General features: G+C 37.3%; 1 pseudogene; it reads left to right on the top strand.

Moving 5' to 3' along the window:
- The first annotated feature begins 39,206 nt into the window (after positions 1-39,206).
- Positions 39,207-64,090, top strand: LOC145545624 (cytochrome c oxidase assembly factor SCO1 pseudogene; annotated as a pseudogene).
- Positions 64,091-72,089: the final 7,999 nt, after the last annotated feature.

Here is a 72,089-nt window from a genome sequence, read left to right as displayed (position 1 = left end):
AAAAGGTAACCCAGGAGACCTCCCTGGGATGGAAGGAGGCTTTACTAATAGCTCTCCTCCACACCTGTTTTGCTCCTAAGGAACACGTTGGTCTTAATCCTTGCTGCTGCTGCTAAGTCACTTCAGTCGTGTCCGACTCTGTGCGACCCCATAGACGGCACCCCACCAGGCTCCCCCATCTCTGGGATTCTCCAGGCAAGAACACTGGAGTGTGTTGCCATTTCCTTCTCCAATGCATGAAAGTGAAAAATGAAAGTGAAGTCTCTCAGTCGTGTCCAACTCTTAGCGACCCTATGGACTGCAGCCTACCAGGCTCTGCCATCCATGGAATTTTCCAGGCAAGAGTACTGGAGTGGGTTGTCATCGCCTTCTCTGGTCTTAATCCTTATGAGATGGTATATGGGAGATAGGTCCCCAAATGTTCAACTCCAGCCCATACTTTCTACCCCCAGAGAAGTCAAGGTATCAGAACACAACTCCTGGATTCACTACTCACAAGTCAAGCTGTGGAAGAAAACAGAAGAGGACACTCAATACACCTGTGAGGCCCTGGGAAATCTGATACCTATTCAGGACTACAAATTAGTGCCATCCTAATGAACACCCCCAAAATTAACTTCTGGAGATAAGATTTCTCAGGATAGCTCTAAAGAGCGGACACAGCTTGGCAGGGGTTGTACTCCAAAATAGACAGGAGATAAATCTCCTGATACTTGAACAAGGAGGGACTTGAGCCATCTTGAATGAGACGTGCTGTTTCTGGGTAAATACCTCCAACCAAGTTAAAGAAAGTCTCACAGTCCTCAAGAAAACATTCTGATCCTACGGGATCTCAAAGAATGAGCTGGAGAGTTCTCAGGGTGGCTACAATCTCTTTTTGGGGGATCTTTCTCATGGTGAGGGGGAATTTTGAGTTGGCTAATGCCCCTATAATGCCTGTTATCAACATATTGATGCTGCTTATGATTGCTCCATGTATTATCAATTATCTAACATGGTTTGTCCTGCCTAAGTCAACAAACTACACCATGCAGTGCCAGTTCAACAAGGATATATAAAACTACACCTGGCCACAGAAAATATCACTCACCCTTAGATGGACACAACTATAAGGACTCCGAGGCTTGAGACTAGCAAGAGGGGGAGGCCCAACGCCCCTTGCCATCCCAGATCAGCAGCAAGTAGCCAAGAGACCTTGATGCTCCTATTCGCAAAGAATTGGGCCTCCCATTTCTTGAGGAGGGAAAGTTAGGTAGTTAGAATAGGAAAAAGGAGTCCAAAATGGTGGTGGCTAAAAGACAAAGAAAGGGAAAAACCCGCAAAAATGGTACAAAAGAAAATCCAAGAACCAGAGTGAGAACTTCAAGGGAAACAAACGTGCCCCCTTCTTGGCTAGCCCAGTTTGCATAAGGCAGGCTCAAGGGGGCAAGGAGACAAATGTATAAAAGGCGGAAGCCAAAAGGAGATTGAGCCTCTCCTTTGGGGTCGGCCTGCCCTCACCCCTCGAGGGTGTACTTTCTTTTGCTTGCCTAATAAAACTCAGAGCTGTAATTGAGCTGTAACACTGGTCCACCATTTCAATTCTTTGCTGCAGTGAGACAGAAGTGAAGAAATTACACACTCCCCTGACACTACTATGTCACTAAGAGTATGTTATCAAATCTTTGGATTATTGCCGATATTATACTCTTCCCAGTTTAATTTTAACTTGCTTTTTTTGTGCTGAACATCTTTACATATTTTCACAACTGTTTGCATTTTTTCTGTAAATTCTCTTCCCAATTTTTTATTGTTTCAAAGGTTTTTTTTAATTTCTTTATCTTTAAAAGCTCTTTATATGTTAAGAACATCATCCCTTTCTCTAAAATAAGGATAGGCAAATAAACAACTTTTTATGTAAAGGGCCAAATAATAAATATTTTAAGTTTCATGAATAATGTGATCTTTGTCACACCACTTAACCTTGCTACTGTAGCACAAAAGTAGCCAGAGATAACACATAAAAAGTGAACATGGTTGTGTTTCTAAAACACTTAAGGGCACTGACATTTGAATTACAATTAAATTTCATGTATCATATTCTTTCCTTGATTTTTGTCAACAACTTAATAATGCAAAAATCATTCAAAGCTTACAGGCTACACAAAAACAGGCAACAAGGTTGAACTTAACGGATTAAACTAGAGTTTTGTCAATTATCTAGGGCAAAAATTTTCTGTTTATCTTTTAAAAAGTTGTTTATGGTCTTTTTAGTTATTTATTATTGCCATGAATGTTTGTTTAGATGTAGTAATATGTATTAGTTTCCTCTATTGAATCTAAATTTAGAATCATAGTTAGGAAAGTTTATGTATTCCCAAATTATATGACTAATGTCTTCTGAGATTTTTTTTTCTTCACTACACAGTCTGACTCTTATGGAAATAGTCCTATTGTTTAGAATGAGCCATATTTCATTGTCTGTCTGAGTTCTTTCAGGCTGCTACTGAAAAATACTATACATGAAGTGACTTATGAACAACAAACATTTATTTCCCACAGTTTTGGAGGCTAGAAAGCCTAAGATCATTGTGCTGATGGATCTCTTGTCTACTAAGGGCCTAATTTCCTGCTGATGGGCATCTTCTCACTTTAATCTCAGATGATGGAAGTGTAAGAGATTTCTTTGAGTTTTCTTTTATAAAGACACTGGTCCCATTCATGAGGGTTCTACCTGCAGAACCTAATCACCTGCCAAAGACTCCATCTCCTAATACAAAAACCTTGAGGATAAAATATCAACATATGAATTTAGGGTTCATTGTATCATCCATCTATTACAACATCCATGAATAAAAAAAATTCCACTCTCTCCTGATGATATGATGGTAAGTAGCAGCACATATCTCTTTGCAATTGGGTCCACATCTAAAAAAATTTTATTGCACTTCTTTGGTGTGTGCATGTCTTTATGTGACATAACACACTTTTAAGAGAATTTTTATGTGCATTTTAATGTATAGTAGAGCTGGCTATCCCCCTTCATTGCTCATCTTTATATGGGTTTCCAGGTTAAGCACACTTGCTTGTTCCTATAAATATACTTTCAGTCTGTTTGTCTGGCTCCAGAAAAAAACAGCAGCATTAAGACTTTTTAGTTGTGATTGTGTCAAAGTTGCCAATCAGCCTTATTATTAACTTTATATTGTCAATTTTTCTTTCAAAAACATAGTATGTCAAAAACAAGGTAGACACACAGAAGTCTACCTTTGTGTCTTTCTAGTCTTTTACTATTTTTTTTTCATATACTCTATCTCTTATTAAATTTAAGTTAGGTTCTTTGTTAAATGATTTGTTGATTTGTTTTATCTTACATGAGATTTTTACTTCTAAATGTCTTCTAGTTGACCTTTGTTTTATTTTTGAAAGTTATTGATTTTTTTATCTCAACTCTATAACTTGCTAATTTTTCTAGTTCTCTTCATGTTTGGAACAGTTTTTCGTTGATTCTGCTGAGCTTATTGATTAGAATGTAACATATGAATCATTATCATACAGTTTCAAATAAAGGTGTCTTTACTTCTTCCTTTCCAATATATACCTCTATTTTTTTTTTCTAATCTGATTCTTTCAAAACAACAGTGAGTAGTACTCCCTATACTGTATTAAAGAGAGATGGGATATTATTCTTGACCTCATAAGTAAAGCCTTTAGTATTTCCACAGCAAGTAAGAGACTGTCTTCTTGGATGGCATCATCAGCTTGATGGACTTGAGTCTGAGTAAGCTTTGGGAGTTGGTGATGGACAGGGAAGCCTGGCATGCTGCAGTCCATGGGCTCGCAAAGAGTTGGACACGACTGAGCAACTGAACTGAAAGGAACTGAAGAGACTATCTTAGGGACCATGGTTTATGTATTTCATCATGTTATTGAAACATACACCAATTTACATTTTTCAAAATGAATAGGTATTTAAATTGGTCATATTTATTATATATAATTAAATCACTCTAAAATTTTCTCCTTATACTATATATAATAAATTATCTTAATGAGTTTCCAAATAATGAACTACTCTTACAGTACTAGAAGTAACCCCAATAACTCATGATATTTTATCTTTAATGGTCAGTAGATTCTGATTGCCAATATTTTATTTATTTTTATCAATATGCATAATGAATAAAATTTGTCTACAGCTTTCTTTATAGTCCAGTCTTGTCAAGTTTTAGAATTATATTTATATTCACATTATAGAAAAAACTTGGAGTTTTCTTTTTGTGTTTTTCCTACTTTTTTGGTAAACATATTTTAAGCAATATTGGAATTATTTATTGGGAGAAAACCCTTTTGAAATTACCTGGAAATGAGGAATTTGATGAGAAGTAATCTAATTTTTATATTTTATAAGCTAAATCTCTTTTTAGAATTTTAATCTCAATTAGAGTCACTTTGAAAAGCATTTTTTCTAGAAAAGTATATATTTAATGTAGATTTTCAAAAGAGTCTGCATAGAATTGTGTAAAGTAGCCTTACATTTTGAAATAACTTTTATTTTTGTGTCTTCTCTTTTCTTCTGATTCTTTGGTTAGGTTTTTTATAAGTTGCAAAATTCTGTCAAAAAATATGTTTTTGTATGTATTTATTCATTTCACAGAGCTTTTTTAGGTGCAATAGTTTTTATATAAACAATATTTTTCTATTAATTTTTTTCTATCCTCTTTGTAAGTTTATTTCATTTTTCTTGAGTTACTTTTCTTTTTGGATTCAGTGTCAAGGCATTTATTTTAAATTTAATTTTTATTTATACGTTTTAATGTTACAATTTTCTCTGATAATTGATTCATATTTGTTGTGACACCATGGACTGCAGCACACCAGGCTACTCTTCCTTCACTATCTCCTGTAGTTTTCTCATATTCATGTCCATTGAATCAATAATACTATCTAATCATCTCATCTTCTGCAGCCCCTGTTCTCCTTTTGCCTTTAATCTTTCACAGCATCAGGCTCTTTTCCAATGAGTCAGCTCTTTGCATCAGGTGGCCAAGTATTTGAGCTTCAGCTCCAGCATCAGTTCTTCCAATAAATATTCAGAATTATTTTCCTTTAGGATTGACTGGTTTCATCTCCTTGCCATCCAAGGGACTCTCAAGAGTCTCCTCCAGCTCCACAATTCAAAAGCATCAATTCTTCAGTCCTCAGCCTTCTTTATGGTCCTACTCTCACATCTATACTTGACTACTGGGAAAATCATAGCTTCAACAATATGGACATTTGGTAGCAAAGTGATGTCTCTGTTTTTTAATATGCTGTCTAGGGTGCCATAGCTTTCCTTCCAATGAGAAAATCTCTTTTAATTTCATGGCTGCAGTCACCATCCACAGTGATTTTAGAGCCAAAGAAATCAAATCTGTCACTGCTTCCACTTTTTCCCCTTCTATTTGTCGTGATCTTCGTTTTTATAATGTTGAATTTCAAGACAGTTTTTGCACTCTCCCCTTTCACTTTCATCAAGAGGTTCATTAGTTTCTTTGTTTTCTGCCATGAGAATGGTATCATCTGCATATCTGAGGTTATTGATATTTCTCCCGGAAATCTTGATTCCAGCTTGTGATTCATCCAGCCCAGAATTTCTCCTAATGTACTCTGCATAGAAGTTAAATAAGCAGGGTGACAATATACAGCCTTTTCATACTCATTTCCCAATTTGGAACCAGTCCATTGTTCTGTGTCTTGTTCTAACTGCATAAAGATTTCTCAGGAGACAGGTAAGTTGGTCTGGTATTCCCATCTCTTTAAGAATTTTCCACAATTTATTGTGATTCATACAATCAAAAGCTTTAGTGTAGTCAAGGTTTTAATACATTTGAAATTGTATCCTTATGTTCAAGAAATTTTTAAAATTTGGTCTAAATTTTCTCTGTATTCCAAAAGTTGGTTGAAAATAAATCTTTAAATTTCCAGAAACAAACTTTAAAGTGATCTTATATTAACTAATAATTTTATTTCAGTTTGCTAATGAATGCTGCTTATATTACTTCTTAGTGTTTTTGTCTTGTTTGGATGTATATCCAGGAGTGGAATTGCTGAGTCATATGGTAGCTCTATTTTTAGCTTTTTATAAACCTCCAAGCTGTTTTCCATGGTGGCTGCATCAATTTACATTCCCACAAACAGTGTATCAAGGTTCCCTTTTCTCAACATTCTCATCAACATTTGTTATTTATGTTATTTTTGATGATAGCCATTGTAACAGGTGTGAGGTAATATCTCATTATAGTTTTGATTTTCACTTCTCTGATGATTACTGATGTTGAGCATCTTTTCATGTGTCCTTTGGCTATCTGCCTCTCCTCTTTGGAAAAATGTCTATTCAGTTTTTTGGCCCATTTTTTAATTTTGTTTTTTTGAGAAAGACAAGTATGCCCACTCTCATCACTTTTATTTAAGATAGTTTTGGAAGTTCTAGCCACAGCAATCAGAGAAGAAAAAGAAATAAAAGGAACCCAAACTGGAAAGGAAGAAGTAAAACTATCACTGTTTGCAGATTATACGATACTACACACTGAAAATCCTAAAGATGCTACCAGAAAGCTACTAGAACTCATCAGTGAATCTGGTAAAGTTGCAGGATACAAAACTAATATACAGAAACATGCTGCATTTCTATATACTAAAATGAACTATCAGAAAGAGAAATCAAGAAAACAACTCCATTTACTATCACATCAAAAAGAATAAAATACCCAGGAATGAACCTACCAAAGGCAGATAAAGACCTGTACTTCAGAAACTATTAGGCACTGATGAAAGAAACTGAAGATGATATAAACAGATGGAAAAATATACCATATTCTTGGACTGAAAGAGTTAATATTGTGAAAATGACCATAGTACCCAAGGCAATCTAAAGATTCAATGCAACCCCTACCAAAATAACAATGATATTTTTCTCATTGTTTCTCAGAGTTAGAACAAATAATTTAAAAATTTGTATGGAGACACAACAGACTATGAATAGCCAAAGAAATCTTGAAAAGGAAGAATCACATGCCCTGACTTCAAACTATACTGCAAAGATACAGTCATCAAAATATTATGGTATTGGCACCAGAAAAGACACATAGATCAATAGAATAGAACAGACAACACTCCTATGGTCAATGAATTGACAACAAAAGGGGCAGAAGAGACAATGGAGAACAAACAGTCTCTTCAATAAGGTACTGGGAAAACAGGACAGTTAATGTAAAAGAATGAAATTAGAACATTCTCTAACACTATATACAGAAATTAACTCAAATGAATTAAAGGTCTAAGTTTAAGACAGGATACCAAAATACTCCTAGAGAAAAACATAGTCAGAATACCCTTCGACATAAATTACAGCAATATATTTTTGGATTTTGTCCTAAAGCAGAGGAAACAAAAGCAAAAAATAAACAAATGGGACCTAATTAAATGTAAAAGGCCTCACACAGCAAAGGAAACCATCCACAAAACAAATAGACACCCTATTAAATGGGAGAAAATGCAAAACGGCAGAAAGTATTCACAAATGATATCACTGACAAGGAATTAATAGATAAACAAAATACATTTAAAATATATAAACATCTCATACAGCTCAATATCACAAAAGCAAACAACTCAATTATCAATTCTCTCTAGATGTCTTTTTATATTATATCATATCATTTCAGAATTTGTCTAATTATGAATTAAGCTTTTTTCATTATCTCTATCATTAACTTGACTTTTATATCTTTTTTCAAAGTACTGTGATAAAATTTTGATTTTTGGTGTGCATGTTGTTCTTTCATACTTTCATGGTCTATAAACCAGTCTTTTTATCATTATTATTACTGTTTTCATTAATGAATTTCTGTAGGATGCAAACATAATCCTTTTATGTTGTTTCATATGAAATGAATTTTTTGGACTGCTATAGGATAGAGAGATTTAAGATTACTCTTTTGATTATTTTTCTGAATAATAGAAGCTATCAGCAACTGCTGGGCTACCTTTAGAGCTACCCTGCAATTGGGTCTTTTACTGTCTGAGAGTTTCTTATCTTTCTCTCATGTACCTTCTTTTATACAGCTCTTCTTTTCCTTCTGCCCATAATATCTCTATAATTCAATAGAGATTCTACTCTTAGCAATTTCTTTTCAATATGTAAGCTTATTGTAATAGTGTAAACTTACACTAGCACTTTCAAAACATCAATTGGAACCACCTGGTTTTGGTCAAACTTTTCCTTGTCTCTCCACAGTTACCTGTGAAGTAGAGCTTGTATTGCCACACAATTTGCTCCTCTCCTATTGATTCACCCATGATTTCCACACTGACAGGGAACCCCTCAGTTTGGGGAAGACACTTGGTTGTGAATTAGTCGTTAGATTGTTTCTCAAGGTCACCATAGTTTTCTTTGCTTTTCACACTTTCTCCTGCACAATTTTTCATACAACTGGATCTTAAAGCGGAGAAGGCAATGGCACCCCCTCCAGTACTCTTGCCTGGAAAACCCCATGGATGGAGGAGCCTGGTAGGCTGCAGTCCATGGGGTCGCTAAGAGTTGGACACGACTGAGCGACTTCACTTTCACTTTTCCCTTTCATGCACTGGAGAAGGAAATGGCAACCCACTCCAGTGTTCTTGCCTGGAGAATCCCAGGGACGGCGGAGCCTGGTGGGCTGCCGTCTATGGGGTCGCACAGAGTCGGACACGACTGAAGCGACTTAGCAGCAGCAGGATCTTAAAGATATTAGTAGTTTGGCCCTAAGCACTATTATTTGGGAGTTTCTTTTGTCACTTAGTTTTAATAACATCCATGCAATTTAGTGTTTTGACTATTGTTGGTTTGTTTTTGCCATTTCATGAATTGAAATACTGTGTTTTTGAGGGTCATTATAAAAAACAGAAAGATTCAAAACTTGACTACTTCTGCCACTTTTTTACTATGACATTCTTCTACTTAAACTTTGATTAAACATACTTGACTATGAAAACTCTGAAAATTAAATATCTTCTTCGTACCACAATATAAAACAATTTTACTGCATTTCATATTTCTAAGGGATTCGTAGATTACTGAGAAATGACAATCATACAGAATTGGAAAATATATGTTAAAAATAATTGATATGAAAAGATATTCAAAGCACTTCTCAGGAATTTTAAATTAAGCTGTAGGCAAAATTATGGATTAAAAGTAAACTATTTGAGTTGCCTGATATTTTTTCTTTTCTAGTTATTTATTTTAATTGGAGGATAACTACTTTATAATATTGTGATGGTTTTTATCATACATCAACATGAATTAGCCACAGGTATACATGTGTTCCCCCCATCCTGAACTCCCTTCCTACCTCCTGCCCCATCCTACCCCTCTGGGTTGTCCCAGAGCACCAGCTTTGGGTGCCCTGCTTCATGCATCGAACTTGCACCAGTTATCTATTTTACATATGAGACTATACATGTTTCAATGCTATTCTCTCAAATCATCCCACCCTTGCCTTCTCCCACTGAGTCCAAAAGTTTGTTCTTTACGTCTGTGTCTCCTTTGCTGCCCTGCATGTAGGATGGTCGGTACCATCTTTCTAGATTCCATATATATGCATTAATATACAGTATTTGTCTTCTTCTTTCTGACTTACTTCACTCTGTATAATAGGTTGCAGGTTCATCCACCTCATTAGAACTGACTCAAACACATTCCTTTTTATAGCTGAGTATATGACTCACAAATTGGTCTTATGACTCACAAATTGGTCTTCACTAAAATTAAAATCTCTGCTTTTTGCAAGACAGTTAGAAAAAATGAAGAGATAAACAACATATTTGAAGAATATACTCTCAATGCACACATCAGACCAAAGAACTTTTATCCAAAATATATAAATATTTTACAATCCAAAATAAAAGATAAATGATCCAATTAAAAATTGGCAGAAGACTTGAACAGATACTTCACAAAAGAAGACATACAAACAGCCCATAACCATGTGCAGAGATGCTCAACATCATTAGTCATCAGATCAGGGAATTATAAATTAAAACCACAAAGATACCACAACATACCCACTAGAAGGGCTAAAATTAAGAAGCCTGTCAATCCAAAGGACAGAGGCTCCTTTAGATGATTTCTTATTCTACCCTCTCAATTTGGATCATTCTACTGCTGCCTGAATCTTGGTGTTTGGCTTCCAGTTAAAGAGGAATCATGTGAGTAAATTTCCGGGCTCATTCATAAAACTGAGCACTGATTTTCACGCATTGGTAATACAAGGAAAACTTCAATCTTAGGTTCCTGTCTCTCACTGATAACTTTGGATGATCTGGAATGTTTCATGTGGTAAGAGAACTAGTGGATATTCTTACAACTGGTGGTAACAGTGAGATAAGTGAGAGTTTTTCAAAAAGAAGGAATTCTTTGTGTAACAAGATTATGCGATCCAACCACTTTTCCCACATGGACATTTTCCCTCTATTAACTGTCTTGGATGTTCTTTGTTTAGCCTTCTTAAAGAAGTGAATAGATGCCCTGCCCATAAAGAGTGTCCCCATATTTCACACATTTAAAAACTAGAAAATAATGCTGTCATAGCAAATGGTCATGAGATTCTCAGGGAAGGCAATGGTCATAAGAAAGCATTCCCTGAAAAAACATAGTGATGGTTTATGAGGGAGAGATGTTTCCTTATATGGATAATTTTTAAGTCTTTGTAGCCAGAACCCACATAGAAAATCAGCAATGTGAAAAAAACAATACAACATAAAACTACATTTAGAGATTCATGAATCCATTAAATCATACTTTGATATCTTCTTCATGAAACTAAGTATGCTGAATAAATTCCGAATAAAATGCACTGGAAAACTATTCAATAACTTATGAGAGACTGTTTTAAGTAAATAAATCTGAACTAAATAAGGTATGAACATACACACATGCCATTGTCTCTTTGATTTTGCTTAAAAGAGTGCCTTACAAAGAGTAGTTGCTTATTAAATATTTACTAAATGAATGAAGGGCATACATTTGAATTCAAATAGGTAGATTTTAAAAAGACAGCTTCAGGGTGATGATAAATAGAGGGGGAATAAGGCCTTCAATTTTTAATAGTCAAAAAAAAAAAAAAAAGAGATTCAATTGCAACATGCCCAGCACAGCTGAGGAAATTGATTTGGATAAAAAAGTATTCCCTGTGTACATTATGACTGAAGGGGATTGAGAAGAGAGGATGTGTGACAGTTACACAGTTCCTGGTTATTTACAGGAAGAAATCTAATCAAATCGATAACCAAACTGACTTTTTAAGTGTATTTTAATCAAAGGCATATCTTCTTCCTCCCAAAAGCTCTGAAACAAGCCATCCTTGCCCCATTCTGGATTCCATGTTGCCATTTATGAAAATTACCATGTTGACTGGTTGAATAAATTTTTAAAAGTGACAATTTCACCTCCATTGCATGCTATTAAATCTATAAATCCCTTATATTAAAAACATAAACATTCTGACATTTTTAATGGACAGTTTCTATTCATTCACCTTCAAGAATTGTTGCAGATGCAACCAGAATTAAAATATTCTTTCTTTTTTTTCATTAGGCCTTGTGGGATCTAAGCTCCCAACCAGGGATTGAACCAGGGATTGAACCCGGCAGTGAAAGCACGGAGTCCTAACCACTGGACTGCCAAGAAATTTCCCATTTGGCTCCACACTGATTATTGTTAAAAGAATGAAATCAAGATTTTCAAGAACTCAAGTATATTAACTTAAAAAATTTCTTTTCTTTCTATTTTTATTCCCAAATTCAGTTGTTTGTTTCACATTAGTCCTTTAGTAATGATAACTATTGAACTCTGAGTGAAAAGCCTTTAAATGGAATTGAGAGAAGTGTGCACTCATAAAGTATAAAGTGTGTAGTGTTTGTAATGCTGCAAACTCCTTTCAGGGTACATAATCAATCCATATATATTTATCACTGGCATTTAATTCCAAAGCATCACAGCTATGTTGCAGTCATAGATCCTCCTGGCTCTCAGACTAGATTTTTTTAACCACAACCATAGAAAAGCATTGCTTACAAGTATATTTGAGTCTTGGCCACTACTTCTGAGGACCCCATTTGTCTCTGCATACCATTATAAGATGTTGGGGGATTCCCTGGTGGCTCAGCAGTAAAGAATCCACCTGCAATGTAGGAACTGCAGGAGATGCAGGGCTTGAACCCTGCATTGGGAAGATCCCCTGGAGGAGGGCATGGCAACCCACCCCAGTATTCTTGCCTGAAGAATCCCATGGACAGAGGAGCCTGGCAGACTACAGTCCATAGGGTCACAAAGAGTCGGACACAACTGAAGCAACTTAACATGCACACGTGCATAGAATGCTTATTCTTAAGATTGACAATATGCAAATCAGCTTCATTTTTCATTACAGTTATATCTTACAAAAATACAGTTCTTATTCTGTTCTGTCATTTTATTGCCCCAACCTCATAATATCTTGATACATTATTTACATTTTTTTCACATTTATTTAAATGCTCTTTATTCTGTCAGCATTGTCACAAATAATCTATGGCCCAGCATACCTAAATTTGACATTGAACATTGGCTATATCTCTTGCCTATTTCTTTTCTTATATTTTTTGCCAAAGCCTTTGCATCATTTCACATGTTAGAGCACACTGTCTTCTTCCTTTCCCTTACAGATTATGTTTCACAGGGAACTTTCGCTCCTCCTCCAGAGCTTCTCTCAAACAGAGCTGACCTTTTCTGTTTCTAAGTTTGTATTAACAGATGGGGAAGACAGTTTTTTTTTTTACTCTTCTACTTCAAAATATTCCTAAACATAAGTTGTCAACCACAGTACACAAGTCCTCAACCTTGATATCTGAGCTCATTGTGGCCGTAGGTCTCTTTCAACTTCTTCAACCAGACAGTGCTCAATGTAATGAAATATTTAATTTGCCAATTCAAGTCACCTTACATACAAATATAAAATTAGTTTCCAAACAAATTATTTTTGGAGCTGAAATAACATCTTTTAAACGTATGTAATAATCTACTCCAGTGGGCTCGATTCACATTTGAACTTAAAGCACATTTTGTAACAGTATATGAACTCTTTCAGAATTATAGAGTGTTAGGAAATCACTGAAACAATAGGATTAATTCATCATAAAGATACTAGAGGTATTAAAATAGTCACGTGAAGCAACATATTTTAGAATGACAGGAATTCAAATAACAAATTTTGGTTTATACAGACTTAAAATTCAAGGTTCTTTTTAGAATCTTGCTTAATTACTGACTTCTGTTCTCATGCCACCATTTTACAAAACAAAAGGCTACTGTAGTATTTGGGGGTCAATATGATAACTAGGCAAGAGTTTCTGAGTTTGTCTTCAATATTAAATTTTCCTTTCTTTATTTTTCATTTTTCTATATCAAATTTTATTACTCTTGCTTTCTTATGTGGTTTAACACCATACAGTTCAGTAACACTGAGGAATTTACAACACTATTTTACTCTCTCTCTGATCATTAAATACATATAATAGATCAAGGGCTTTCCAGGTGGCACTAGTGGTGAAAAACCTGCCTGCCAATGCAGGAGACATAAGGGACTGCAGTTGGATCTCTAGGTCAGGAAGGTACTCTGGAGGAGGGCATGACAACCCACTCCAGTATTCTTGCCTGGAGAATCTCACGGACAGAAAAGCCTGGCGAGCTACACTCCTAAGGGTCGCAAAGAGTCAGACATGAGTGCAGTTCCTTTGCACACACAATAGATTAAGATTGATATGAATTCTTCTGATATCATCTTTAACACCTCATTAGTCCCCACAGTTCAGTTGTGGGGAACTGTGATAAGTAGCATCTGTTAATAAGTAGCATCCATTTTGTTTGTAAATGTAAATGAAATATCTCCACCAACTGAGAGTAAAAGGAGACAACAGAAAGCTTTCTTATGGGAGGAGAACTGTTATTGTTCAGTCACTCAGTCTTGTCTGACTCTGAGACACCACGGACTGCAGCACGCCAAGCTTCCCTGTCCTTCACCGTCTCCTGGAGCTTGCTCAAACTCATGTCCATTGAATCAGTGATAACATCCAACAATCTCATCCTGTTATTCCCTTCTTCTCCTGCCTTCAATCTTTCCCAGCATCAGGGTCTTTTCCTGCCTTTTTCCAGGAGAAGAGAGGCAGGCAGATACTTAAAACAGAAGAACACACTGAACAGGAACATGGTTGTTTCTCATGCATTTGCAAACTGGTAGGGAAGCAGACTTTGTCTAGCCCCCAACTGCCTGACCTCCTCAACAGTCCTGACACAGAAAACTCTACAAATAAAGTTCTGTCTCTGACATGTATTTAATATAATTGAATATTGGCAATATCTATCTGATAGCTTTTACTGCTGTTGTTCAGATCTGTCATCAGTTATCTCTGGGAGCATTCTGAAAGATTTGTTTAGTCATTTTCAGTCTTTGATCCAAATTATTACAGTTGACTAAATTTAATGATTCCTTTTTATCTTTATCCATGACTGATTAAGTGAGTTGAATTTATTTGAGCATTTTTTACTCTCATCCTCACTCTTATATATGCCACATGATTGCCTTCTTCTATCTCCTTTTCCAATGGATGGACAGTTGGCTTTTGCCTTTGAAGTTCACTTAACTTTGTTTTTGCTTTGGACCAGACTAAGACAGGGATTACCAACTGTATTTTTTGTTGTTGTTGTTTGTTTGAAGCAAAGACTTCAAAGACAATCAGGGCTGCCAGTTCTTCAGTGCTATGACAGGTTTAGACATATCAACAGTGCCAACACGACAACAATTTGTTGCTGTGTATGTGGGTGCCTGCAAGCCAGTTAGGAATGGAATTATTTTACATGTTTGTGCATACTCACATCACTTAACAAGGTTAGTGTCAGGATCTGACTTTTGCCAGATCATTTGCCTGTCAAGTTGCAGAACTGCTGACTCTATTTGAAGACTGTGAACAGAATGAGATGATGGCTTTTACTTCTAGGCAGCTGGTTTAGTATAGGAATCAGCAGCATGCTTTCCCTGAGGGTCTGGCTGAGCAGCAATGTTCAGTATTGTACATGGGATAACAAGAAAAATAAAGAGAAGGAGCTCATAGAGGAGAATGATTAGAAAGGAAGAGAGACTAAAGGAAGATTTAAATATTGGGAAATTGGTCTCTTCATGTAGAAGAATATCATTCCCCTTGAATCCTTTCAAGCTTCACTTGAAAGTATCATAATCTACACAGGCTGTTTTTAACACCTCAACTCTATTGTACTCATTTTAATCTTGTTCATTTAATACAATTCAGATAAAAATGTTCTGAGTAAGTTTATTAATGAATTTTTAAAGTTTGAAGCCTTTACACATACTTTTTTTTTCTGTTTGAGTGTCTCTACCCAGTTTACTAACTGGGTAATTTCTAAGCTGAAGCCTTTTTACCTGGTCTCTCTTCCAGGGAGCGTTACCTATCTCCTTATCTATCCTACCACAGCACTCGAACACAAACTAAAGTATAGGCTTGTAGGTTTATTCTCCCACTAGTACCCAGCTCCTAAAGGCAGACATTTAATTCCTTCCCCCCCCTCCCTTTCTATCATTCAATAAATGTTTGATGAAAGAATAAACACTGAAAAAATTAATTTGTATGTAGACAAGTTCTTAAAGCAAACATCAAAAATAAAAGTGATAATCTAGATAAGGTGGCATTTTTTTTCTATATTCTTCTTCACTAACAATATTAGTATGACTGATAGCTACCATTTATTGTGTGCATACCATGCACAAAATCCCATACTGAGTTCTCTATATTCATCATTTAATTTGAACTCTGTAAGAAGCCTATGAGGTAAATTTCACTATTTCTATCACTGACAGGTGGTAAAACAAAATTTTGAGAGGTGAAATTCATTTCCACATTCCTAAATTGCCTGAGCCTGAATTCATCTCCAGGTCCTGTATAGAGAGATCATACCCTTCCCACTCTCTTCACTGCCTTTTTGTTTTATTTTACCTCTTATTGGTATTATGTATATAAAGATAAACTAAGGGCTTCTCTGGTGGCTCAGATGGTAAAGAATTTGCCTGCAATGCAGGAGACTGGGTTCGATCCTTGGGTCAGGAAGATCCCCTGGAGAAGGGAATAGCTACCCACTCCGGTATTCTTGCTGGAGAATTCCATGGACAGAGGAGCCTGGCAGCTTACATTCTAAAGCTGTTTAACAATATATGTTACTCGTTTTATCTAATCAATTAAGATATTTTCAATTTTAAGATTGGTATTCTGATAAAGATGGTATTATCTTTCTACTCTCTAGGGGCCTACTGGAAACACAGGAAAAGAATAGAGAGGTATAAGCTCAGACTAACGAGTAAAATGGAAGAGAGTCAGCTGAGACAAGAGATTTCCATTTTTTTTCCTGCAATTTAAAAAAGGAAGTAAATTTTGATAAAGAAGCAGAATAGAAAAGCAACTTCCCAGAACAGCCATCAAGAGACAACACTCAAGGCAAGTCACACTTTGGGAAGATTTGAAATTTAGAAATCCACGTATTTGGAAAATGGGAGGGAAAAGTGGTGTGAAAGACAGGACGATTAACTGACCATCTTTTACTCTCTGTCTGTGCGGTGCACTACCACCAGGGAAAACAAAATTACAGATTGCTATTTACACTGCAGGTTAAAAAGTAAAAAAAAAAAAAAAAAAATTCTCCAATCAAATTGAAGAGACTATCTGCGGGAGAATTACGACAGGTAGTAGACTCGGCATCCAGGACATTTGGTGGGGCATCCAAGTACCTAAGTACGTTAGTCGCTCAGTCGTGTCTGACTCTGCGACCCCATGGACTATAGCCCACCAGGTTCCTCTTTCATGGTATTCTCCAGGCAAGAATACTGGAGTGGGTTGCCATGCCCTTCTCCAGGGGAATCTTCCCACCCCAGGGATCAAACCCAGGCCTTCTGCATTGCAGGCAGATTCTTTACCCTCTGAGCCACCAGGGAAGCCCTCCAAGTACCTATACCTGAAACAAATCTGCCAGTCAACGAGGACTCACATTTATAAATCTTGGGTTATTGATTCATCACTAAGTATGAGTAGAAAAAAATGAATTGCATTTGTTTAAATCCTGGGCATGGCAGAGCATGTTCAAAGTTTAAGAGTGAAGATAATAGATGAAAATGGAAAAAAATATGTGAAAAATAACTTTAGTAAAAATGATTCTAAAATATTACTATTTTTTTTTAAAGATTGCAGTTAATACAGCCATAAACTTACAGGAAAAAAAATAAAGAGAAAATAAGAAAGAGCTCTCAGTAACTCAAATTATAATTAAAATAATAATGTTCATAGGAATTGTTCAATGGTCAAGTCAAATAAAAATGTTTCAGTATGCATAACAAAAAATACATAAAATATTAAAGGAAATGTAATCTTGTGGGTTCAGTCATTGATAATAGGAATTCTAAAAAGAGAGAATGGAGATAAAGAATTACATTTTTTAAAACAGTAACAATAATAAGGAATATGACCCAGAATTAAAGGAAAAGAGAAATCTCCTAATTACCTACAGTAACTAGTACAGCAAATAAAAACCAACACATTTAAAAATCTTTTTTTTTAAATTTCTAAACCCAAAGAGGATTAAAAAAGAGAAATCTTCTAATTACTCATAGTAATTAGTACAGTACATAAAGTCAAACACACTTAAAAAAATCTTGTAAAATTTCTAAACCAAAGAATAAGTACAAGGTACTAAAACTTGAGAGAAAAAGGATCACCTACAAAAAAAGAAAAAAGGTGGGTAGGATCAAATTGGCAGCACAGTTCTCAAAAGCAATAGTGTTTGCTAGAAGGCAACGAAGAAACATTTTCCATGCTTTGAGTTTCATGTTCACCCTTGCCATCAATTAAAGATGAATGCAGTTTTTTTCAAACATGAAGGAAACAGAAAGTTTAACTGCAAACATATCATTTCTTATGAAATGACTTGTAGATACACTGTAATAAAACAAAGATGACAAATAAATAAAGACATTTAGTCAAGAAAATATGTGAAGAGAAGTTACAACTTTGCAAAAGACTTAGTAAACACGTAATTCAGAGAGGAGAATGGACAGAATTTCAAGGAAAATCTCTAGAGAAAATGAGATGAGGACAGCTAGAATGGGAAAAGATTTTATAGACAACGGTCAATGAATAATAGTTTGTAAAAATATGAGGTTATAATAAAGGTGTATCATGCAAGCAAAAAAGAAAGTGATAACAGAATAAGAAAGACTGCAGGTAAGGAAAAATTTTTAGGTGTTGGGCAAGAAAATCATTGTATAGAACAAATGGGCAAAATTGGAAAAGGGACCTTCAAAAAGAATGGTTGGAGTCACTCAAAGTTTGGATGAGTAAGAAGCTAGAAGCTGTTGCAGATGTGAGGAAGGAGCTATACATCTCCTAAGAAATAAAGAATGGCATTCAGATAAGATCGGGTGTGTTCAGGGTGGTATGGCTGTTGACAAAGGTGGCATTCAGAAACGTTAACAAACTGTTAAAAGAAAATTAACACTGTGCATGAAAGACATTTCATTTGGCATGGTTTGGAGTAACAGTGAAGTACAGGAAAAATAGTTGTTATTAATATTCTTGGAATGGCACAAAACTCTTCTTTGAGGGAAAGCAAAATAAACTAATAATATTATTCTAGTAAGAATTTTCAGTGAATAATATGTACACTGTCATCATCATGTAACCACACCTAACTGGAGTTTGGGGGAGGTAGGGAGAGAATTAATCTAAAGTTCAAGAGTCGATGACTTAATTAAAATTATCCAATAGAATGTACATGCAGCCAACCTTGACAATGTAAAAGCTTAAGTACAAATGACAGGAACCAGGAGCTGAGGTGGGAGGAAAGCTGGGGAGCTAAACTGAAAAGAGGCTGAGAGTCTAAGCAACTTTCATTTATAGCAGGGAGTATGTAGAAAATTTAATCAGTTCATAAATCAACAAACAGTGAGGTAAGTGTTTTTTAGCAATATAGATAGAACTCCAAAAATAATGTTTTTTCAGAATATATCCGTTGTCCAATTTGATTTTTAACTCATGTGTATGTATTAATTTGATGAGAATTTAAGAAGAATTAAGGGAGAGTCCTTAAACTTAGATTTTAGATTTCATACAATTTAAAATGGTTTGGTGCTTCTTTGCATTTGTCTCACCAGAAGATTTTCACATACTTGACCACAGCTTCTTCCCACTTGACAACAATTATAAGACGTCATCAACTGTAAGGAATATCTCAATTTCAGATATTAAAGTGAGAAAATAAAAATGAGTGCTTTCAATCAGTGAAGTAAGGTAAAATCAGATTTAATTCAGACAGGTGGCCCTATTCACCCGCAAGAAAATATAACTGAAACCTCTACAAGGTTGAATAGCTAATAGTGAAAAACACCGATTCACTTCAAAGAACAGCTCATCAGCAGGTTATCAGAACTGCAGTGAGTAACAGTGCCTCAGTGCACAACCTTAGCCCTGGAAAATAATACTCACACAAGTATGGCTAATGAAAAAGGCCTCATTCTCTAAAGTGTTGCTGTAAGAAATCTATATGTATTGAATAATTAGTTCACAATTAAACAATAAAAGAAAGAAGTTTAATTATCCACTTGCACAAGAAAAAAGATCATCCTCCTGTGAGAGGTCAGAGAAAATTACCTGGAAGTTGACAACTGGATGATAAATTCCCAATCAGTAAATTGATTTTGCTATACTAAATTAAGCCCATCAATATTTGCAACCAGAAAATGACAAGAAATGACATCTCTTCTGTTCATTGCAGAAATGCTCTGATTAACAAAATTTGCCTCAGCAAAATATGCCATATGCAGATTTTTCCACATAATACTATCTATGCTCTGTGCCATCAAGAACACTGGTGATGAAGCATTTCTTAAAGAAACCCCCAAAGAACTAAAAATCATTAGTTCTGGGCTCTTAAACTGGCCTTGCAATTATGTGTATATAATATCTTTTAAAAACTTTTGTTTGTGGAATATAGCTGAAAATCTTTGATTTTTTTACCCCTTCCAAACACTCTTCATAATCATTTTGTTTTTCAAATAGCAAGTTCTGAATTCTTCCAGGTCACTGATACCTATTCTGCAAATTTTGATGCAGTACTTTTGATGCTTATATAAGTTCATGTAGAGACATCATGTCACAACTGCTACCTGGTGTCCATCTGTCATAAGACATCATCAATAGGGTAGTGATGCAAATGAGATCTAGGAAAATATTTCGGTGAATATACCAACGTCCATATATCTATATCTGTATATATTTAAAAATAGGCTTTAATATTATACAATCCAATCATTTCTAGCTTTTTTGCTACAATGAGGCAACAATGAGCATTCATATCTATATCTATATCACTATAAATGAATATTTGTACAAGTGTGTCGAAAGGATGCTGCTGCTAAGTCGCTTCAGTCGTGTCCGACTCTGTGCGACCCCACAGACGGCAGCCCACCAGGCTCCGCCGTCCCTAGGATTCTCCAGGCAAGAATACTGGAGTGGGTTGCCATTTCCTTCTCCAGTGCATGAAAGGGAAAAGTGAAAGTGAAGTCGCTCAGTCGTGTCCGACTCTTAGCGACCCCATGGACTATAGCCTACCAGGCTCCTCCGTCCATGGGGTTTTCCAGGCAAGAGTAGTGGAGTGGGGTGCCATTGCCTTCTCCGGTCTATAGGATGAATGTCTATAAATTTAATGTTGAGTTAAATAGTACAAATCATTTACTATTACAGATCTTGTCCCCTAAAAATTTTTCCTTTCATATTCACATCAGGCAGGTGAGTTACTGTTTAATTGTTTGACTGTCAACTCATGATATTATTGAGCTGAGTTTATACACCTTTGAAAAAGCCCATCTTTAAGATATTTATATCTTTCTGCAGAGGATGAGTGTTAAACTTTTAAACTGTTTAATATATGGTACTAGAAAGACATGAGAATTTCTAGACATAAGTCTTATGAAATTCATCTAAAACCCCATGTAAATTCTTTTATCACTTCACCATTGTATATGTTAAGTGTTGCCACTTACAAAATAAACAATGTGATTCCTAACAAATAAACAAACAAATGAAACAGACAGGGAGCACATGTGAAGAGAAATCTAGTGGATGCTTGAAGATAAAGTCTGCAAATCTGCCAATAGAAGGTTAACCACCAAGGGACTGGCCTTTGTCAAAGTGGACTGACCCTTGTCAAAGTCTCAGTTAATGTTGTTTAGGACACATCATGACTATTTCAACAAAAACTGTTATTTTAATGCTCCATTCTTTCCATTATACTATTAATTCTTGTGTTAAGACTACATATTGGAGAAGAAAATGGCAACCCACTCCACTCCACTGCCTGGAGAATCCCATGGACAGAAGAGCCTCCTGGGCTACAATCCATGGTGTCGCAGAGTTGGACACAACTGAAAGACTAAAGAACAACACTGCATATATTATTGCACACCAATCATAGAAAGTTTGCCAACATAATAGTTTAATGAACACTACTGAAAGCACTATCAAGAGCCTCTTGATGAGAGTGAAAGAGCAGAGTGAAAAAGCTGGCTTAAAACTCAACATTCAAAAAACTAAGATCATGGTATCTGGTCCCATCACTTCATGGCAAATAGAAGAGGAAAAAGTGGAAGCAGTGACAGATTTGATTTTCTTGGGCTCCAAAATCATTGCTGACAATAACTGTAGCCATGAAATTAAAAGACATTTTCTCCTTGGAAGGAAAGCTATGACAAACCTAGACAACATATTAAAATTAAGCAGAGACATCACTTTGCTGACAAACGTCCCTATAGTCAAAATCATGGTGTTTCCAGTAGTCATGTATGGATGTGAGAGTTGGACCGTAAAGAAGGCTGAGTGCCAAAGAATTAATGCTTTTGAACTGTGGTGCTGAAGAGACTCTTGAGAGTCCCTTGGACTGCAAGGACATCAAATTAGCCAATCCTAAAGGAAATCAACCCTGAATATTCATTGAAAGGACTGATACTGAAGCTGAGCCTGTAATACTTTGGTCACCTGATATGAGGAGCCAGCTTGCTGGAAAAGACTCTGATGCTTGGAAAGATTGAAGGCAAAAGGAGAAGGGAGCAATACAGAATGATATGGTTAAATAGTATCACTGACTCAATGGACATGAGTTTGAACAAACTCTAAGAGATAGTGAATGATAGGGAAGCCTGGTGTGCTGCAGTTCATGGGGTTGCAAAGAGTCAGACACGATTTAGCTGAACAACAACAATAGAAAAATTGGACTTCAATGCTAAAAAGATTTTACTATAAGGCAAGGTTATTTCAGCTAATTGAGTTATGTGTATATATACATATTTATACTGTTCATGGGGTTCTCGAGGCAAGAATACTGATGTGGTTTGCCATTCCCTTCTCCAGTGGACCATGTTTTGTCAGAACTCTTCACCATGACCTGTCTGTCTTGGGTGGCCCTACATGGCATGGCTCATAGTTTCATTAAGTTAGACAAGGCTGTGGTCCATCTGATCAGATTGGATAGTTTTCTGTGATTGTGGTTTTCAGTCTGTCTGCTCTCTAATGGAGAAGGATAAGAGGCTTATGGAAGCTTCCTGATGGGAGAGACTGACTGAGGGGGAAACTGGGTCTTGTTCTGATGGGCAAGGCCATGCTCAGTAAATCTTTAATCCAATTTTCTCTTGATGTTCGGGGCTGTGTTCTTTCCCTGTTATTTGCCCTGAGGCCAAACTATGCTGGAGGTAATGAAGATAATGGTGACCTCCTTCAAAAGGTCCAATGCATGCACTGCTACACTCAGTGCCCCCAATCTTGCAGCAGGCCACTGCTGAACCACACCTCTGCTGGAGACTCTTAGACACTCACAGGCAAGTCTGGGTCAGTCTCTTGTGGGTCACTGCTCCTTTCTCCTGAGTCCTGGTGTGCACAAGTTTCTGTTTGTGCCCTCCAAGAGTCTGTTTCCCCAGTCGTGTATAAGTTCTGGCGGCTCTATGGTGGGGTTAATGGCGACCTCCTCCAAGTGGGCTTATGCCATACCCAGGTCTACTGCACCAGAGCCCTTGCCCCAGTAGTCCACTGCTGACCCTTACCTCCTCAGGAAATGCTCAAACACAGTTCTGTCTCAGTCTCTGTGGTGCTTTTTTTTTGGGGGGGGGGAGGTAGTGGGGGGGGGCTCCCAAATCACTGCAGATGGTTACTGCAGCCATGAAATTAAAAGACACTTGCTCCTTGGAAGAAAAGCTATGACCAATTTAGACGGCATATTAAAAAGCAGAGACATTATTTTACCAACAAAGGTCTGTCTAGTCAAAGTTATGGTTTTTCCAGTAGTCATGCATGTATATGATAGTTGGACTATAAAGAAAGCTGAGCACCGAAGAATTGATGCTTTTGAACCGTGGTGTTGGAGAAAACTCTCAAGAGCCCCTTGGACTGCAAGGAGATCCAATCAACCCATCCTAGAGGAAATCAGTCCTGAATATTCACTGAAAGGGCTGATGCTGAAGTTGAAACTCTAATACTATGGCCACCTGATGCAAAAAACTGACTCATTTGAAAAGACCCTGATGCTGGGAAAGATTGAAGGGAGGAGGAGGAGGGGACGACAGAGGATGAGATGGTTGGATGCCATCACTGACTCAGTGCACATGAGTTTGAGTAAACTCTGGGAGTTGGTGATGGACAGGGAGGCCAGGCATGCTGCAGTCCATGGAGTCACAAAGAGTTGGACATGACTGAGCAACTGGACTGAACTGATACATATTCATATACATATACATATTCTTGGGCTTCCCAGGTGGCTCGGTGGTAAAGAATCCTCCTGCCAATGCAGGAAATGAGGGTTTGATCCCTCGGTCAGGAAGATCCCCCGGAGAAGGAAATAGCAACCCACTCCAGTATTCTTGCCTGGGGAATCCCATGAACAGAGGAGCCTAGAGGTCTACAGTCCATGGGGCCACAAAGAATTGGACTTGACTTGGCGATTAAACAACAACATACATACATACATATTATTATACAAACACAGACAGCTCTTCACTTAAAATTTTTTGACTTTATGATGTTGCAACAATAAAAAGCATTCAGCAGAAACCAAACTTCGAATTTTGATCTTTTTCTGGGCTGTGTGGGTATTAGTCGCTCAGTCATGTCTGACTCTTTGTACCCCATGGACTGTAGCCCACCAGGCTCCTCTGTCCATGGAATTTTCCAGGCAAGAATACTGGAATGCGTTGCTATTTCCTTCTCCAGGGGATCTTCTTGACTGAGGGAATGGAATCCAGGTCTCCTGCATTGCAGGCAAATTCTTTACCATCTGAGCTACAGGGAAGTCTATTGATATGCTGTCTGATACTCTCTTGTGATGCTGGACAGTGGCAGCAGCCCCAGCTCCCAGTCAGGTGTATGATCACAAGGGTAAACAACCCACACACTTACAAGTATTCTGTACCCAAACCACCATCCTGTTTTTCACTTTCATTACAGTAATCAATAAATTATGATACTCAGTAATTTTTGTATGAAGTTGGCCATGTATTATTTTGCCCAACTGTAGGCTAATGTAAATGCTCTGAGCATGTTTAAGGTAGGCTAGGCTAAACTATAATGTTCACTATGGTGAATTAAGTGTAATTTCAATTTACGATATTTTCAACTTATGATGAGTTTGTTGGTATGTAACCCCATCAAAAGTTGAGGAAAATCTGCTCATGTATTTTACATTTAATAATCCTTGATCTCTAATTAAAAAATATCTCCTGATTTTTTTTCTGCTTTTCAAAACTGGAATGACCAGTCAATATTTTTAAATCTTTTAATCCATTGTCTAGCTTATCTCAAACTCACCTTTCTTCAGATAGCTAATAATTGATCCCATAATGTCAATTTCTAGCTTCAGGTCAGTAAACAGGGTTTAAGTTTATCTATGATTTGGCATTAAGGACACAGATTATGCCTTTCCTGCAGCCAGATTCACAGAAAAGATAAAACAAATACACAGCTAAAAGCAGCATATCATAAAGTATTTATCAATTTTCTGGCAAGAAATGTGGTCAAGACATAAAAGTAAAACAAAAAACACAAATATTTTCTATGACCATACTTCTATCCCATAATTCAAGTGTACCATTTTGAGGTCAGTAGTTTTTAAATAACTATAATAAAATAAAAAACAAACCTCAGCATATCATTCAACAGTTCCTAATTCATTTATATTTTGTTTCCTTCTACCCTGAATATTGACTTTCCTCAGGAGGTTATCTTAAATATGTTTTCTTTTATAAATCAAAATCCTAGTCCAAACTATTTTTCTCTTCTTGGAATACCTCTTTTCTATCTGCCATCCATAACTCTGTCTCATCAAGGCCAACGTAAGGAGAAAAAAAAAAAACAGCTAACAATAATAGTAATCAAACCGTATGCAAGCACTATGATTTAGGCAGTTCAATCATCATATCAACTTATGAACTACACATTTTCTTTATTACAATTTTAAAATGAGTCTATTACTTGCATGAAACCTCACTTCCATTAACAGAAGAAATAAGGATTCTAGTGAAAATTATTGTGATCCCAGACATTAACTTGCTTCTATGTACTGCTTTTATCTACTATACAATATCCTTCCTCATTTTTCCCACTGGAAAGTCTTCTAAATGCATAAAATACTGTGTTTATTAGAAAGTATTTATAATAATCACAAAATTATTTCAAAATAGGTTAAACATTGTCCAAGCAAAATTAATGTGACAGATATGAATACAAAAATATAATCCAAAATGAAAATGAATCTTTATGTAGCAAATATAGATAGTTTTAAAATAAAGAAAACTAGCACTACAGGAAATATGGGAAGAAATTTTAAAGGTATGAAACTATTTATTGTTAATTTGTCTTAACACTCTATCACAAGACACATGAAGGGGAAAAAAAAATAATGGTAGAGAGGACCCAAAATTACAATTAACATCATTGGTTTATAAATAAGAATTTATGTTTTGAAAAGAGAATACATCTACTTTTAATGGTGTAAAGGAATATAAATTGACCACTGAAGTAGAATAGAACCTCAATAAAATTCATAAAGTAAATGGTAAAATTTTAATATTAGAAAATTTTATAATTAATTTAGCACATTACCTAGTGAAAAGAGACAAAATATATAATCATCACAGACAATGCACTTACAAACATGTCAAAATACTCACCTTACATAAAAAAGTATTAGTATATGAAAAATTAAAGGAATGATAATTTATACATACAGTAAATGCAATCTAAATGTTAGAACTATTTCCTGACAAATAAGTTATAAAAGAGAAATGTACCTTATGGCATTTTATTGGCAATCCAGTCCAGTTCAGTAGCTCAGTCGTGTCCAACTCTTTGTGACCCCATGATTTGCAGCACGCCAGGCCTCCCTGTCCATCACCAACACCCGGAGTTTACCCAAACCCATGTCCATCGAGTCAGTGATGCCATCCAGCCATCTCATCCTCTGTCGTCCCCTTCTCCTCCGACCCCCAATCCTTTCCAGCATTAGGGTCTTTTCAAATGAGTCAACTCTTTGCATGAGGTGGCCAAAGTATTGGAGTTTCAGCTTCAACATCAGTCCTTCCAATGAACACCCAGGATGGATCTCTCCTTTAGGATGGACTGGTTGGATCTCCTTGCATTCCAAGGGACTCTCAAGAGTCTTCTCCAAAACCATGGTTCAAAAGCATCAATTCAGCGGCGCTCAGCTTTCTTCACCGTCCACCTCTCACATCCATACATGACCACTGGAAAACCATAGCCTTGACTAGATGGACTTTTGTTGGCAAAGTAATGTCTCTGCTTTTCAATATGCTATCTAGTTTGGCCATAACCTTCCTTCCAAGGAATAAGCGTCTTTTAATTTCATGGCTGCAATCACCATCAGCAGTGATTTTGGAGCCCAAAAAAATAAAATCTGACACTGTTTCCACTGTTTCCCCATCTATTTCCCATGAAGTGATGGAACCAGATGCCATGATCTTAGTTTTCTGAACGTTGAGCTTAAAGCCAACTTTTTCACACTCTTCTTTCACTTTCATCAAGAGGCTCTTTAGTTCTTCTTCACTTTCTGCCATAAGGGTGGTGTCATCTGCATATCTGAGGTTATTGATATTTCTCCCTAAAATCTTGATTTCAGCTTGTGTTTCTTCCAGCCCAACGTTTCTCATGATGTACTCTGCATATAAGTTAAATAAGCAGGGTGACAATATACAGCCTTGACGTACTCCTTTTCCTATTTGGAACCAGTCTGTTGTTCCATATCCAGTTCTAACTGTTGCTTCCTGACCTGCATACAGGTTTCTCAAGAGACAGGTCAGATGGTCTGGTATTCCCATCTCTTTCAGAATTTTCCACCGTTTATTGTGATCCACACAGTCAAAGGCTTTGGCATAGTCAATAAAGAAGAAATAGATGATTTTCTGGAACTCTCTTGCTTTTTCGATGATCCAGCGGATATTGGCAATTTGATCTCTGGTTCCTCTGCCTTTTCTAAAACCAGCTTGAACATCTGGAAGTCCACGGTTCACGTATTGCTGAAGCCTGGCTTGGAGATTTTGAGCATTACTTTACTAGTGTGTGAGATGAGTGCAATTGTGCGGTAGTTTGAGCATTCTTTGGCATTGCCTTTCTTTGAGATTGGGATGAAAACTGACCTTTCCCAGTCCTAAGGTCACTGCTGAGTTTTCCAAATTTGCTGGCATATTGAGTGCGGCACTTTCACAGCATCATCTTTGAGGATTTGAAATAGCTCAACTGGAATTCCATCACCACCACTAGCTTTGTTCTTAGTGATACTTTCTAAGGCCCACTTGACTTCATATTCCAGGATGTCTGGCTCTAGGTGAATGATCACACCGTCATTATTATCTGGGTCGTGAAGATCTTTTTTGTACAGTTCTGTGTATTCTTGCCATCTCTTCTTAATATCTTCTGCTTCTGTTAGGTCCATACCATTTCTGTCTTTTATCGAGCCCATCTTTGCATGAAATGTTCCCTTGGTATCTCTAATTTTCTTGAATGGATCTCTAGTCTTTCCCTTTCTGTTGTTTTCCTCTATTTCTTTGCATTAATCGCTGAGGAAGTCTTTCTTATCTCTCATTGCTTTTCTTTGGAACTCTGCATTCAGATGGGAATATCTTTCTCTTTCTCCTTTGCTTTTCCCTTCTCTTCTCTTCCCAGCTATCTGTAAGGCTTCTTCAGACAGCCATTTTGCTTTTTTGCATTTTTTGCATTTCTTTTCCATGGGGATGGTCTTGATCCCTGTCTCCTGTACAATGTCACGAACCTGTGTCCATAGTTCATCAGGCACTCTGTCTATAAGATCTAGTCCCTTAAATCTATTTCTCACCTCCACTGTATACTCATAAGGGATTTGATCTAGGTCATACCTGAATGGACTAGTGGTTTTCCCTACTTTCTTCAATTTAAGTCTGAATTTGGCAATAAGCAGTTCATGATCTGAGCCACAGTCTGCTCCCGGTCTTGTTTTTGCTGACTGTATAGAGCTTCTCCATCTTTGGCTACAAAGAATGTAATCAATCTGATTTCGGTGTTGACCATCTGGTGATGTCCACATGTAGAGTCTTCTCTTGTGTTGTTGAAAGAGAATGTTTGCTATGACCAGTGCGTTCTCTTGGCAAAACTCTATTAGCCTTTGCCCTGCTTCATTCTGTACTCCAAGGCCAAATTTGCCTGTTACATCAGGTGTTTCCTGACTTCCTACGTTTGCATTCCAGTCCCCTATAATGAAAAGGACTTCTTTTTTGGGTGTTAGTTCTAAAAGGTCTTCTAGGTCTTCATAGAACCGTTCAACTTCAGTTTCTTCAGCATTACTCGTCAGGGCATAGACTTGGATTACTGTGATATTGAATGGTTTGACTTGGAAACGAACAGAGATCATTCTGTCTTTTTTGAGATTGCATCCAAGTAGTGCATTTTTTGTTGACCATGATGGCTAGTCCATTTCTTCTAAGGGATTCTTGCCCACTGTAGTAGATATAATGGTCATCTGAGTTAAATTCACCCATTCCAGTCCATCTTAGTTCACTGATTCCTAGAATGTCGATGTTCACTCTTGCCATCTCCTGTTTGACCACTTCCAATTTGCCTTGATTCATGGACCTAACATTCCAGGTTCCTATGCAACATTGCTCTTTACAGCATCGGACTTTGCTTCTATCACCAGTCACATCCACAGTTGGGTATTGTTTTTGCTTTGGCTCCATCCCATCATTCTTTCTGGAGTTATTTCTCCACTGATCTCCAGTAGCATATTGGACACCTACTGACCTGGGGAGTTCATCTTTCAGTGTCCTATCTTTTTGCCTTTTCATACTGTTCATGGGGTTCTCAAGACAAGAATACTGAAGTGGTTTGCCATGTCCTTCTTCAGTGGACCACATTCTGTCAGACCTCTCCATCATGACCCATCCGTCTTGGGTGGCCCCACACAGCATGGCTTAGTTGCATTGAGATAGACAAGGCTGTTGTCGGTGTGATCAGATTAGCTAGTTTTTCTGTAATTTTAGTGTGTCTTGCCCTTGGCAATCCAAGCCAATGTAATAGAATAAGAATAAATTTGAGTTTCAATGCAGAAAAGAATCTGCAAGCCAATGTAACAGAATAAGAATAAATTTGAGTTCCAAGGCAGAAAAGAATCTGCAATCTATTGAAATAATAATTGGAGAGCTTACCAAAAGAAGTAAGAGTATAAAATTATTATACAAAGTCATTTATATTTTACACAAGCAACAACTAGAAAAATAATTACATATAATACATCATTTGAAATAGTATGAGGGAATAGTAAGTACTGGAGAATGAACTAATAAAAGAATGCAAAATTTTATTGTGCTGTTAAGTAATACCTAAATAAATTAAAAAGTTGTTTCTTTCATTATTAGATATTTTTATGTGTTTAGAAAACTTTAGGATTAATATTAGGCAAAGCTACTAAAAAAAAGAGAAGTGGTACTTGTCCTATTGTATACATGAATTCACTATTCATAATTAAGAGAGTGTGGTCTTGATATTAGGACAGACTGATAAATGAAGTATAGTGAAATAATTTGAGTCATTATGCATGTTTTAGATCAAACATCAAATTAGCATAGGTACCAAAATTAATAAGTTAATCTAAATTGTTCAGCTGACTATTTTTATTCTTTTCCTTACATTTCATAGCACTTGCATGGAGAGCAAAGTGCTAGATATAAGACAATTATGGTTTTTAATGTTTCTTCACAATATCTACTTCATTAAAAAATTAGCATACATATAAACTCAAAACAGGTGACAAACACAAAACTATTTTAAAGGAAAAATATTAAACCTTCCACTGCTTGCCCTCTCAATTTCCAATTTCTTCTTTCTCATGTATGTATGTAAGTATTGATATATATATATATATTGATATGCATGCATGTATGTATATATACCTACAGAGTGTTATATACTATAAACATTATTTTGCTACTTATGTGTCTTAATAGTCTGTAATAAATGTTACCATATCATTTTCACATATATTACAGGTAATTGATAATTACCATTACCACATTTTCTTTCTTGTCATCACTGGAATTTATCATTTTTTATTTTACCAATTTGACAATGAAAAAGATAGTATCTTCTTTTGCTTTCATTTATATTTCCCTGACTATGAGTAAGGCTGAGGATTTTTTCAAGTTTATTAAATACTTCACTTTTCTTCCTTTTTCCTCAGTGTTCTATTGGGTAGTTTGTCTTTTTCTTATTAATTGTTGGAAGTTTTTTTTTCCTTCTGATCAATAAATAATTGTATATGTCTTATAATTATTTTGAAACCAACCTGGCATTTATTATTTTTTGCATTGTAGTGAATTTCCTTCCATTCCTGCATATATATTAGTAGTTTAATTTCTTAGTCTTATTTAGGAAGATTCCCTCTTCAAATTTTCATAATATAATCCTAATTTTCTTTTCAATTCTTTTAAAATTTTCTTAAAAAAAAATCCTTCTAGAATTTACTTGGCATATGACACTGTGTATATATATATATATATATATATATCTGATTTTTTTCCAATCAGATCCAGAACCAACTATGAACATACCATAGAATAAATAGGCCACCTTTTTCTCCACTTAATTGACAGATTATATTTTCATTTATTTTATTCCAGAATATATTTGAATATCTTTCTGACTCTCAACTCTACAGTCTGATTCACTGGTCTACATGCCTTTTGCTGTACTACTTCCTTATACCTGTGCTGAAGCTGAAGCTCCAATACTTTGGCCACCTGATGCAAAGAGCTGACTCATTGGAAAAGACCCTGATGCTGGGAAAGATTGAGGGCAGGAGAAGAAGGGAGCGACAGAGGATGAGATGGTGGGATGGCATCACTGACTCAATGGATATGAGTTTGAGCAAATTCCAGGAGATAGTGAAGGACAGGGAAGCCTGGCATGCTACAGTCCATGGGGTCACAAAGACGAACATAACTTAGCGACTGAACAACAAACTTCCTTCTATCTGTGAATTTTAGGCTGTGTTAAAGGATACTTACTTTATTAAAGGATACTCTGGTAAGGCAAAATTTCCATTACTTTTTTATAATTTTTATAATTATTGTTTTCTCTATCATTGCAAAATTTGAAGCATCAACATACTTGTACATTTGCAATCCATTATCTCTAGACTCAAATTTCCCGAAATTTGTTCTGTTGACCCTCAGCAGTCAAGACCATTTGAGAAGTCAAGAAAGTAAAAACAATTTTCATAATCATAAGATTTTTATTTGCCAATTTTACTGTAATGATATTAAAGCAAAAGCAATTAAAGAAATGGGTAAAACAACTAGCATATTAGCATGAATCAAAACAGTTGCACCAAACTTTACTGGTGTTCATTTATTTTTCACCACCACATGCAAGAAAAGAGAGAAAAAATCTAGTTTACTTACAAATGTCCTTGATAAACCAAAAATAATTATTATTTTATTAAATATAAGCCCTTGAGCTTGTATTTTTTAATAGTCCGTGTGACGAAATAGGACAGGCATACAGAGCACTTCTGCTTCATACCAAAAGTACAGTGGTTGTCTCAAAGAACAACATTTATATAATTTCTTTTTTTAATTCACAGACTGAATCCTGGCTTTTTCCATTCAACATATTTTTACAGGAAAGGATAACTGACAAACTGATTACCCAGAGTTATCTGGCAGACGTTTTCTCAAAAATGAAGTAAGCATACCATTTTAAGAAAAATTCACAGTATTCGTTGCCAGGGATGAAATTCAAACTTTCAACATTGGCAAAAAGCAAAAATTAGAATTTTGGAAAACTTGTATCCTCCACAGTAAGGAGGAGAGCCTTTCACAGGTTACAGACTTTTCTGATGAAATGAGTGGTGATATTAGTGTTATTTTTATATTGTATGATGAAAAGCATCAACATTTGGAAGATCTCAAAACTCAGGGAACCAATATTTTTCTATTTGATGAATGCCTTATATCATAACGTTTTCATGAATAAAATACTCATTCAACATAAAGTCAAATCAATTTAACTGAATATAAAAGGTTTAATTCAACTAAAGATGAAAAATTTTTATAGGCTTAAGATTCCACATTGAAACTAACCTTTAAGAAATTGCCATCTGTCAAGTTTTAGTGTAGTATAAAATATATTTGCAATTATGTGAAAAGACTACTAAAATGTGCTTCCTTGTTCTAACTACATATCAGTATGAGGCCAAATTTTCTTTTTATATTTCAATCTAAACACCATATTGCAATAGATTGAATAGAAAATCATGTATATAATCAAGTTATCTTCTACTAAACTAGACAGTAAAGAGGTTTTTTTATTAATGTAAAACAATGACACCATTCCTCTGACTCTTCTTATTTGTAAAATGTTATTTTTCATTAATAATATGTTTCAACTTAACATGAAATGTATGTACTATTGTATCTTTTAAATGAGATATTTTAAAAATTTCTCACTTTGAATTTCTAAAACAGTAAAAATTGATAGAAACAATCCATATGAAAAATTCTCTTTGGAGGAATTTTATTAATTTTTAGGAATGACTCAAGTTCTTAAGACCCCAAAAAGCTGATCTAGATTCACCAGTATGTACTTGATACGTGCAGCTATATTTTAATCTTCTCTGTACATTAACCACACTGTATAGTTATCTCTTCTCATATTAAACATAAATTATTTCCTTTTTATCTCTATGTTAGGGAATACTATCCAACAGTTATATGTTGTTCATTCTTCTTTCATTTGACCTTGAGATTATGTGTGGCCATGAGTGATTCCCAGGTGGCACTAGTGGTAAAGAATCTGCCTGCCAATGCAAGAGATTCAAGACATGTGGGTTTGATCCCTGGGTCAGGAAGAGTCCCTGAGATGGAATAGCAATCCATTGCAGCATTCTTGCCTGGAAAATTCCATGGAAAGAAGAGTCTAGTGGGCTACAGCCCATGGGGTTGCAGAGTTGGACACTACTGAGCATACACACACACACACACACACACACACACACACATTAGTGATTATTAAAAAGGATGAGGATCTTTTCATTGGCTTATTGATGATTCTTGTTTTAACTTTCAAGATATGTACCATATATATTGATATAGAGATGTGTAAATACATAGCTGAATTGTTTAATTTATAAATGAATGAGAAACAGAGAATGAATCATTTTTGCAAATCCAAATTTTAAAAATTTTCTATGTTTGTAAATATCTTCTATTTCAGAAGAGCTATCTTTCACTTTTAAAATACTGACATTGATGAAAAGAACTGATTTCTTTTCTATTGCTTGGAAATTTTGTGTCTTTTTAAAGAAACCCTTTTCCACTTCAAATCCTAAAGATATTCTCTTATTTTATCACCTAAAAATTTGATATTTGTTTCCACTCAAACTTTAATTGACTGCTATATATGAAATGAGATAAACATCTAATTTTATTTTTATTTTTCTAAAGAGTCAACGGTCCTATTATCATTTACTAAATATGCTTTCTCACTGATCTGCAGCGAAACTTCTGTTATATATATATATATATTTTTTTTTTCTTAATTCATTTCCTTCTATCTAGCTCCCTACCACTGCATCGATAATGGAACATCTTAATATTTTATTGAAGAGGAAGTATTGTCTATTAATGTACACAGGTTCTGGAGAAAGTCTGCTGATTTGAATCCTACAACCCCATCCACTAGCTAGATAGCAAAGTGAAGTCGCTCAGTTGTGTCCAACTCTTTGCGACCCCATGGACTGTAGCCTGCCACTCCTCTGTCCATGTGATTTTCCAGGCAAGATTACTGGAGTGAGTTGTCATTTCCATCTCCAGATAGCAAAAGGAAAGTCATTTAACCTCTTGGTAACTCCTGTTTTCTTACCTGAAAAATTAAAATAATAATAGTGTCTACATTATATAACTGCTATGGGAAGTATACGAAGGAATGGGTATAAAGCATCTGAATAGCGTTTGTAACATAATAACAATACAGGATTTTTAACCATGTCTGGTAAAATTCTACATGCATTTAGAACTTCTAAAATCTTTTTTGATAACATGTATACTTTTCTCTAGAAAGATCTCACATCTATTTTGTTAAATTTATTCCTTGATAATTTTATTGCTATTACAAATGCTGTTTTTTAATCTTTATTTTTGTTCATTCTATTCTTTTACTTTTCTTCCAGTACGATTGACAAAGATCACTATATACATTTAAAGTGTACAGTGTAATGATTTTGACTTACATACATCATATAATGATGATTACAATAAGTTTAGTAAACACTCATAATCTCATAAGAACAAAAAATTAAAGAAATAGAAAATATTTTTTTCTTGTGATGAGAACTTTTGGAATTTAGATGGACAAATATTGTTTTTTTTAAATATTAAATTTTCCAAATTATGTTGCTAGTATATAAGAATTATTCTTTCTGTACCATTCTTGCTACACTCAACAATGTTAATAATCCATTGGCAGTTTCGTTAAGTTGTAGAAAATTCGAGTCTGGAATAATAATAATTTTGCTTCCCTTCAATCTTAATATCTACTATTTGCTTTTCTCATCATATTACACTGGCTAGAGTTTCCAATACTGTGTTGAAAAGAACTGGTCATAGCTGGTATCCTGGTATAATTTCTTATATTACTCCAATAATTAAATTTTTGATTTTGAGGTTACTAGATTTTCATTACGAGGATTAAAAAATCTCACTTAATACCTAGTTTGGTTAATATTTGAATTTTTTTGCCTATTAATATAATCATATGTTCTTCTTCCATGATCTTGTATAGTGGTAGATTACCTAAACAGATTTTCTAATGGTAAAATATATTTGCATTGCTAGGGTGAAACCAATGTGGGCATGATGTCTATTTTAATACTGTGCTGGATTCATCTTGATGTTTTATTTAGGGCTTTTACATTTATGTTTATGAATGAAATTGGCCTATGATTTTCATTTATGTTATAGCTTTTTAAAGGATTTTGTATGAAAGTCACCCTTGGTCTGGAAGAGTTTACATAAGTTTGGAATCATCTGACCTTTTAATGTTTGAAGCTTGTGTTTCTGTATGAAGACAATTTCAGATTTAATTCTAATAATAAAGCTATAACTCACTTTAGATTTTATAATTTCTTCTAATTTCATTTCTGGTAGTAGTTTCATTTTATCTGCCTAAGAAATTGTTATTTCTAATATTTCAAATTCCTTAACATAAAATTGCTTATAATTTTTTTTGAATTTCTAATTGGCAGATAATTGCTTTACAACACTATGTTGGTATGTAAGTATATGTATATTCCCTCCCTCTTGAACCTCCTTCTGACCCTCAACCCCATCCCACTCCTCTAGGTTGTCACAGAGCACAGGGTTGAACTCCCTGTGCTATAAGGCAACTTCTCACTAGTTGTCTTTTACATATGGTAGCATATGCTTTAATACTACTCTCTTAATTTGTCCCACTCTCTCCTTTCTTTGCTGTGTTCACAAGTCTGTAATACATGTTGATGTCTCTATTATTGCCCTGCATACAGGTTCATCAATACTATTTTTCTATATTCCATATATATGCATTAAAATGTATTTGTTTTTCTCTTTCTGACTTACTTTACTCTGTATAACAGGCTCTAGATTCATTCACCTCACTAGGACTGACTCAAATGCATTCCTTTTTATGGCTTAGTAATATTTCAATGTATGTACTACAACTTCTTTATTCATTCATCTGTTGATGGACATCAAAGTTGCTTCCATGTCCTGGCTATTGCAAACAGTGCTGCAGTGAACACTGGGATACATGTATCTTTTTGAATTACGGTTTTCCCAGGGTGTATGTCCAGTTGTGGGATTGCTTGGTCATATGGTAGTCTAATTACTAGGTTTTTTTTTAATTATTTTAACTTTCTATTGTCTCTGAGTTCACATTCTTAGACTATATCTGCATCAAGCAGAAATTTGTTACAAGACAAAAAAGATGTGGAAAGTTGGATATTGCTTTTCTTTCAGCTCCATGGAGCCTGAGTGTTTGAGCACAGAATTCATCCTCCTTCCCTTTCTCTATCATTTATATTCTGGTGAAAACTCACTAACACAGTGTCAAGGACTGAGAAGAAAGTTAGTTAATACTGAAATAACGTTCTATCAATTATCATAATTCCATCACCTTTGCAAATTTTGAGTTCTTATGGAATACTTTCGTAGTTATACTTAATGAACAGCATACACACTCCATATTCTATTCCCACAACTCAAACAAGTGTTTTAACCACGTTTACTTTGCAAGTGATAATTCAGAATGTATTTTACTCAGTTATTTTCATAATCTTTTTTTTTACTTAATCACTTCCCCTGGCCTGAAATTTCCTAAACAGTATTTTTAAATTTACCAATATCTGTACCCTCAGTGGACTATTCTCTTCCATATTTAATTTGTGTAATTCAATAAAACAATGTGCTAAAATTGAACATGTGAAATTTGGAGTTCAATAGTCTTGGGTTCAACTTCCAGTTTTAATATTTGCTGGTTTGGTGACCCTGGGCTAATCAGTTTACACCCATGGGCCTCTGTTCTCTTGCCTATGAAAGGAGGAAATGAAAGATTCTTCATAGTATTGTTCTAGGGATTGGAATTAATACATTCATGTAGAGATAATTTTAACATAAGTAATTTAAAAAGAAGTATTGTTTTGAGTCATACATATGCAATGTCTTTCTTTTAATTCATATATTCACACATATACACATGCCCAGAGATAGGAAAAGAATTTGTTTTTATTTTCATCATACTGTGAGGGAAGACCAATCTGAAAAACAAGTCTAAAAAATCAAGCTTTATTGTAGGAGCCTATGTTTCTAGATCTTAAAAAAAATAGAATTTGGAAGTAAAATAATAGATAAAAAAACAAGCCCCTAATTGTTTTTAATGGAAGGCTTTAGAAGTCATAAGGATTAGAAAATTTCCTTCTAAACCAATGTCATTTACTACAGATTCATGGACCTCTAAATTACAGCTAGAGGTCAAACTCATTCTACTGTAATTTTTATATGGATTTTTCCCCTCAAGTAGGATTGGAAAGATAGCATTAAAAAGGATAGGAGGGCTTTAGTTATACAGGCTTCATATTCAAATTATGGGTAAAATGAAATCTACAATTACCTTTTGTATGATACCTAACCCTGAGGGCATGTGTGTTTTTAAGACGCGGACCAGTTACAAAATTGAATACAATATAAAGCCTTGAGAAATGGGAGAGTAATTGGCAAAATCTCCAGACTGCTAAGTCAAACCTGGAAAAGCAATAAAGAGAAGAGAGACATGTAATATAGAAAAATAATTTAAGTGGGCAAATCTTTAATTTGGTTGTGTTTTTGAACAAGAACTTTTTATTAAGGATACCTCTGCTTTTTTGATTGAAACTAGAGTTGGCAGTAGGATAATAGATGCAAATCAAGCTTCTAATATTTTTAATGGTAGGCTCTAGAAGCCATGAGGATTAGATGTTTTTCTTACAAACATGTTCCACTTACCACAGATTCATGATGATCAAAATTATAGCTAGAGAACATTTTCACTTCTGATAGAACTCATTCACTGCATTTTACCCATATGGTCAAAACTTATGAAATAATTTAGTCTCATTTTCTAAGAAAACTAATTCTTACAGTGGCTCAATAATTCTTCATGAGGCAACAGAATCTGTATGGGACTCAATTAAAGCATTCTTTGTTATTTTTCAAGGCCTTTAATCTTACCTTATAAGCAACAGAGTTCTGAGACCACTGAAGATCAAAAACTTCAAAGCTCAGTTTATCAGCTTCATTCACATACCCTGGTCTCTGTACTGACTTATACTTTATCCTACTTTTTTTTCTCATTGCTCCCTATGTACATATGCCCCATTTCAAAGAGGTGTGCTGTTCCAGAATCAGGGTTTGAAGTTTTACAAGACTATCGCATATTTAATATGCTAAAAAATATATGACATTTTCTGAGGGTTACTATTTTTCAATGACCATGTTAAGAATTTTCAAGCAACCTGAAGACAGCAACCTGAAAACTGGCAATATATGAAGATTAGGGCTAGTCCCTAAAATATGACTACCTGCTAAGCAGTTATGAGTAGAGTTGCTGCAAAGCCTGGAAATTTCAGTGGCATATCTAGAGCATCCTCTAGAAGATGGAATGCTTAGGGACTCAAGGTAATTCACAGAGAAAACCTAGAGTCCAGTGACAGAGTGTTCCAGCTTATTAAGCATACAACTCAGTACTTTTTTTTCAATTAGAATACTGTGGATAGGAAGTAAAAGACTACAGAATAATAAAATCAAAAAATTCTCAGTCAAAAGGAACTTCAGGGATCATTTAGTTCAGCATAACATTTACTGTAAGAATTCTCTCTGGGAAAAGGAACAAAAGTAGTTTAATGGATTGAGTGGAATGATAAAGGTTTAGTTATTAAAATTATGACCAGTCATATAAATAAAACAGCAACCATACAAAGAGCAAATAAAACATCAAAGAGGGGATGGGAAAGAGATCCGGTGAAGATGTTGACTCCTGAAAAGACCCTTCAAGGAGAAGTTCTATCCCAAGACGGTGAGTTTTAAGCCATGGCAGCTTCTAGTGATAAGATAAATTAAGTAGACATGGAAGTGAGTGGAACCTAACAGGGTCGGAAGAGATATCTAAATCAGAGTGAAAATAAGGAACTATATCCCAGAAAAGATGCTATAGAAGTCAGTCAGTGGAAGGATAGATAGATGTTACTGGCTAAAAGAGTTGTAGGGGCAAAAACAAGGAGGCAGAAGAAAGCACAAGGTTTATAATGAAAGTGGCTTCATAAATGTCCAGCCCTTGTGTAACAAAAATAAACAAGCTCAGAGGAAAGACAGAGTGGGTGATGTAAGAGGGTAGAGCTTTCTGTCTTGAGCACCCAAGGAGAGAGTAGTATCTTTCGTGTATCCCTGGCTCTCATTCATTGGGTATTAAGAAACATCAAGCACTTAACTTAGCAAGGACTGTGTGTGGAGGGATTTAGTATTAGACATGTTGAACTTGAGCTACTCCAAGGACATTCATGAAGAGATGTTTAAAAGTCAACTGGATAAACAGAACTGGACATTCAAAGAGAGAATTGGGTCAAGGTCAGTCTATAATAACACAATACACATTTAGTAGAATGAACTAATGACACAGGTACACTCATTCACATCTGCATAGCAAAAAAAAAAAATGTGTTTGAGACTCTTTAAAAAAATTCTCACATGAAAAATATTTTAAATAGTAAATCACATCTTTATTTGCTTTCATTGAGAGATGTCTAGAAAGCCCATGCCCTAGTTTCCTATGTATGAATCATAGTTCTCTTATTTAAAGTATATCATGCCTTCATGCTTTCCCTCTAAAGCTATCCTTAGATTTATGTAAGGAAATTGTTGTTTAGTCACTAAGTTGTGTCTGACTCTTCTGCAACCTCATGGACTGTAGCCCTCCAAGCTCCTCTGTCCATGATATTTCCCAGGCAAAAATACTGCAGTGGGTTGCCATTTCCTTCTCCAAGGAAATATTTTAGGCTATTATTATTAAGCTAATATATCTACTATTAAAATGTGTAGATATAACTGAATATATATATATATATTTCTTATTTTAGGTATTTAAATCTATAGTTTGCTGTTGTTTTTATTGCTGTTTCTGGAAGTCTTAAGATATATACTGATATTTATGTATAAAATTCATAATAACAGTTGTACTGGAAACACACTAGGTATAAAATCAGCAAATAAAAGAAACGCTGAGCTTTCAGGTTCTCACAGCAATAGGATGTTCATAGCCAAACTGAAAAAGGCTTAGCTAAAGCAATGTGCCTTACTCTGAGAGTTGAAATTCAATAGGCTGAGGTTTTTATTGAACTGTGAGAAAACAGAGTATCCAAACTTCCATAAAACATGCTTTTTCTTTAGGCACATGTGTTTTTAATCTAAGAACTGTAGCTACTGAACAGCACAATGTGAATTTAATCAGGGACATTTTTACTACAAACTAAAATCCATCAATAAATTAAATAAATAGATCAAAATAAAATCTTCAGATTGTTGCAGTTAGTATTTAAGTGCTCAATTTGAAGGTATTCAAAATTGAAATAGAGACAGAGTATATATAAGATTTTCTTGGACCTGGTATTAAAGTTATACTTCTATACTTTCAATAGCAAAAACCAAATGCCCATGACATTAAAAATTGCTCCAGACTATAGACAAACCTAAGAATCTCAAATGAGTAGATTAAGAATTTCTAGTTAAAAACTATATGCTCTAAACAGACTGAGACAGAAAAGAGCTCATTTTTTCATCTTTGTTGTCCAAGTACCTGGCATCACCGCTTCTCTAGTAGCTCAGATGGTAAAGAATCTGCCTGCAATGCAGGAGACCTGGGTTCAATCCCTGGGCTGGGAAGATCCCTGGAGAAGGGAATGGCAACCCACTCCAGTGTTCTTGCCTGGAAAATTCCATGGACAGAGGAGCCTGGTGGGCTACAGTCAACATGGTCACAGAGTGAGACTTGACTGAAGTGACTTGGCACACAATCTGTTTTCATCTGTAATACTCTTATCTTTTTTCTATTGTTAACAAGACAGTAGGCCCCAAATGGAGTTGCTTATGCTAAGGCTCTTTACCAAACTGAGATGAGACTTAATTACACTTTCACCTCTTACAAAAATGGAATCTTAAACCAGTCAATCAGGAATCACCTAATCAGTGCTTGTTTGGTAATCTGCCATCCTTAAAGGAAAGTGAACTTGTCACTACCATTCTGCTTTTTGCCTAATTTAACTCCCTTGTTTCCAATCCCTTCTGCATATTAGTGGTGTTTCTTGTCTGACTCTTTGCGACCCCATGGTCTGTAGCCTGCCAGGTTCCTCTGTTCATGGAATTCTCCAGGCAAGAATACTGGAGTAGGTAGCCATTCCCTTATCCAGGGGATCTTCCCGACTCAGAGATCAAATCCAGGTCTCCTGCATTGAAGGCAGATTCTTTCCTGTCTGAGCCACCAGGGAAACCCTCTGCATGTTAAGCCATTTGTATTTTGTATAGCTCTGCAGAGTTCCTTTCTGTCTGCTAGATTGGATTCTGACTGATTCATGAATCATTGTATAAAGCCATTAAGATATTTAAATTTTGTTCACTTGGCTTTTTTTTTTTTAGCATTCTCTTTTTTCTCCCAAGTATTCTGCATTCTACTAAAACTTTTATTTTATTCTCCTTTCCAAATTTATTTTTGATATTTTATTATGCTATTTTTCAGTTTTGCCTGCTTTCCTTTTTTTCCCCCTTTGCAGACTTTCACTTTCTCTTCCCTTATTTTATTTGTTTACAATCAGTCGGAATCTACCCAAACACATAGAAGACTGAAAGGTAAAAATGTGTATCATAATAAAACTTTGACTAACATTTATTTTCCGATTGTACCCCACTATATAAGAATTGAATGATATCAATCCCCAGGAGGTATTATGATTCAACTGAATTTTCAGAAAACCTTCTCAGAAACTCTCATAACACTTATAATTCTGCTCTGTGTGTCATGAAAATATAACAAGTAGCATATAGTGAGTTTTGAGTTACTACAACAACTAATTTGTATATATTTTCTTGAACAATGCCTATAGTGTCTACATGAAAAGCTATTGAGCAAGGTCTTACGGCTTGTCCGATAATTCAGTGTATATATGGCAGATTTGGAATTAAAACAATGAATACAAAGTATGATTTATATGTTGTTAATCATTCCTACTAGATCATAAATTCATTAAGGGCAGACACTGTTACCAGCTGTCTTTGTAATAACTACAATATCTAACAAGGAGGTCAATAACTGATTTTTTGACTCTTTGCAAAATAAAGAACAAGTAAAGGAGTAACTGAATTAATAAAGTAAAGAATTTTCTATCATACAGAAGATAGGCATATATTAACGTATAAAGCATAAGATATGCTCTGCAGTTGCAAATGTGCTTAGACTCTCCCAGAAAAAATACTGGAGTGAGGTGCCACTTTCTCCTCCAGGGGATCTTCCCAGGCCAGGGATCAAACCCATGTCTCTTGTGTCTCCTGCATCAACAGGTGGATTCTTTACCACTAGCACCACCTGGGAAGCCCACAGTTGCAAAGTCCACATATGAAGTTATAAATATAAACAAAAGACAGAAAATGGTATTCAACTTTTGAAAAATAATGAGTTCATTTTTCTTGGAAAACATTATGCAAATCACAAGTGGTTAACAGCAAAGACTCACGGAAGTAATAACCTAGAAAAACATTATTGATCTTAGACAAGCCACAGGAAGAGGTTATAGACTGACTGTTCTTTAATGAGTAAGCCTGATGAGATGACCTGTGAGGCTCTAGTCACAGAGTCTGAGAAATTTGAAACTAGAAATAACCTGAGGCAATTCTGATCCATTTCTGAAGTAGAAAGTTGTCTGTGTTCCCAAAGCAGAGAGTGTATCAAAAAAAAATTTTTTTAATGATAACATGCTAATTAAGAAGAATAGGGAATTAATTGAACAGAAATGATCAAAGTAGAGTTTGACTAAGTTCCTGATGAAGAAAAGATAGTATTCTATTCCTAAGGAGAAAAATTATATTGCCTTGTATAGCAGAGAGCAAAGGAGTCTAAGACTAGATATTGTAACATGATAGTAAAATTTTAATAATGAGCATAACTTGGTTGTGGCCCATGACCTAAGTAATATTTCAACATGTTTAGGTACATTTTCAAACATTCCTGGACAGGCTAGATGAATATTTTTTACATATACATTGTTCTTCCAAATCTCCAAACCAATATATCAAGTATATTGAAATGCAAACTTAACAACTCTCAGTTCAGAGTATGACTCTGAATCATAGTGCATTTCTTTGCTGATGACGATATTCATAGAGTATTATTTTAAATATTTAGCAATAGTACTATGTTGAACCCTTCTAGCTCCTCTGCCCCCAACATCTTGTAGAATCTTCTGTAAGCCAACATTTGATATTTGTTTTGATAGGCCGCATTTTTGCCTCCAACATATCCCCCTTTTCTGCATCAATTAAATGCAAGCTGATCTCCTAACTAGAGATAACATGATCATACATAGAAATAAGAATTTTATGATCTGGATAATAAAAACATTCAATTTGCCTCCTAATTTCTCTGTATCACATCCTGACTCACAGAGAACTATGCTTAATGTGTAAGCATTTAAACAATATTTTTTGAAAATTAAAGATCATTCATTTAAGAAATTAATCATTTGTTGGGAAAACTGGCATACCTAATATCAAGCATCACAAGGTCCCTTTCCTTAAGGCAGGCTGCGATAGCAGAGTGGGATGCACATGGGCCAAGATTCCAAGTTTACCTCTTCCAGTTATTAACCTCATGACCTTGGGCAAAACCCTCAATTTATCTGAGCTTAAGCTTCCTTGGTTTATAAATGAAGATTGTAATGTTCATGGGGTTTCCACTGGCTGCATAATTCTTGGTCGTGTAGAATCCTGGATTGATCCCCATTCTCCTGGAAATTCTTCAAGTCACATAGGTATGAATTACAATGACAGAGAAAAGGGAAAAGCAGAAGAAATATAAGTATTTTTGAAAGAAAAGTGATAGGACATGATGACTATTTAAAAAGAGAATGGGGAACAATAAAAGAAATTAGCTTAACATTACTAATCTAAGTCTAGGAGAATGGTGTCTCCTCGACAAAGGGAGGGAAGTTATATATAAAGGCTAGCAAATGGAGACTCAGAAAGGAAGAAGATATGTTCTTATATGAGTCTGTTCAATCTGAATAGACTCAATTTAAAATATAACATGAAAGTTTAGGAAACCATTTACTGAAGAGAGTTAAATCCTGTGTATGGCCATTGCTTTTGGATGAAGCACCATCATAATAAAAATAGTCACCATATAACTATTCTCTATGAACGTGAAATCAATAGTATCCAATTTCCACCTACATTATAACATATCCATAGTTAGGTAAGTTTATTTCTCTTTTTTAAATGGATAGTAATTGCCATCCACTCAACTTTGGAAACAATGCATTGATTAAAGTAGAGAGAGTATAAATATTGTTAAAGTATATAAGCCGCCATTGGTCCATATACATGAGGCAGTAAATTTTGTGAAATGTTTTTGTTTCATGGTGGCATATGAAAATAAAAGTATATATATATCACTATTGAATTTGAATGCAGTACATCAATTAATTAGAGTTTAGTGATATTAAATTTAATGCAGGGTGTGGTACAGGGACATAACATATATTTAAGACAGAAGATGAAAGGAAGGGAAAGACATATTTTGCCAACTAAAATGCATCCAGGCTTTCTCCTTCCTTTGTTGGCATTTAAATTCCAGTAGGGGCCAAATAAAAAGTACTCTGTTATTAGCCACCGAAGAACTCATCTTTAGTTATACTTATGTGTTGGATGTTATACAACTGGAATTCAAGAAATATCAAATGGAGAAAGAATGATGAGGGCCCATATTTGGAATAAGTAACTAGCTGCAATAAAGGAATGTGTTGGATATCTTCTGTTTGTCCCTCCATATCCACTTTCTATCAATCTCACTCTGCTCTTAGCTTCAGAGGTTCATCTGTATGGAATGAATTCCCAAGCTTCCAGTTGGGTTTGGCCAATAGAGAGGCACCAGAGAGGATAAAGAAAGTGAGGTCAGGTGTTTATTTCCCTGCATCCTTCCTCCTCACCCTCATTTAGCTGTATCTCTACTGAAGGCCATTGTACCATTATGTGGTCCTTTCTTATAGCTCTCAATTCTCCATTCCTTTGCTTCTTCAGAAATAGAAATTCAGTTACTGCTGTGGCTGGACCTAGGGCACTGAACTATCACTTGTTAGCTTCTGTAAGCCCTATTGCAGCAGTTTGAGACACGTGCAAATCCTTTGGCACTCCTCTCATCACTCAGTGAAATTCAGGACATTTTTGCTTGAACCTGGGCTGGCCTTGGACACCTACTCATAAGTAACAAAATGCAGCAGAACCAGTATTTTTGACTTCAGCGGCCATGTCAGAAAGGGCTGTTCCGCTTGTGCCTTATTCCTCAGAGCTCTGGAGAAAATATAAAAAGTCCCACTATCTCATTGCAAGCTTGCTGTGAAGAAGCCCAGCCAAGCCACATGGAAAGACCATATATATATATATATATATATATATACATGCCCCATTCAACAGTGCCAGACCAGGCAGTAAACAGGTGAGAGATGACGCCTTCAGATGAATCTAATCCAGGCCATTAAATCAACCCCCAGCTTCAAGCTTTCTTAGCTGAAGCCACAGATATCACAAGGCAGAAAAAAAAAAATTCATCTTTGTGCCCTTCTCTATTTCCTGACATATGGAATCCATGAGTATATTAAAAGGCTTTTTACTTTATATCACTAAGTTTAGGGTGGTTTGTTGCACAGCAATATAGATCAGAGCACCTGCTCACATCTTTGTAAATAGTCCTTCTACTCAACTCTTTGCAAATTGTCCTATTTCAGTGAGTTGCCTGTTTCCTGACAGAACCCTGAGAGGTACAAAGGAAATTCCAAATAAATGCCCTATGAACAGGATAAACAAACTCCTATAGCAGTATGATGGAGAAGGCCATGGCACCCCACTCCAGTATTCTTGCCTGGAAAATCCCATGGACGGAGGAGCCTGGTAGGCTGCAGTCCATGGGGTCGCTAAGAGTCGGACACGACTGAGCAACTTCACTTTCACTTTTCCCTTTCATGCACTGGAGAAGGAAATGGCAACCCATTCCAGTATTCTTGCCTGGAGAATCCCAGGGACGGCGGAGCCTGGTGGGCTGCCATCTATGGGGTCGCACAGAGTTAGACACGACTGAAGCGACTTAGCAGCAGTATAGGAGTGTGAAATAAGGATTAACTTCCAGTTGGCTTAATCAGGGAATCCTCCATAAGAGCAGGAGCCATGTATGTGATTGTAGGAAATCAATAATATGTGATGAAGTTTGCTGAATGGGGAAGTGAGGATTTTACTGGGCCTCAAGAAACAGCTGTGATTAGGATGGGAAGAAATGGGGCGAGGTGGAGTATTGTAGACAAAACAGTAAAAATAAAGAGCACAGCACCAAGAATGTGCCTTCAAATAACAAATTCCATTATAGATCAGTCCAGCTGGAGCAGAGGCTCCACCATGAAGCCAGGGTGGCTTCTGCAGGAAGCAAATCTCTCACTTTGTCTCTTCCTGCTCCACAGCCTTTATCAGTTCTCCATAATTCTCAGGAGAATATTCAAACTTCCTAACATTGGGCTTCTCTGGTGGCTCAGTGGTAACAATCTCTTGTCAATGCAGGTGACAAGAGTTCAATCCCTGGATCAGGAAGATCCCCTGGAGAAGAAAATGGCAACTCATTCCAGTATTCTGGTGTGGGAAATCCCATGAAGACAGAAGCCTGGTGGGCTACAGTCCATAGGATCTCAAAAGAATTGGCTACTTGTGTGTGTTCAACAACATTGCTCTTGAAACCCTTCTGGATTTATGTCTCTCTGCAATCATCTTTTCTTACCAGGTCCCCCATTCCACCTGTGTTTGTAGCCACATTACCTATCTTTAGAGTCAGACTTAAGCAGCTTTATAATTTTGAACATGCTGCTTTTTCTTAATACAGACTATTCTATACATCCACCTTCCTCCTTCTAACTTGCAACTACCTTCACATCTCAAGACATAAATCCTCCCCTCTAGATAGCCTTCCCAGGCACTTATCATGTCAGGTAGTAATTCTCCCTAATTACCTACATGATTCTCTGTGCTTGCAAATATGGTAGCACTTATAATGGTCCTTTACAGTGTTTATTTATTTATTTTTGTCCGGCTATAGACCATAAACTCCTCACTTATGGACAGGAATTTGAATCTTGCTATGCTTAAGAAAATAAATTAATATAATGAATTAATGGTTAATCAGAGTAGCTTTTGGAGTAGTGAATAAAGAATCAACAAGTTTTATGAATGATTTCAGACACTGTTGTTTTTTCTGTTCACTTCATTGGCCCTTATACTTCGAAGAGCACTCATTATTAATTACGCTTTTTAATGAAAAAATGAAGCATGAATGAATGGATATAAATAAGGAAGAGGGAAGGGTTGATGATATGACTGATATTACAATATTCTTTTATATACCAGGAGACACAGACATTTAGAGTTTACATAGAAATTGTCTATCCCAAAACTCTTTGAAAAAGAAGCGTAGTTAATTAGATTGCTATGTTTCAGTCTATTTAAACCAGGAGGGAATTTTTAAAAGAACAACAGGATGATCTTTTTACTGCTCCTGTTCCCTCCTTCCACTTAGTCAAGAATATAGTTCTCAAGTACTGAGTTCAACACTTTGCTCAAGGGCATGATTTTTAAAGTCTCTTGTCTGAGATGGGATTCCTGTTTATCTTTCTGTAAGGGACTCATTTAATTTACTTGAAATGTTTACACAGTTAATTCGTATTTCAATTTCTGTTTGCTTTGATAATTAAATGTTATCCACCTTTAAATGCTTCTATTCAAAGTACTAATTTGAATAGCTCAAATTAATTCGGTACTTTAGGTATCTCGCCTTCAAATACAATTTAAATACAGTATTATGTTAGAAAAATTGAAACCAATGTTCTGAGTGCTGGTTAATTCTATTTACTTAATAAACTTTGATAGTTTGCATTTAAATTATTCTTGATTTACTGCTATTTTGATAAGGCTTTGTAATACCAAAAGCCAGATTTTAATCTTGTTTTAAATGAAGTTCAGTTTGAGAAAAAATGGACGATTAGCTTAACCATCCCATATTCCTCAGAGCAGTGCTTCCAGTTTTCAGTAACCTAGTTGATCCTTAAGAATCTGGAGGATGATATTCAACCTTCAGTAAAACTGCACCATAATCATGATTTTTAAAACCTTACAAGCTACTTTGATTGTATTTCCAAGCTATCACAGGTGACTGGAGTTACTCAATAATCAAATGATATCTAATCAATATTGTGAATACATTTCACTTCATATTACTCAGACTGCCTCATACACAGCTGCTATTTTGAATGACTTTCCTTCAAGTCAACCCTATTTGCCTCATTTTTCTCCCAATACCTTTTGTTTCCTTTATTGACTGTGTATCAATTTCCCTACAAAATTACCATCCACGGCTCTGAATTTTTGAGTTTAATGTTTGCTTCATGTAGCATCTGTTGACATTGGATTTATGATTTGTATATTGAGATCTTCAAGCTATAATAAAGAAGACATTCATTTCCTAGATCTCCCCAGATTGGTCAACTGGTTAAAAATGCCCTTAAAAAACATAGAGAATCAAAAATAAATGAGATAGCTTGAGATAATGTCTGTTCTGTCTCAGAAGCAAAAGTTACCATTTTAAAAATTGCCTGTAGCCTATAAGCTTTAAAATTTTAAAAAAGTGCCTGGAATCCAGCTGCATGCTTAACTTGCTTCTGTCTCTACACTCTTCCAACTGAATATGTTCCACTTGTTCAGCTCAGTTCAGTTCAGTCGCTCAGTCATGTCCAGCTCTTTGCGACCCCATGCACTGCAGCACGCCAGGCTTCCCTGTCCATCACCAACTCCCAGAGCTTGCTGAAACTCATGTCCATTGAGTCAGTGATGCCATCCAACCATCTCATGCTCCATCGTCCCCTTCTCCTCCCACCTTCAATCTTTCCCAGCATCAGGGTCTTTTCCAATGAGTCAGTTCTTTGCATCAGGTGGCCAAAGTATTGGAGTTTCAGCTTCAACATCAGTCCTCCCAATGAATATTCAGGACTGATTTCCTTTAGGATGGATTGGTTGGATATCCTCGAGTCCAAGGGTTGCCCAACAGTCTTCTCCAACACCACAATTCAAAAGCATCAATTCTTCAGTGCTCAGCTTTCTTTATAGTCCAAATCTCACATCCATACATGACTACTGGAAAAACCATAGCTTTGACTAGATGGACCTTTGTTAGCAAAGTAATGTCTCTGCTATTTAATATGCTGTCTAGGTTAGTCATAGCTTTTCTTCCAAGGAGCAAGTGCCTTTTAATTTCATGGCTGCAGTCACCAGCTGCAGTGATTTTGCTTTCATTTGTAAATATATATTTTCTAATGGAAGCACCAAGGAAATACTATGTACTATGTATGGAAAGGTCTATAGGTCTATAGGTCTAGCAAGGATCACAAAATTGCTTAGAAAATTAAACATTTGAAATAGTTGGTTTCTATTCATCTTAACTCTGGTTTTCAGGGCTGTGAAATTACTTCTGAATAGAGTAAGTGCTAAGTCATTTTAGTCATTTAGTCATGTCTGACTCTCTGCAACCCTGTGGACTGTAGCCCACCAGCCTTTGTCCATGGGATTCTCCAGGCAAGAATACTGGAGTGGATTGCCATCCTCTCTTCCAGGGGATCTTTCCAACCCAGGCATGGAACTCACATCTCTTAAGTGGCAAGCAGATTCTTTACCACTAGTGCCTCCTGGGAAGCCCTCTGAATAGAGTAGCTGATTCAATTTATATAGTGCAGTTTATATGTAAAAGTATCTTCATGACACCTCAAATCACATGTATGAAGAAAGAAACCAAGCACTTTGGTTTCAACAAAGTTTGGTCATCAAATGAAGTTCAAAGAAAGTGGAGTCAGGAGAGCTAACTCGTGACTAGTTGGAGAAGGAAATGGCAACCCACTCCAGTGTTCTTGCCTGGAGAATCCCAGGGACGGGGGAGCCTGGTGGGCTGCCATCTATGGGGTCGCACAGAGTCGGACACGACTGAAGTGACTTAGCAGTAGTTATTTGGTTAAAGAAGGCTGAATAAGAAAAGTCAAGGTTGTCAATTCAACCTCCTAATTATTTGAGTGAATTATGCAGAAAATAAACCTGAAGCTTGACTTTTAACTGAATTCCTATCCCAGTCAAGTTACTTGAAAATTATATTCTGACACCTAAAGAAAATAAACATAAGGGTCTGTATTATTCAATATAAACTAACTTAAAAAAAAAAAAAAGAGGCCAAATTTTTATTTCTGGCAAATGAGAACTCATATATCCTGAAAACTAAACGTTCTACTGGAAACAACTACAAATACTGGATTCAGAAAAAGAGTTTGCTTTTCCTTTATAAGAACACAAGAGATGTCCTCAGAGGACAAAACCAAAATGAAAGCAGTAATCTAGAGAGTTAAGCAAACTCTAAAGCTGCTGGCTACATTGAAGTTACCTGATAATCTCTGGTGATATTGAGCCTCATTTTTGACAGCTGCACAGGAGATGGGGGACAGGAAGCAAACAAAGCTGGGGGCTGCCCTTGGAGTGGAGAGCGTTAGATTAGACGAGCCCCAAATAACAAACAGCCGCATCTTTAGAGAGGAGCAGAGTAGTATCTAGGTGTTATACTGATTCCTAGTCTGTTAGAAGACATAGTAGAGTGTTTCACATTTTTCTTTACTTCTCTGTCCAATGATTTGGCTTAAAACTCAACGTTCAGAAAACTAAGATCATGGCCTCTTGTCCCATCACTTCATGGCAAGTAGATAGTGAAACAATGGAAACAGTGAGAGACTTTATTTGGGGGGCTCCAAAATCACTGCAGATGGTGACTGCAGCCATGAAATTAAAAGATGCTTGCTCCTTGGAAGAAAAGCTATGACCAACTTAGACAGCATATTAAAAAGCAGAGACATTACTTTGCTAACAAAGGTCAGTCTAGTCAAAGCTATGGTTTTTCCAGTAGTCATGTATGGATGTGAGATTTGGACTATAAAGAAAGCTGAGCACCGAAGAATTGATGCTTTTTAACTGTGGTGTTCAAGAAGACTCTTGAGAGTCCCTTGGACTGCAGGGAGATCCAACCAGTCCATCCTAAAGGAAATCAGTCCTGAATATTCATTGGGAGGACTGATGTTGAAGCTGAAACTCCAATACTTTGGCCACCTGATTCGAAGAACCAACTCATTTGAAAAGACCCTGATGCTGGGAAAGATTGAAGTTGGGAGGAGAAGGGGACAACAGAAGATGAGATGGTTGGATGGCATCACCGATTCAATGGACATGAGTTTGAGTAGGCTCCGGGAGTTGGTGATGGACAGGGAAGCCTGGCGTGCTGCAGTGCATGGGGTCGCAAAGAGCTGGACACGACTGAGCAACTGAATTGAACTGATCCAATAATTTGGGTTTTTTAAGAAATGTTTTATTTAGAAAAATTAATGAAAAGGACAAAGCAGCTATGTCTGCTATAATTATATTGTATCATTATTACTTCTTCAAAAGAAACCCTGCCCTTGTTAATGAATTTTCTCTTTTCAGGATATACATATTTTTTTCCTAGTCTAGTAGTATTCTAGTAGTTTACTCTAGTAATTTGCTTTGTAGCAAACAATCTCAAAACTTAGTGGCTTATAGCAACAACATTTCTCTTGCTTATAAATCTGCAATTTGGACTGAACTTGTCAGGGATAACATTTCTGTTCCACTTGACAGTAGTTGGCATAGCTCAGTGGCTAGGTACTAAAATCATCAGAAATCTCATCCACTTGAATATCTAGCAATTGATGTCAGCTGTTGTCTGGACCTTCGTTGAGATTGACTACTCTAACACTTATAACTTCTCCATGAAGCTTGGACTTCCTGACAACATGGTAGATGGGGTCTATGTGCAAGCATTCTGAGAGACAGACACACAGAGAAGCCGTATTCCATTTTATGACATAGCCTCAGAAGCCAGTGGTATCATTTATGCAACACTGTATCCATTTAGGAAATCAAAATACTCTTCCAGGTTCAAAAGGAAGAGAAAAGAAATGTACTCCACCTCATAATGGGGGTGTGGCAAAGTTTCAAGAGTGTACACAGGATCAAAAATCCTGCTAAGGTCTTTTTGAAAAAAATGTAATATGTCATATTCCTCAATCTTATTATAGGATAGTTGATTATATTTGTTCAATTCAGAGCCAAAACAAAGGGAGAAAGAAGCCAAGAGAGGGAATGTTTGTTGGGAAATCGTTAGCCAGAACATGTAAGTTCAACCCTTGCTTAACTGGATGCACCTAGAAGTGGCCCCTTAGCTTCCTCTTCTTAGCACTCATACTCCAGGTATGTTCCAGTCAATATCTAGCTTCAGAGGCAGGAGTCCTTCCTGCTATCTCTGTTTGCTGTCAGGGAGTAGTCATAGATGCTTCATGAGTGCTGTCTGAGAGTCAAAGGGGAGTTCTTACAATGTGATGAAGATGGTAATAGGAAAATTTCACCATTTATATTGCATTAAAACTAGTTTAGAGATTTTTTTTTAAGACTAGGACAAGGTCACAATAATGAATAAGAAGGGGTACAGAAAAGAAAGATATAAAATATGGGGCAAAGGATTTTCAAAAGGACTGAAACTGTGAAAGCCCAGGTAGATCACGTTTCCCTGTTTGAACAACTTTCTAAACTTTATATTAGTAAACACACTATATAATGGCTTCACACTCCTATACTTCCTGCGGTGTTTCTTCATGTCTTGCTAGCCTGGCATTCGGTGAAGCTTTCAGAAGAAACAACAAGAAAGTGATTTCAGTCATCTTAGAACGTCAGTATTCTTCATTCTACGTGTATTCTATGTTAATCCTTTTTTAAATGAAAAAGAATTTACCCTTATTAGAATATTTTATGGAATTCTCATAGTGGTAGAAGAAACATTTCGGGGAAGAGACCATAGTAATTCTTCCATTGGCCCCTGAAATAGTACCTAAAAGGCAGAGTTACTATAGGAAGTTGTGTGGAATGAAGCGGAGTAAGCTCATTACTGATGACACAGGGAACAAATATAAGAACATATCCTGAATCATCACATAGCAACTTTAGCATTGGAGACTTAAAAAGCTAATGCCCTAGACTTTTCTGCTTCTTACAAGTCCATCTGAGACAAGAATGTCCTATCTACCTAGTAGTTTTCCCTTTTCATTTCTCTATTTCTTAGTTGCTTATTTGTGTCAAGCAAACAGATATTCTTCTCTGTTTAAAAGAGCTTTTTTAGAAGAACTGGTTAAAAGTGATTTTAACTCAAAACCCAAATAACAGGACATTCCAAAGTGACAGTGAGTAGATGGACTAGAGGAGAATGGAAATGAAAAGGATAAGCCTCAGGTTCCCCTGCTCCACTGGATACAGTTTCCCCAGCAAATCATGCCTCAATCCATGACTCTTGCTCAGCTCTGGTTCTTTTAAATTTCAGTCTCACTTATGAAAACTCTTCTCTTTATATTCTTTCTTCCCTTCTCTTTAACACAATCATCATAATTAGACTAGTGTTACTGTAACCAAAGATTTTCTCCAATAAAGAGCTAAAGCAATTTTCCACTGAAGTGTTTCCATCATTGCATCACAGAATGCACCTAATGAAATCAAGCATGTCAGCTGCAAACATTAAAAAAACACACTGGGCGTAAAAAATTCCAGCAAATATTGATGCTAAATCAGATCCCATCTGAACACATGTGTAAGCTTTTTAAAGCACTCAGGGAGCAGGGAGTGTGAATTAGGTGGAGTTTTTTTTTTAATTAATTGATCACAACCCCTCATGGTGGCCTCACTCCCTATCAAACATTCAAAGTTGTCACCTCATGTTTGGTTGCCTTGAACTGTCCACAGTGAAACTTATAAGACAACACTCTCCCTCTCATGCACCAAAGGACCACCTCTAAATCCTGGTTTCTGGAGCCCTACCCCTGATCTTAACAGCCTAATACACTATTTCTTGCCGGGATGTTTGAACCTATCTATGGTTAAATGATTTCTCACCCACCCTTAAAATAAGGATTTCTAGAACTGATACTTTTATTCATTTAAGCAGACTGGAGTTTGGAACAATTAGTTAGAACACCATGAAGCACAGTTCAAATCACCCTGGGCTAAAAACAGTCTGGTCTCTAAGTGAAATCCTATTCATAACGCACTATATCACAGAAAAGTAAATAAACTAGTCTTTCCAAGCACCCTGTCCCCATTACTACTGACTGTGTACTATTATAAATCAGGTAAAGTGTTGCTTTTTGACACATTTACATCTATATTGCAATGACTTTGGCTACTCTGCCAGTATAAAAATTTCCATTATTCTTGTATTCAGCTCGACCTGGCATTACTGCCTAGGCTAATAACCAGTCTCTCCATGCCTATCGCTCCTCATTACACTCCACTCAACACAGCAGCCAGAGTTTTCCAAATGAAAGTGCGATCATGCCAACTTCCCTGCTCAAAGCACTACAGTGGTTCCCACGTCAATCAGAGTCAAAACAAAGCTTACAAAGCTATCAAATCTAGTCTCTCCCATTCTCCACTACACCCCACCATTTGCTTGCAGGTCTTATCCTCTTTCTCCCTTCCCTCCAGATAACCTAGCTTCTTATTGTTTCTGAAACTATCCAGACACACTCTCATCTCCAGGCTTTCGCACTTGTTCTCTCTTCCTGACACTCCTTTCCCCCAGATATCCATATGGCTCACTTTTCCTTCATGGACATTTTGCTTAAATGTCATCTTCTCTAAAAATATCCAATCATCCTACTTAAGTATGCAACTACCTAAGCCCCCCATTTTGCTCTAGTTTTTTCCATCGTGCTTATTTTGTTCTATCATGCAATAGATTTGGTTTATTTAGTATGTCTATTTCTGATTTTCTTCTACTTGAAAGTAAATTTCAGGGAAGCAGAAAAATGTTTGTCAATTTTCTCCTCCAGTACCTATAAAACAGCAAAACAAATAGTTGGTATACAACAGATTTATATATATTTAATGAATAAACAAAAGGTTTTGGTATAGTCTTTTCTCATTTCCTATCTTCCAGTTCCCTAAGAAAGGAAGTAAGCTTTATTTATGTTGAAAAATTAATGTCAGTTATACATGTGGACTTTGGTCAGTTCTATGGCTCAAAGCAAGTCTTGCTCCATCATATGGTAAGAGATTTGAAAGTACATTATTCTCTCCCCTATAGCCTGTGCTCACCCGGTGCAATAGGAATATATTTTATATCCTGGGCCTACCTTATGTGATTGCACCATTTCTGGGCACGGTGTCTTCTTTCTAAATGCCAGTGCAATTTATGAGTCCAGCAAAGCTCAACGGATTTGGATCATAAGAAGTTATTCGAAAATAAGTGTGCCTGGGTGATTTAGCCCTTTAACATCTTGTTTAAATATCTGCTTCATTATATACTGACATTATGGTTCTCTTGATCCTTTAGGTATTATAGTCCTATAGTAAAATCTTTCAGTCACATTGTTCACTGGTTGTTGGTAGGACTTTAATTCACAAAATCAAAGAATTTTACACGGACTTGCAGTAAGTGGTATTTAGGATTGGGAGTAAGGCAGGAGACCCAGAATTGGCCATTGAAATTCAAGGATCTCAAGGCAAGTCTCACCATGCATTTCTGCCTAATTACAGACGGCATTTTTTTATTTTGCTGAGTACAAAGACCACCCTCACAGGGATTAGTCTTGGTAGTACAGAGTTTTCAAAAGCACTCGGTCTGGAAATATACATTGGCATTACCCACACATAACAGAGCTCTGATGTGTTCTCCAGGCCATTCACACCTCACTCTACTACTTTTTCACAGGAATGGATTAAAAGGCCACAAGTCTATACCTGTGCCGACACATTTAAAAGGAAATCAAAGGGGAACTGAAAGCAGACACTGAATATATCAGATTCCTTTTAGGCATAATGCCCAACTTCACCAGAACCACTCCTTGAATTCCTTAAGACCTGCACTGGGGATCCCTTCCAGCTCAAAAATTCTATGCTTCACTGATTCTTTCAGACCTTCAGGATATTGATATAAACTAATCTGTGTGGCTAAATTAGGCTGACATTTCTGATACTTACACAGTGACAATTTCACGGTACAAGAAACATAGGAATATGAGGGCTAACCTGGTGGGAAAGTGCTTATTCTGCCAGGATTTTGTTAAAAACAAAACAAAACAAAAAACCAGCAGCAACTTCATTCAGGTCCCAGCAATGCAAATTTCCCCTGAGGCTGCCAAGGCCTGCACCATCCAAAGGGCGTGATCACAGGAACATAATAAAAGATCCAAGGAAGAAACAAGGAGCATAAAAGATAGTAGGAACATGCCAAGCAAGAGAAAATAAAGGGTGATGTTCTGCCACTGCATGGATATCAGTATAATCTACTTCAATTGCTTTATCTCCCTGGTGGCTAAGATGGTAAAGAATCCACCTGCAATGTGGGAGACCTGGGTTTGATCCCTGGGTTGGGAAGATCTTCTGGAGGAGGTCATGGCAACCCACTCTAGTATTCTTGCCTGGAAAATTCCCATGGACAAAGGAACCTGGCGGGCTATACAATCCATGGGGTTGCAAAGAGTTGGACACAACTGAGTGACTAAGCACAGTTAAGTTAAAAGTCAGTGTGGTCCAGTGGAGGAAGTATTAGAAGTCAGAAAACCTATAAGATGTAACCAATTAGTTCATGCAAGTGTCTTAATTTCTCTGACCTTTATTCTCCTTAACTGTGAAATCAAGGCATTTGCTTCTGAAGAGCTAAATGGGGTTTGCACGTCAGAAGTACCTGGGTTTGAACTATGCCAGTTATGTCTAATGTGTGTATGATTTGGGGCAAATTGTTTTTCCCTCTAAGTCTCAGTTTCTTCATTTGCCAGTAGGGAATACATAACATCTAACTCAAAGTGGAGTTGTTTGGCTGGAATAAAAAGAATATATAAAAGCATTTGTCACCTATCAGATTATTAATATTTGTTTTAAAACAAATGTTAATCTTGGGGAGGAGTCAGAAAGAAACCAAAACTACATTAAGATATAATAAAATTCTGAAATTCTATTTTTCTTTTACTTTATTGGTGCATGTGATGCTATTAATCCATGCTAAATGGCACATATGTAGCAGGTGACCTTTCATGTATGAAAACCTTCCTAAATGGAGTGGGGCATGTTGGAAGTTCTCATTAGCAAGAAATTATGAGCCAAGGCCAACTTTGAAAATGGATGGGGAAAAGCAGGCAGAAATAAAAGTCTGGTTCAATCTAGAGAGGAGCCAAGAGTATAAATTACCAAATCCAAGGGGTGTGGTGCTCTTGATTACAATCTGAGTCAGTCTTTAGGTCCAAGAGACCTGCCCTGTGGATGCAGGACAGGGCACAGCTACAGCAGGCAGAAGTTTTTAGTACAAGTAGAAACTTATGCCAGAGCTAGGAATACAGGTGGGTTTTAAAAGAGGTATCCAAAGCCAGGTCCAAGAGCCAGGCCAGGAATTTAGGACCTCTAGGTGAAAGTCTGGGCCAGACCCAGAGGGTGAGTGGATTGGGAACCAGCAGCCAGAGTCCCAAGAAGTTAAGCCAGGAGACTGGGCTATGTACGGGGAGAACAAATATTTACTAGATCTCACTTATCACAAAAGAAAGGAGCTGCAAAATCCCATCAGCCCAGGCTCTCGCTGGTTGAAGGGTTAGATAGTTCTGCACCTGCAGGTGAGGGAGTTTTAGGGCCCACAAATGTGGAAAATGGCACGGGCCCTAATTGGTAACATCTGCAGATGGATCCGAGCACGTATTTTGCCAGCAGTTGTAACATCCCCAATATTCAGCAACCACAAATATGACTTACATCCCAGGAAGCAATCTAACCATCTATAGTAGATGCACTATGTCAGGGAGCAGGGAATTCACCTCCACAAAGACCCAACTGAGACGTGAAAACAGAAGAGGGCTGTGCAGGAGGAGGCGAGTAGGAGATAGCCTCCCAAGGCATTTGCTTGTGTAAATGTGCACCAGGTATCTCACACTACCTCCACTCACATGTCTCCCTGTGTAAGTTTTTCACAAATTGCAGGTAAAGAGGACATTTAAATTCCAAATCCAACCCTCAGGCGTGTGCCAGAGACTGAAGGCAGTATTTGGTCTTTTAGACTAAAATGGAAAAGTAAATGCAGATGGAGATATATCCTCTGCTAACCAGAAAGCAACAAGCAATACGGTTTCCAACCAGGCAGAGGCAGCACTTAAGCCATCTTATTAAGAATTCCATGCATAAGAGGAGACAGTACCTCAGCAGATATGAGTCCTGATTATTATCAACAATAGTCCCCTGGCAGAGGGTGTGAATGATTTGCTTCTAAATGAGATCAAATATTTCACAAGCACAGTTGGAAGAACCTAGCTGTTTATGAACAATTAAATGTTTGGCTAGAAAAAAAAAATTTAGAAACTTTATTTAGGACTGAAGCCAGCTATGGTAGTTTGAAACAAACATAGCATGTTTCATTATGGGGCTCAGGAAGCAACATAAAATATTTTCCACCAAATTTGCCTCCAGGTAGTTGTAGTGAAATTCAGTCAGTAATTTCAGTATAATTTGAAAAGAAAGAGCAGGCAGTCCCTTTAGCAATTAAAGACACATCTCAAAAGATAAATAAAATGGAGTCAACTCTAAAGGTAATCCATCTTGCATGATGCTGAGAGAAGAAAAAGGAAAGTAGTGGAGGAAACAACCCACTCTAGCTTTTTACAAAGGAGTTTCATTCAGTGAGGGTGAAGAGTAGGGGAATGTGTGGAAAGGATGACAAAGTTATAACAATTGATTAGCAGAATAAAAAGCAGAATAAGTGACTGGACACTAAATGAGGAAGAGTTAAGGGAAATCAATAGGTCTACACACAGATGACAAAATACTTGTGAAATTGATAATTGCTGCTCCAGAGATGAACCAGGTGAACTTATTTTCATAAGGTTTAGACATAATAAGACTACCTATAGGCATCAAAACAGAAGTTCATGCACTACCCATTGAATATCTTGCTCTAAGGGGTACAGTCACAGTCCCCTGATGCCCCCAAACATTCATTTCTTAACAGTATATGGATATAAAGCAGATATTTGAAACCACAGAGTTGGGGTTAAACTTACTTGTGTACATTCCCAGTTATGTGATCTTGGGTAAATCCTCTCATCCCGCTGAACTTCCGTGCGGGCAGGTGTTTTCAGAAGGAGACAAGATCTCCTTCATAAGAATGTTCTCAACATTAAATGAGATGGAGTCAGAGCCTATGAACTACTCATATGGATTGTTGAAAGTTCTTGAGAATATGTTATATACAAGTGAAAATGCTAAACATTTGATGTATTTTTACACTCAATCAACAAAGTTGTCCTGAGATTGAAGTATGCTGTGTGATTTCACATGAAGAAAGTGAAGCTCTGTTCTCTTTCAAATAATAATGTCCAAATCCGACAAAGACACACACACACATACACAAAGGACTTCAAAACCACTAAGAATTAAAGCAACTTAATGTTCTGAGAAGCTGTTCTTAATCCTGGAGCAGTTCCCAATTCATCATTGCTTTTGATTTTCTTGCTTGCTTATTTATGCTTTTCCCTAGAAATTTGACCTTATTTTCTCTTTCACTGATACCACTGATTCTACTAATCACTCACTTTAGTCTGTGTATGAAATATAAACAACATACTATTTCTTTGCTCCCTGTGGAACAATTTCAGTTTTTTAAAAAGATCTAGATAGAACAGAAAAACAGACAATAAGGCAACAAATAAATGCTAGACCCTCAATGCAGAAGCAGAACAGTCAAAGCACAAATCTATCAGTGATTACTAATACCCTGTGAAATAATATAATCTCATTTTCAGAGATTATATTATTTTCAGAGCTGTAGATTTCCTTACAGCTGTTAAGAAGAAATCTCCAATTTTTAAGACATTCATCTTTCAGATTCTTCCTTGTGGGGACAATCATTGCAATATCTGTGGAAATAGAAAACAGTCGGGTATGCTGACAGTGTCCTGGAGGAAAAACAGCTGGCTGCCCTGACAGGCACTACACAAGTGACAGTAAAATGGGAGAATCAACATGGTTCATGACTTGGCCATGACCCAACCAGAGTTATTCCCATCTTACTTTATTTCTATCCTGTTTGCTCTGCCTGAAGGATATTCTCTAGCCAGTTATTAAAACTGAGCCACCATACAATGAAGTGAAGCATCTTCATTTATTACTCCCAGGAGACCAGCATTACCCAGTCTCATCAGAGTTATGTGACCTCCATGCCACTTTGAGGTCCTCAGGTGGAGTAAGATGACCAAACGCAGTGGTTTAGATTCTATATCCACTCAGATACACAAGCCTTTGTTTTTGCTTTTAGTTGTATGCTTTTGGGGGGAGTTTAGAATGTGGTCCATGAGTACGTGGGCCTCAGGCCCTCCTAATCAACAATAAAAACAAAACAAAAACTCTTAGTGAGGCATGTGTGCCAACACCACCAACAATACCTGGGGAGGTTTCTAGAACTACAGTACCTTAAACCCAACTCAGGTCTACTGAATTTGTATCTCAGGAATCAGATTTTAGGAGATATTATATGTATCAAAGTTGAGAAGCTCTATGCTAGAGACTCAGTCTTTAAGTCAATTGAGAATCATGCTACCAAGTCCAATTAAGTCAAAAGGGAAGAATGATCTGGAAAATAATGTCAAGAGCATCTAGCACTATGGGACTCAACTAGTAGTTGGTAGGAAGCTGACAAAGGAAGGAATCCCCTTGAACTGATTCAGTTGAGGTACTGTGGCTTTTTAGTTACTCTTGAAGCCTTGAGTGGGGGGCCCTCCCTGATACCTTAGCTAGGAGGTCCCACCATGACCAGATCAAGTTGCTTTTTTAAAAACCTGCTGCTTTCCATGAAGATGGAGTGACATACTACTCCTACTGCCAAAAAAGGTCCACATTCCTCTTCCACAGAAAGAGCCCATGTTCCTGATGACCAGCTCCAGGATAAATCTCTTTATGCTAGCTCCCTTCTTGGAGGATTTGTATACTACCAGGATTCGGTGTGGAGGTGACTAGGTTGACAGGAGTTGGGGAGGAATATTCAGAAGTGATTATACTGGATTTGTAGTCTCCACAGCTGATTAATCAGAATTCTGGGACTGAGAGTCAAACATATGGCCAATCAGCCTGGAATTTAGGACAAGAAATTCACTGAAAATAGAAGTGAGGGATTCTGTAATAGATTCTCTGGTTTTACTGAATCAGTTACAACTTTTCTTTGTTACAGGAAAACTGACCCTGGCAACCTACATTTGCTAGGATTCTTTATCCAGTGACTTCTGGTTAGAGTTGACCAGTGGGAGGCTCTGGAAGGGGATTAGACAGGACACAGGAGAGTAGGAGCTATAGACTTTCTCTCATGGCTCTAGCATCTCTTTGTGGTTCAAGCTCATTCAAGAAGCCCTTCTCAACATGTTTCCATCTCATTCAAGTGACTCCTCCCACCTTGATTTTAGTACATCCACTTGCTTAGTAAAACCTCTGTCATCAGGATCCTAACTCTTTCCTGGTAGCCCAGACCTTGGGTTCTGGTAAAACCACCTCTTCCTTTTGTCCCTGCAACACTGGAGCTGGGGGTATCATCCTATTATTGCCTGTTCAGTTCTTCCCAAAATTTTAAATGTGTTCCTCATATTAAATTTCTTCTACTGAACAATTTAGAATAGGTTCAATTTGACTTACTTCACCCTGACTGATACATTGACCTTATATTCTATAAGCTTAAGCATCAAGGGCCTCTCTTTGGGAAATTACACCCAGTGGGAAATGTCATTGAAATTAAACTTCAGGCATGGTATGAGGAATATAGAATTTTGTTGCAAGAAAGAACTTAAGGCATCATCTAAGTCTGTCATTTCCCAGTAAGGAGCTGCTCCCCAGTAAGTGCCATGCCTAGTCTCACATAATTCTTAAATGGCAATGCCAGGACTAGCTCTCTCCATGTCCAAATATTTCCATTATTTCATATATCTTCTGTGATGTGTTTGCCTGTTTAATACCTGTATACAGATATATATTTACTGTACCGAACAAAATTATATTTGATAAATTAATGGGCAATTTTATGGCTCTATCCTTTCTTTATACATATGCAATTTTTTTTTTTAACCAAATTTGTGAAAGCCAATGCAGGAGAGACAAGAGATGCAAGTTTGATCCCTGAGTTGGGAAGATCCCCTGGAGTAGGAATGGCAACCTGATCCAATATTCTTGCCTAGAAAATTCCATGGACAGACGAGCCCAGTGGGCTACAGTCCATGGAGTTGCAAAGAGTTGGACATGACTGAACACACAAACACACAAGTTCTCTAAGAACTAGCTATCACTATTATTATTAGTCCAGATTGGCTTTTTTTTTTTTTTTAATTTCTGTCTGATACTGATGACTCCATCTACTCCATGTCAGTTAACGATGCAGAAATGTCTACTAAATAAAGTTTATTTCCCTAGGATAGTTGTTCTTAAACATCAGCAATGCAGCAGAATCACCTGGAGAGTTTCTTAAAACCCATTTTCGGGCCCCATCTCAGAAAGCTTCTGGGCTTCCCCAGTGGCTCTGTGGTAAAGAATCTGCCTGCACTCTGGAGCTTACGGAGGGGCTGTCACTCGTCCCGGCCAGATAATGCGGCTTCTGGCCGCCAACTTTGGAGACTCTTGCCTCACAGATTCCGGGTTTGGGGCCCAGGGAAGGGGACCGCGAGGGTCTTGCTGGGGCGGCTCTGCGTGAGGCCAGAGGAGGCGTGGCGGGCCTCGGGGCTCGCTGGCTGCTGCCTGGGGAGCCGCCCCCTCAGTACAGCGATGCCGCCCCCTCCAGGGTCGTCAGGACCGAAGAGGAAGGGCAGCAGAGACCCCATGCGCCCCTCGAAGCCCGGGCCTGTTTCCTGGAAGTCTTTCGCCATCACATTTGCTATTGGAGGAGCTTTATTGGCTGGAATGAAGTACTTCAAGAAGGAAAAGACAGAAACGGGAGTAGGAATGGCAAAGAAGCATTGGAAAGCCTTTACTTGGGGGCCCATTTTCCCTCACAACTCATACCGGCGAGCCCAAAACTGATAAGGACTACCTGGGTCAACGCGTATTGATTTATTTTGGTTTTACTCATTGTCCTGATGAACTAGAAGAACTAGTTCTGTCCAGAAGAACTGGGAAAAATGATTCAAGTTGTGGATGAAATAGACGGTATTCCAACTCTGCCAACTCCGCTTTTCATCACTTTTGACCCAGAGAGGGACACAAAAGAAGCCATTGCCAATTATGTAAAAAAAATTTCTCCCAAACTGATCGGCTTGATTGGCACAAAAGAAGAGATTGGTCAAGTGTCCAGAGCATTCAGAGTGTATTACAGCCCTGGCCCCAAGGATGAAGATGAGGACTACATAGTGGATCATACAATCATAATGTACTTGATTGGACCAGATGGTGAATTTCTAGATTATTTTGGCCAGAACAAGAATGCAGAAATAGCTGGTTCAATTGCTGCACACGTGAGGACACACAGGAAAAACAGCTAATAACTAACATAGCATGGCCATGCTCTTTTCTCCTGCCAGAGAGGAAGGACTTTATCTCCCGTAGGAGCCAATACATACATGTACATACATGCAGCCTGCAGAAAGGCCTTCACACCAGGAGAAAATCTAAATTTTGGAGAGTGCACATTACGCTTGGGTTCATCAAGGATGAATTCTTGGAACTGTAAAGATTACAACCAAAAGTCCCCCAAATTGTGGCCTTGAGACCAGAGGACCAAGATGTCTTGAAGCCAGTGGAATGGACCTCAGGGAAGGATACAGCCAGAAAAGATGCATCCCAGGGATCTCCCCATATGAGTGGGGCCCTCTGGTCACGTGGCTGCCTCTCCAGAGTCTTGAGGCCTTGCTCAGACAGGTTGTACTGAATTTCCAGAAGGAGCATCTCTTGCTTTCCTCTTTGAGGTGGATGATGCAATCAAGTCAGGCTCTCTGACATTCATAATTAATCTTTACACTGGAAAGCATTAGTATAGTCTTCCTTGTGAATGAGAATCACTGTGATTGTTTGCAGTGTGATCCCCTGTCAGCTGGTGCTGATTTTACTCATAGAGAGGAAATCTGTGGTTTGGAACAAACTATTAGATCAAGTTCCCTAGGAATCTTTCTGGTGATTTTTAGCAGTATGATGTGTGGGGCTTCCAGGGACCTACCAAGGGTTGTAAGGATATGGACCATGAATGTGTGCAGAGTACCCGCCTGCTTGTACTAGACTGCACTTGTCTGAAATAAAGGTGTGCTCAGTTTTGCAAAAAAAAAAAAAAAAAAGAATCTGCCTGTAACGCAGGAGATGCAGGAAACACTGGCTGGATCCCTGAGTTGCAAACATCACCAGAGGGAGGAATTGGCAACCCACTCTAGTATTCTTGCCTGGAAAATCCCCTGGAAAGAAGAGCCTGGTGGCTCTTCCATATGGTCACAAAGAGTTCAACACAACTGAGCATGCACACACACCAGGAATGCAGAGAGCTTCTGATTCAGCAAACCTGAGAGGGAGACTTGAGTATTTGCAGTTCTAACAAGTTCCCAGGTGATGCTATGCTGCTGGCCTAGAGACTGTACTTTGAGATCCAGCACCCCTGGGACATGAAACAATGTTCATTCCCTATGGTCTGAAAATCACAATAGAGAATAATAGTGATAGTAGCACTGATCCTATCAAAATGGCAATTTATGGAATTTTAGTTATGCAAGGTGAATGTCCTAAAGATAAAATGTACATCATGGTGCCTATAGGTAATAATACTATATTATTGTATCCTATTAGGTTCTCCAGAGAGAAAAAGAAGGGTCAAGATTTTATCATGGAGGCAGAGAAATCTGATAATCTAATATCTCCAAGATGGAGATACAGGGAATCTGGTGGTGAATTCAGTCTGAGTCCAAAAGCCTGAAAACCAGAGAAGCGGACAGAGAAAGTCCCAGCCTGACTCTGAAGGCCTGAGGAACAGAAGTACTGATAGTCAAAGGGCAGGAGAAGATAGATGTCCTAACTCAAGCAGAGAGAGCAAATTTACCCTTCCTTCACCTTCTTGTTCTACTCACGCCCTAAATGGATTAGACGATGCCCACCTGCACTGCCAATCTTCTTTACTCATGCTACAGGTTCAAATGCTAATCTCTTTCAGAAACATACAGACACACCCAGAAATGTTTTATACACTATCTCCACATTGGCCAATCAAATTGACACATATAATTAACCACACATCCTTAAAGTTTGCTAAGAGGCTAGATTTTATTTTAGTGTTCTTATTACAAAATAATAACAAATAAAGAGGGCAGGAAGAAACTTTTGGAGGGGATGGCCATATTTGTGGCATATACAGTGGTAATGGTTTCATGGTAGGATATTATCTCCAAACTCATCATTTTATACACTAAATATGTGCAGCATCTTGTATACCAATCATTCTTCAATAAAATGATTTTTTTTAATGCAGTGTACTGTAGCTGACAGTGCTTGGGAATGTATTGCTTCAGCTTTATAAGGCTAAGCTTTGCAAAACTAATGACTTGTAATTTTAATAATAAAATTTAAAAATTATAAAAAACAAATAATATTTGGATACTTAAAAATGGTAGTGGGAGGGATGTTCAAGAGGGAGGAACATATGTATACCTATGGCTGATTCGTGTTGATGTTTGGCAGAAACCAACACAATTCTGTAAAGCAACTATCCTTCACTTAAAAAATAATTTAAAAAGAAAAGAAAAAAATTGTAACTTATGGGCTGAAGTTCAAGAAACTACTGAAAAAATTGGAGGCGGTAAAGAATTTTGAATTTTAAAATGGTATTCCAAATTCTACATTGTGGTGTCTGTGTTTAAGGTTTCTTACCCATCCATTGCATTTGTCTGCTATCTCTCTAGCTCAACAAGTTTTGGTGCCCCACGCTTGTTTTCATCTTATGCCATATTTTTGTTACTGAGGATGACCTCTTAGAGCCAAACCATAGAATTCTTTTTCTAAACCAACAATTCCTGATTGTGTCCATCTGCATCATAGCCACAAGAGGTAATTATAAACAATTATCTGAATTAGAGTCCGGGGTGTGTCCAAGAAATTTACATTATTATCAACTTACCTGACTGGTCGACATGCACATTATGTTTAATGAAACACTCTTCTCAATAGTCCTCAATATTTCTCTCAAAAGAAGTCTTCCCAGCTCCACTCATTCTAAATTATCCCAGCCACCTGGAGATTGTAAATCCTTAGACAGCCAGAACAGTTCTCATTCCCTTCACATTGCCCAAGGATACCAATACCATGATTTATAAACACTGACACTCAAGAACAAAATCACTAACAATTTACATGCTTCCCCAGAATGTGGGCCATTGACTCAATTCAAAGAAGTGCAAAGCTGACTTTGGACTTTCCTTCCCAGATCTCATTGATTCTATTAAAATTACCCTTTCTTCTGTGAGTTTCAAGAAAAGCAGCCACAGAAGACCCTATGCGTGCATCTAGAAAGGAGAGTATTGTGACTCGGACTAATTTCTCCCTAAATACTTAGACTTGGGATATCGTTTGTAATGAAGAAAAGTTAATAATGCGATTGGTAACCTGGATGATCATTTTTTAAAGATATCACATCTGTTAGAGTCCCTTCATACTTCAAGGCCCTTACAGCCACTTGATTAAATTTCCTCCATTTGCTTGTCCACACTGGAAAACATCTCACCATGCTCATAAGCCAGTAAAAACTGTCTGTGGTCTTTACCAATCAGGAAGATGAAAGTACAGAATGACAGCAGGAGTAAAAGCCTTGTTGCACGTAATGAAGCTGTGGAATTGCAGTTCTTCTCTCTAGATACCCAACCTGCTCCTGCGTCACCATCATCAAGGGCTGCTCCTTCCCTCCTCCCTGACCACCCCCTACCCTTGGCAGTAGGTGTCTCTCTCCTGTCCATTCCGACCTTCTACTTGTCTCTGGAATTCAGGAGACAAGGCTATCTATAAAGCTGTAATAACAGCAATTACAGGTACACTCCGGTGGGAAACCAATAAAAACCTAACTGTAGCATTTTCACTGGTCTCAACCTACATAGTCTCCTTCCCCCCCCCCCATATTGTCCACACAATGATCATCTATAGAGAATTCAACTTAACAAAGTTATGTCCAAAACACAGAAGATAGAGGCACAGGGCAGGGCAGTGGGGTAGACAGGCAGGTTGTAAGAGAAATTTGAGCTCAGCTTAGCTTCACCAAACCGTTCTAATTCTGTTTCTTCATCTGTAAAATAGGGGCATTTGCAGTGGAACACAAATGTAGAGCTGATGTAAAGCACTATGGTGTATTATGCATAAAAGAGCCAGCTACTGGGGCTTCCTAGGTGGCCCAGTGGAAAAGAATCTGTCTGCCAATGGAGGAGACACAGGAGACGCAGGTTTGACCCTGGGTCCAGAAGATCTTCTGGAGAAGAAAATGGCTACCCACTCCAGTATTCTTGCCTGGGAAATGAAATGCCATAGACAGAGGAGCCTGGCAGGCTACTGTCCAACAAAGAGAGGAAAAAAAAAAAGCCAGCTACTGCCCACAAGGAACTTAAGGTAGCATAAGAATATAGAGCACATCTTGGCCTTCCTGGGTTGCTGTAACATAATACCAGAGATTGGATAGCACAGAAATTGGATACCACAGAAATTTATTTTCTCACGGTTCTAGAAGTTGGAGGTCCAAGATCAGGGTTCTAGTATAGCTGGTTTCTGATGAGAGTTCTCTTCCTACATTGCAGACGCCTTCTCACCATGTGGGGAAAGAAAGCAGGCAAGCTCTCTGGTAACTCTTCTTATACAGCTCCACTTTATAAGAGCTCTTCTAAACTTAGTTAACTCCCAAAGTCTTCAGTCCCCAAAACCATGACGTTGAGAGTGAGGACTTCAGCATATGAATTTCAGGGGCCACATTAAGCCCTTAACAGAGAACCTCCATAGCCCATCTCCCATTTGACCCTAACCCTTGAGACTAGACCTGGATACTTTTAAATGGAAACTAGAACTAAAACTTCTCAGGGCAGTAAATTGGAGAAGTCTGAAAATTGTTCTAAGATCATATGACCTTCTTTAGTATCATGTAACTCTCCTAGCCTGAGGAGCAAGCATTGTTAGTGTCTCTAATTAAAGGGGGCTGGTGAGACGCTCCTTCACTATAGATTCAGGGTGAAGGGTAGGAGGCAGTCATGTATCCTACTATTGTAGAATGACTTCAGTTCACATTGGAGAAAAACCTCGTGAACATACTACCAGTTATTTTACCCTCAGTTCATGTCCAGTCCCATCATTTCATGGCAAATAGATGGGTAAAAAAATGGAAATGTGGCACATTTTATTGTCTTGGGCTCCAAGATCACTGTGGACAGTGAGCAGCCATGAAATTAAAAGATGCTTGCTGCTTGGAAGAAAAACTATGGCAAACCTAGACAACTTATTAAAAGGCAAAGACATCATTTTGCCAACAAAGGTCTGTATGTTTTCTCTAGTAGTCATGTTACGGATGTGAGAGTTAGACCATAAAGAAGGCTGAGCACTGAAGAATTGATGCTTTCAAACTGTGGTGTTGGAGAAGACTCTTGAGACTCCCTTGGACAACAAGGAGACCAAACCAGTCAATCCTAAAGGAAATCAGTCCTGGATATTCATTGGAAGGACCAATGCAAAGCTGAAGCTCCAATACTTTGGCCACCTGATGTGAAGAGCCAACTCACTGGAAAAGACGTGATGCTGGGAAAGATTGAGGGCAGGAGGAGAAGGGGGTGACAGAGAATGAGATGGTTGGATGGACCCACCAACTCAATGGACATGAATTTGAGCAAACTCCAAGAGATACTGAAAGACAAGGAAGCCCTGGTGTCCATGGGGTTGCGACATATCAGACATGACTGAGCGACTGAACAGCAGCAACATATCATCCAGTTGTGCTGGGGCTTACTAGGGCCGAAACCACAGTGCTTCCACTAACTGCCAGAAAATTTTCACATAAAGTGTTATGTGTTAAATTGTGTCCCCCTCAAAAAAGTATGTTGAAGTGCTAGCCCCTTGTACCTAAGAATGTGACCTTTCTTGGAAATAAGTTCTTTTGGGATGTACTTAGTTAAGATGGGGTCATACTAAAGTGGGTCCCTAATTTAATATGACTGATGTCCTTATAAAAGATGGCCATGTGAAGATAGACACACAGGGAGAACACCTTGTGAAAACAGAGGGTTGGAGGGACCCATCTACAAGCCAAGAAATACCAAAGATTGCTGGCAATGACCAGATGGTAGGAAAAAGCAAGAAACAGCCAGGTTTCAGAGGGAGCCTTGCCATCATCTTGATTTTGGACTTCTAATTGCCGAAACCAAAAGCCAACACATTTGTGACCGTTTAAGCCACCCAAGCAGAAGATATTAAGAAGCAGTGGCAAGAATACACAGAAGAACTGTACAAAAAAGATCTTCACGACCCAGATGATCACGAGGGTGTGATCACTCACCTAGAGCCAGACATCCTGGAATGTGAAGTCAAGTGGGCCTTAGAAAGCATCACTACAATCAAAGCTAGTGGAGGTGACGGAATTCCAGCTGAGCTATTTCAAATCCTCAAAGGTGATGCTGTGAAAGTGCTGCACTCAATATGCCAGCAAATTTGGAAAACTCAGCAGTGGCCACAGGACTGGAAAAGGTCAGTTTTCGTTCCAATCCCAAAGAAAGGCCATGCCAAAGAATGCTCAAACTACCACACAATTACACTCATCTCACATGTTAGTAAAGTAATACTCAAAATTCTCCAAGCCAGGCTTCAGCAATACGTGAACCGTGGACTTCCAGATGTTCAAGCTGGTTTTAGAAAAGGCAGAGGAACCAGAGATCAAATTGCCAATATCCGCTGGATCATCGAAAAAGCAAGAGAGTTCCAGAAAATCATCTATTTCTGCTTTATTGACTATGCCAAAGCCTTTGACTGTGTGGATCACAATAAACGGTGGAAAATTCTGAAAGAGATGGGAATACCAGACCATCTGATCTGTCTCTTGAGAAACCTGTATGCAGGTCAGGAAGCAACAGTTAGAACTGGACATGGAACAACAGACTGGTTCGAAATAGGAAAAGGAGTATGTCAAGGCTGTATATTGTCACCCTGCTTATTTAACTTATATGCAGAGTACATCATGAGAAACGCTGGGCAGGAAGAAACACAAGCTGGAATCAAGATTGCCAGGAGAAATATCAATAACCACAGATATGCAGATGACACCACCCTTATGGCAGAAAGTGAAGAAGAACTAAAGAGCCTCTTGATGAAGGTGAAAGAGGAGAGTGAAAAAGTTGGCTTAAAGCTCAATGTTCAGAAAACTAAGATCATGGCATCTGGTCCCATCACTTCATGGGAAATAGATGGGGAAACAGTGGAAACAGTGTCAGACTTTATTTTTTTGGGCTCCAGAATCATTGCTGATGGTGACTGCAGCCATGAAATTAAAAGACGCTTACTCCTTGGAAGGAAGGTTATGGCCAACCTAGATAGCATATTTAAAAGCAGAGACATTACTTTGCCAACAAAAGTCCGTCTAGTCAAGGCTATGGTTTTTCCAGTGGTCATGTATGGATGTGAGAGGTGGACGGTGAAGAAAGCTGAGCGCCACAGAATTGATGCTTTTGAACTGTGGTGTTGGAGAAGACTTTTGAGAGTCCCTTGGACTGTAAGGAGATCCAATCAATCCATCCTAAAAGAGATCAATCCTGTGTGTTCATTGGAAGGTCTGATGTTGAAGCTGAAACTCCAATACTTTGGCCACCTCATGCGAAGGGTTGACTCATTGGAAAAGACCCTAATGCTGGGCAGGATTTGGGGTGAGAGGAGAAGGTGATGACAGAGGATGAGATGGTTGGATGGCATCACTGACTCGATAGACATGGGTTTGAGTAGACTCTGGGAGTTGGTGATGGACAGAGAGGCCTGGTGTGCTGCAATTCATGGGGTCGCAAAGAGTCGGACACGACTGAGCGACTGAACTGAACTGAAAGCCACCCACTTTGTGGTACTTAGTTTAGGCAACCTTGGGCAACAAATACATAAGGAAACATGTTTGTGGGTTGAATGCAAGCAAAAGGTTCCCTGCCTTAAACTGGGTAATAAATATACTATAAGACAGTCAAAATAACTCCTTTTCTTCTTTTAGGATGTTCTGGGTAAAGAGCAATACTAAAGACAAAGAAAAAAGTTTCAGGATTCTAGCAGTTTTGTCTTTTGGGGAGGAATGCTTTCAGGAGGCCAGAAGGACAAATCTCAGTTCAGTAGGGTCACTCACTGACACATGTCCTTCCAACTCTGAGAGTCTCTGAGTCTCAGGAATGGACAGCTCTATGGGACAGTGCTCATATTTGTTTCTGGGCTGGCAGAAAGCCCTGAACATGCAGCATTCCTTCAAGCAGTGCTTCTGGTAACTAAGAACTGGTGGAAGGTGGAAGGGGTATGCAATTACCTCTGATT

Source organism: Giraffa tippelskirchi, chromosome 4 (assembly GCF_054371585.1).
Source record: "Giraffa tippelskirchi isolate mGirTip1 chromosome 4, T2T-mGirTip1v1.2.pri, whole genome shotgun sequence".
NCBI lineage: Eukaryota > Metazoa > Chordata > Mammalia > Artiodactyla > Giraffidae > Giraffa > Giraffa tippelskirchi.
The sequence above is the reverse complement of the archived record's forward strand: the minus strand, read 5'-3'. Positions and strand labels throughout refer to the sequence as shown.